The sequence below is a fragment of the Panthera tigris genome, chromosome E2, assembly GCF_018350195.1.
Source record: "Panthera tigris isolate Pti1 chromosome E2, P.tigris_Pti1_mat1.1, whole genome shotgun sequence".
NCBI lineage: Eukaryota > Metazoa > Chordata > Mammalia > Carnivora > Felidae > Panthera > Panthera tigris.
The window spans coordinates 61,531,407-61,600,000 of record NC_056674.1 but is presented as its reverse complement, the minus strand read 5'-3'; the positions used below and the strand labels follow the sequence as shown (position 1 = coordinate 61,600,000).

The 68,594-nt window shown below is 45.7% G+C and overlaps 1 long non-coding RNA gene across 1 annotated transcript; it reads left to right on the top strand.

Annotated features, from left to right (window-relative positions):
* The first annotated feature begins 20,129 nt into the window (after positions 1-20,129).
* Positions 20,130-46,454, top strand: LOC122234160. Its single transcript, XR_006211932.1, has 3 exons — positions 20,130-20,682; positions 23,212-23,301; positions 46,106-46,454. It is a non-coding gene; the product is annotated as an uncharacterized LOC122234160 (long non-coding RNA).
* Positions 46,455-68,594: the final 22,140 nt, after the last annotated feature.

Sequence of the window (68,594 nt, the reverse complement as noted above, 5' to 3'; positions counted from 1 at the left end):
GTGCACAGGGCACGACTTCAGGCACGCGGAGCCTCTGTGCTCCTCAGGCACAGGGCGAGACATCGGACACTGGGCTCGCCATCAGGCACACGGCACCCTCAGGCAAGGGGTGCACCGCCAGGCATGGCGCAAGCCTTCAGGGAGTCCCTGTGCCCTTGAGTCAAGGGGAGTGCCTTCAGGCATGGGGCTTGCCTTCAGGCACTGGGAGCTTCTTCAGGCATGGGGTGTGTCTTCAGGCACGGGGAGCTCCTGTGCAATTCGGGCAAGGGGAGCACATGTGCCTTTCACCAGGGGATGCCCCGTCATGCACAGGGAACTCAAGGAGACACAGAGAATGTCCTCAGGCAGGGGTGCAGCTTCAGAGAGTGCCCATGCCATTCAGGCAATGGGAGTACCTACAGGCACCGGGAGTGCATTCAGGCACGGGGAGGGCCTTCAGGCACGGTGAGTGGCTTCAAGAGCTGGAGGGTATGGGCCGAGGGCACTGGGGTACCGGTGGCTGCAGTGCCATGGTCACTGGGGCACTGGAGGCTGCAGTGCTGAAGGCAGTGTGTTCACTGTACGGTGCAGTGCCGCGGGCACTGGGTTCACTGCAGGCTGCATTGTCGCTTGCACTGGGTTCACTGGAGGGTTTAGTGTCCCGGGCACTGGGTTCCTTGCATATTGCTGTGCCACAGTCACTGGGTTCACTTCAGGCTGCAGTGCCGCGGGCACTGGGTACACTGGAGGGTGCAGTGCCACTGGCAGTGTGTTCACTGGATCTCCAGTGCTGCGGGCCCTGGTTTCACCGGAGGATGCAGTGCCGCCAGCATTGGGTTCACTGGAGGATGCATTGTCGAGAGCACTGTTTTCACTGGTTGCTCCAGTGCCACGGGCACTACGTTCACTGGAGGAGGCTATGTCGCAGTCACTGGAAGCTGCCGGGTCGTGGTCACTTGGTTCACTGGAGGCTCCAGTGCCGCGGGCACTGGGTTCACTGGATGATGCAGTGCCGCAGGCACTGTGTTCACTGGAGGATGCACCGTCGCGGGCCCTGGGTTCACTGGAGGCTCCACTGCTGCGGGCACTAGGTTCACTGGATGTTGCAGTGTCGCGGGCCTTGTTTTCACTGGAGTGCCGACATCAGGCACTGAGATTGACGACTGCAGTCACTCGGAGTAACCGCAGACACTGAGTGTGACTTTGACTTCAGTCACTGTGAGTGACTATGACATCAGTCACTGGGAGTAACTTGACTTCAGTCAGTGGGAGTGACGTCAGGATTGACTTCAGTCACTGGGAGTTACTTCGAGAGTGACTTCCGTAAGTGGGAGTGACTTCAGTCATTGGGGGTGAGTGACTTCAGTCACTGGGCATGACCTCAGGCACTGGGCATGCCTGTGCCCTTCAGGCAGGGGGCTAGCCTTCAGGCACAGGGTGAGAATTCAGGCATGGGGCGTGCCTTCTGGCAAGGGGCGTGCCTTCAGGCACTGGGCGGGGCTTCATGCATGGAGTTTGCCTTCAGGCACGGGGCTTGAGTAGAGGCACCTGGAGCTGTTTCAGGCAAGAGGCATGCCTTCAGGAACAGGGAGCTGCTTCAGGAGCAGGGAGGATTTTCAGGCACGGGGCGCACCTTCAACCATGGGGCTTGTCTTCAGGCACTGGGAGCACGTTCAGGTACAGTGAGCGGCTTCGTGCACAGGGTGCGACTTCAGGCATGGGGAGCCTCTGTGCTCTTCGGGCACAGGGTGCGCCAATAGGCACTGGGCTCGCCGTCAGGCACAGGGTGAACTCAGGCAAGGGGTGCTCTGTTACCCATGGGGTGCGCCCTTAGAGAGTGCCTTTGCCTTTCAGGCAAAGGGAGTGCCTTCAGAACTGGGCGTGCATTCAAGCATGGTGAGTGGCTTCAGGAAGTGGAGGCTCTGTGCTGCGAGCACTGGGGCCTGGAGCCTCCGTGCTGCAAGCACTGGGTTAAGAGGTTCGGTTCTGCAAGCAATGCGGCCTGGAGTCTTAGTGCTGCGACCACCAGTGCCTGGAGGCTCGTTGCTGCGAGCTCCGGAGCCTGGGGGCTCTGTGCTGCGAGCACCTGGGCCTGGAGTTTCGGTGCTGTGAGCACTGGGGCCTGGAGGCTTGGAGCTGCGAGCACTGGGGCCTGGAGGCCTGGTGCTGCGAGCACAGAGCCTGGAGGGGCTGCTTGGGATTCTGTGCCTCCCTCTCTGTCCTTCCACAGGAGGCTCTGTGTTGAGAGCCCAGAGCCTGGAGGCTGCATGGGATTCTGTGTCTCCCTCTGTCTCTGTCCTTCCCCGGGAGTTTCTGTGCTGAGACCGCAGTGCCTGCAGGCTGCTCGGAATTCTGTGTCTCACTCTCTCTGTCCTTTCCCTGCAATACCTTCTGGCACTGGGAGTGCCAACTTCAGGCACTGGCAGTGAAGACTTCAGGTACTGGGAGTGACTTCTGCAGTCACTGGGAGTAACTGCAGACACTGAGTGTGACTTTGACTTCAGTCACTGGGACTGACTATGACATCAGTCAGTCGGAGTGTCTTTGACTTCATTCCCTGGGAGTGACGTCAGGGGTGACTTCAGTCCCTGGGAGTGACTTCGGGAGTGACTTCCGTCACTGGGAGGGACTTCGAGAGGGACTTCCGTCACTGGGTGTGACTCTTGAGGGACTTCTGTCACTGGGAGTCTGGGAGTGACTTCGGGAGAGGCCTCCATCACTGGGAGTGACTTTGGGAGGAACTTCCTTCACTGTGAGTGACTTTGACTTCAGTCACTGGGAGTGACGTTGGGAGAGACTTCATTCACTGGGCATGACTTCAGTCATTTTGGGTGACTGACTTCAGTCACTGGGCATGCCGTCAGGCACTGGGCATGCCTGTGCCATTCAGGCATGGCACAAGACTTCAGGCATGGGGCATGCCTTCAGGCAAGGGGTGTGCCTTCAGGCCCTGGGCGGGGCTTCATGCTTGTGGCAAGTCTTCAGACATGGGGATTTCCTTCAGGCACGGGCCTTGCCTTCAGGCAAGGGGCTTGAGTACAGGCATGTGGAGCTGTTTCAGGCAAGAGGCATGCCTTCAGGACCAGGGAGCGGCTTCAGGCACAGGGAGCATTTTCAGGCACGGTGCATACCTTCAACCATGGGGCTTGTCTTCAGACACTGGGAGCACCTTCAGGTACAGTGAGTGGCTTCATGCACAGGGCCCAACATCAGGCATGGGGAGCCTCTGTGCACATCAGGCACAGCATGAGCTATCAGGCACTGGGCTCGCCATCAGGCACAGGGCGCGCTCAGGCAAGGGGTGCGCCATCAGGCATGGGAAAGCCTTCACGGAGTTCCTGTGCCCTCGAGTCAAGGGGAGCGCCTTCAGGCATGGGGCTTGCCTTCAGGCAATGGGAGCTTCTTCAGGCATAGGGCGCGGCTTCAGGCACAGCGAGCTCCTGTGCCATTCGGGCCAGGGGAGCAAATGTGCCTTCAACAGGGGTGCCCCATCATGCACAAGGCACTCAAGGAGACACAGAGAATGCCCTCCGGCAGGGGTGCACCCTCAGAGAGTGCCTATGCCATTCAGGCCAAGGGAGTGCCTTCAGGCACGGGGAGCGCCTTCAGATATGGTGAGTGGCGTCAGGAACTGGAGGGTCTGTGCCGCAAGCACAGAGCCTAGAGGCTCTGTGCCATGAGCACTGGGGTACTGGAGGCTGCAGTGCCGCGGTCATGGGGCACTGGAGGCTGGAGTGCCACTGCCACTGGATTCACTGGAGGATCCAGTGCTGCGGGCACTGGGTTCACTGGAGGCTGCAAACTGCTGGCACTGGGTTCACTGGGGCTGTAGTGCCTCGCGCATTGTGTTCACTGGATGCTGCAGTGCAATGGGCACTGTGTTCGCTGGATGAAGCAGTGCCACGGGCACTGGGTTCACTGGAGGGTGCAGCGCGGCGGGCACTTGCTTCACTGGTGGCTGAAGTGCCTCAGGCACGAGGTTCACTGGAGGCTGCAGTGTTGTGGACTCTGTGTTCACTGGAGGATGCACAGCCGCAGGCACTGGGTGCATTACAGGATGCAGTGCCCCGTGCACTGGGTTCACTGCAGGATGCATTGCCATGGGCACTTTGTTCACTGGAGGCTGCAGTGCTTGGCCACTGGGTTCACTGGAGGGTGAAGTGCTGCAGGCACTGCGTTCACTGGAGGGTGCAGTGCAGCGAGTATTGCCTTCACTGGAAGCTGCAGGCCGCGGGCAGTGGGTTCACTGGAGGCTGCAGTGCAGTGGGTACTGGGTTCACTGTAGGGTGCAGTGCCACGGGCACTGGGTTCACTGCAGGCTGCAGAGCACCGGTAAATGAGATGACTGGAAGCTGCAGTGCTGTGGGCACTGGGGTCACTGGAGGATGCAGTGCATCGGGCACTGGCTTTACTGGAGCCTGCAGTGCCACGGACACTGGGTACACTTGAGGCTGCAGTGCCACGGGCAGTGGGTTCACTGAAGGCAGCAGTGCTTTGGACAATGTGTTCACAGGATTCAGCAGTGCTTCGGGTGGTAAGTTCACTGGAGGCTGCAGTGATACTGGCAGTGGGTTCACTGGAGGCTGCAGTGCCTCGGGCAGGCATTCACTGGTGGCTGCATTGCCCCAGCCACTGGGTTTACTGGATGATGCAGTGCCACGGGCACTGGGTTCACAGGAGGCTGCAGTGCCTTGTGCCCTGGGTTCACTGGAGGCTTCAGTGCCGTGGGCACTGTATTCATGGGAGGATTCATTGCCTTGGGCACGGGGTTCACTGGAGGCTCCAGTGCCATGGGCACTTGGTTCACTGCAGACTGCAGTGCCGCGTGAACTGGTTTCACTGGTGCCTGCAGTGCCACAGGCACTGGGTTCACTGGAGGCTGCATTGTAGCGGTCACTGGGTTCACCGGAGGCTCCAGTGCCGCGGGACCTGGCTTCACTGCAAGCTGCAGTGCCGCGGACACTGGCTTTACTAGAGTGTGCAGTGCCGTGGACACTGGCTTCACTTGAGGCGGCAGTTGCGCAGACACTTGGTTCACTGGAGGGTGCAGTGCCGCAGGCACTGGCTTCACTGGAGGGTAGAGACACACAGGCCCTGGGTTCACTGCGGGCTGCAGTGCCTTGGGCACTGGGTTCACTGCAAGGCACAGTGCCTCGGGCACTGGGTTCACTGAATGCTGCAGTACCACGGGCACTTTTTTCACTGGATGGTTCAGTGCTGCGGGCACTGCTTTAACTGGAGGGTGCAGTGTACCGAACACTGATTTCACTGGAGGGTGAAGTTCTGCGGGCTCGTGGTTCACTGGAGGCTGCACTGCCACAGACACTGAGTTCACTGCAGGCTGTAGTGCCGTGGGCACTCTGTTCCCTGGAGGGTGCAGTGCCACGGGCTCTGGGTTCAAGTGAAGCTGCAGTGCTGCGCGCACTCCGTTCACTGGAGGCTGCAGTGCCGCGGGCACTGGCCTCACTGGAGGCTGCAGTGTCGCGGGCACTGGCTTCACTGGAGGGTGCTGTGCCACGTGCACTGGTTTCAGAAGAGGGTTCAGTGCCATGGGCGATGGGTTCACTGGAGGCTGCAGTGCTGCGGGCTCTGGGTTCACTGGAGGGTGCTGTGCCATGTGCAATGGTTTCACAAGAGGGTTCATTGCCATGGGCGATGGGTTCACTGGAGGTTGCAATGCCGTGGACACTGGGTTCCCTGGAATGTGCAGTGCAGGGTGCGCTGACTTCACTGGACAGAGCAGTGCCGTGGCCACTGGTTTCACTGCAGGCTGCAGTGCCCTGGGCACTGGGTTCAATGCAGGATGCAGTGTGGCAGGAAATGGGTTCACTGGGTGGTGCAGTGCTGCGGTCACTGCATTAACTGAAGGGTGCAGTGCACTCAGGGCTGGCTTCACTGGAGGCTGAAGTGCCGTGGGCACCGGGTTCACTGCAGGCTGCAGTGCTGCGGGCACGGGGTTCACTGCAGGATGTAATGACGTGTGCACGGTGTTCACTGGAGGCTGCATTGCTGCGGGCAGTGGGTTCACTGGAGCCTGCAGTGCTGTGGGCACTGGGTTCACTGGAGGCTGCATACAAGCGGGAACCGGGTTCACTGCATGGTGCAGTGCCACGGGCACTAAGTTCACTGGAAAGTGCAGTGCGGCAGGTATGCCTTCTCTGGAATCTTCAGTGTCGCGTGCATTGGGTTCACTGGAGGCTGCATTGCCGCAGGCACTGGGTTCACTGAAGGATGCATTGCCGCGTACTTGTTCACTGGAGGGTGCCGTGCCTCGGTCAGTGGGTTCCCTGGAGGATGCAATCCAGCGGGCACGTGATTCACTTGAGGCTCCAGTGTCGCGGGCCTTGGGTTCATTTGAGGCTGCAGTGCCGTGGGCACTGGGTTCCCTGCAGGCTGCAGTGTCTCGGGCACTGGGTTCAGTGTAGTGTGCTGTGCCACAGACACTGTGTTTCCTGGAGGGGGCAGTGTCGCAGACAGTGGGTCACTCGACGCTGCAGTGCCGCAGGCAGTGGGTTCACAGCAGGCTCCAGTGCCACGGACACTCGGTTCACTGGATGGTGCAGTGCCACGGGAACTGGGTTCACTGTAGTGTGCAGTGCCGCGGGCTCTGGGTTCACTGCAGGATGTATTGCCACGGTCAGTTTGTTCACTGGAGCCTGCAGTGCTGTGGGCACTGGGTTCACTGCACGCTGCAGTGCCAGGGGAACTGGTTTCACTGGAGGCTGCAGTGCTAGGGCACTTGGTTCACTGGAGGGTGAAGTGTCGCAGGCACTGCGTTCACTGCAGGGTGCAGTGCAGCGGGCGCTGCCTTCACTGGAAGTTGCAGTGCCTCGGGCAGGGGGTTCACTGGAGGCTGCAGTGCAGTGGGAACTGGGTTCCCTGGTGGGTGCAGTGCCACGGGCACTGGGTTCACTGCAGGCTGTCGTGCACCGGTCACTGAGATAACTGGAAGCTACAGTGCTGCGGGCATTGGGTTCACTGCGGGCTGCAGTGCACGGGTCACTGACAGTGCCGCGGGCAGTGTGTTTACTGGAGGCTGCAGTGCTTCAGGCCCTGGGTTCACCGCAGGCTGCAGAGAAGCGGAAACTGGGTTCACTTCATGGTGCAGTGCTGTGGGCACTGGGTTCACTTGAGGGTGCAGTGCAGCAGGCACTGGCTTCACTGGAGGGTGCAGTGCTGGGGACACTGGCTTCACTGGAAGGTAGAGTCGGCAGACCTTGGGTTCACTGCAGGCTGCAGTCCCGCGGGCACAGGGTTCACTTGAGTGTGTAGTGCCGCGAGCTGGGTTCACTTCAGGATGCATTGCTGCGGTCACTGTGTTCACTGGAGGATGCAGTGCATCTGGCAGTGGGTTCACTGGAGGCTGCAGTGCCTCAAGCACTGGGTTCACTGGAGGCTGCTATACCGCAGGAACTAGGTGCACTGTAGGATGCCATTCCGCGGGCACTGTGTTCATTGGAGGCTCCAGGGTTGCGGGCACTGTGTTCACTGGAGGATGCAGTACTGCGGGCACTAGGTTCACTGGAGGATGCAGTGCCACAACGGGGTTCACAGGAGGCTGCAGTGCCATGGATTCTGCGTTCACTGGAGGATGCAGTGCCGCGGGCACTGGGTGCATTACAGGCTGCTGTGGCCCGTGCACTGGGTTCACTGCAGGATGCATTGCTGTGGGCACTTTGTTCACTGGAGGCTGCAGTGCTGTGGGCACTGGGTTCACTGGAGGGTCCAGTGCAGCAGGCGTTGTCTTCACTGGAAGCTGCAGGACCGCGGGCAGTGGGTTCACTGGATGATTCAGTGCCATGGGCACTGGGTTCACTAGATGCTCCAGTGCCTCTGGCAATGGGTTCACTGGAGAATCCAGTGCTGTGGCCCTGCTTTCACTGGAGGATGCAGCACCACGGCACTGGGTTCACTGGAGGCTGCAATTCTGTTGGCAGAGGGTTCACTGGAGGCTCCAGTGCCTCGTGTGCTGGGTTCACTGGATGATGCAGTTCTGTAGGCACTGTGTTCACTGGAAGATGCAACTCCGTGGGCATTGGTTTCACTGGAGGCTGCAGTGCCTCGGGCTGAGGGTTCACTGTTAGCAGCAGTGGTGGCGCAGTGGGTGTCCTGCAAGAAGTGCTTCGGGGAGTGGATTCACTGTAAGCTTCAGTGCGTTGGACAATGGGTTCATTTGAGGCGGCAGGGCCTCAGGCACTGGGCACACTGGAGGATCCATTGCCGCGGGCATTGGGTTCACTGGAGGATGCAGTGTCGAGGGCACTGGGTTCACTGGAGGCTGCAGTGCCACCGGCAGTGTGTTCACTGGATCTCCAGTGCTGCGGGTCCTGGTTTCACTGGAGGATGCAGTGCCGCTGGCATTGGGTTCACTGGAGGATGCATTGTCAAGGGCACTGTTTTCACTGGAGGCACCAGTGCCACGAGCACTACGTTCACTGGAGGAGGCTATGTCGCAGTCACTGGGTTCACTGGAAGCTGCCGTGTCGCGGTCACTTGGTTCACTGGAGGCTCCAGTGCCACGGGCACTGGGTTCACTGGATGATGCAGTGCCGCAGGCACTGTGTTCACTGGAGGATGCACTGTCGCGGGCCCTGGGTTCACTGGAGGCTCCACTGCCGCGGGCACTAGGTTCACTGGATGATGCAGTGTCGCGGGCCTTGTTTTCACTGGAGTGCCGACATCATGCACTGAGATTGACGACTGCAGTCACTCGGAGTAACCGCAGACACTGAGTGTGTCTTTGACTTCAGTCACTGGGAGTGACTATGACATCAGTCACTGCGAGTAACTTGACTTCAGTCAGTGAGAGTGACGTCAGGATTGACTTCAATCACTGGGAGATACTTCGAGAGTGACTTTGGTCAGTGGGAGTGACTTCAGTCATTGGGGGTGAGTGACTTCAGTCACTGGGCATGACCTCAGGCACTGGGCATGCCTGTGCCCTTCAGGCAGGGGGTTAGCCTTCAGGCATAGGGTGAGAATTCAGGCATGGGGCGTGCCTTCAGGCAAGGGGCGTGCCTTCAGGCACTGGGTGGGGCTTCATGCATGGGGCAAGGCTTCAGGCATGGGGCTTGCTTTCAGGTGCGTGGCTTGCCTTCAGGCATGGAGCTTGTCTTCAGGCACGGGGAGTGCCTTCAGTTATGGGGAGCCACTTCCGGCATGGGGTGTGCCTTCAGGTACTGGGAGCATCTGTGCCCTTCAGGACACTTTCCATGGAAAGTAATGCTGCACAACTTCTGGCCCCACATGTGTGTGGTCATATCAGATTTAGGAATTTTGTCCTCATCGAGAGAGAGAGAGAGTCTTAGCTAGTGTTTGGGTTTGGGCCAGGGACTTAGATAGGGCTGAATGGACAGAAGACCCATGATCACCCTGGAAGGCTGAAGTGAGGGCCCATGCACTAATGTGTGTAAGGTTTAGGATTATGGTAAGAGTTGGTGTGAACTTTAGGTTGAGGGGTATGGTGCGGGTCAATGTTACTGTTAGGTTTAGGTCCCAGGAGGTTCTAGGCAGTGAACTCCTAGCAGTGCAGTGGTCTCCACATAGGGCTGAATGGAGACTGCATGAAAGCCTCTAGTTCAGGCTTCGTCTTTCCATGCCAGAGCCAGCCTCCCGTGTGTGCCACTCTTCAGTTGGGCCTTAGCACCCTCCTTGTGCAACTCCATGCCGGCAGTGGAATTGACATGATGATGTTCCAATTCCATACCGAATAATACTTCAGGGGTCTGGGCCCTATGGGCATGTTGTTCTCAGAATTCGGAACTCGATCCTCATTGGGAGAGAGCCATCTCTAGGGTTAGGGTATGTTCCAGCGACATAAGCACGGCTGAAGCGACACCAGTCCCTTGAGCTACATGGAGGTCTGAATAGGGCGCATGCACAGGTGCAGGTCAGATGTAGGGTTACGGTTAGAGTTGGTGAGGTTGGTGTCTATAGTTATGTTCATTGTTATAGTTCTGTTCATAGTCATGTTCATGGTGAGGTTGGTGTGTATAGTTATGTTCATTATTGGGTTTGGGGTTAAGTCCTAGGTGGCTCCAAGCGATAAACCAACAGCAATGCAGTGAGCTTCCTGGAGGGCTCAGTGGAGGGCATATTGCAGGTTGTCTGTCATGCTTAGTCTTTGTTTGCCAGGGCAAGCCTCCATCGTGGGCCATTCTTTGATTGAGCCTCAGCAACCACTTCTGCAGCAACATCTGGGCTTTGGATATTACATGGTGATATTCCACATTTCACACCGAGTAATAGTCCTCCTCCTCTGGACTCCATGTGTGTGGTATCCTCAGACAAAAGAATTGAGTCACCATCAGGAGAGAGCCTTAGTTTGAGTTAGAGTTTGCTTCAGGGCCATAAGCAGTGCTGAAGCAACACTACTCACGTTATCTACATGGGGTGTTGGATGAGGGACCATGCACACGTGAGGGTCTGGTGTAGGATTAGTGTTAGAGTTGGAGTGAGGTTTAGGTTGAGGAGTACTGCGAGGGTCACAGTTAGGGTTAGGGTCCAGGAGGCCCTAGGTGCTGAAACCCAAGCAGATTATCTGTCGATGTTCCATGTTCCATGCGAGTAACGCTGCAGTGCTTCTGGGCCCCATATGCGTGGTGACTGAGACTTAGGAATTTGTTCCTCAATGAGAGAGAGCCATTACTAGGGTTAGGTATCGGCCCAGGGATGTAGATAGGTCCAAATCCACATGCGTCCGTGATCGTTCTGGAGGACTCCATAGGGCCCATGCTTGGGTGCGGGTCATGTGTAGGGTTAGCGTTAGAGTTGATGTGAAGTTTAGGTTGAGGTGTATGGTGAGGGTCAAGTTTAGTGTTAGTGTTAGGTCCCAGGAGGTTCCAGGCAGTGAACGCCTAGCAGTGCAGTGGTCTCCACAGAGGGCTGAGTGGAAGCTGCATGGAAGTCTACAGTTCAGACTAAGTCTTTGCGTCCCAGGGCAGCATCCTATGTGTGACACTCTTAAGTTGGGCCTCAGCAACCTCCTTGTGCAGCTCCATCCCAGCAGTGCAAATGAGATGATGATGTTCCAATTCTACACTGAAGAATACTGCAGGGGTTTGGACCCTATGTGCATGGTGTTCTCAGAGTTAGGAACTGGATCCCCTTTGGGGGAGAGCCATAGCTAGGGTCAGGATTCGGTCCAGGGACATAAGCAGGGCCGAAGCAACACCAGTCCCATTATCTAGATGGAGGGCTGAATGAGCACACATGCAGGGGTGCAGGTCAGGTGTAGTGTTACCTTTAGAGTTGGGGTGAGGTTGAGGATGATGTGTATGGTTCTGGACAATATGATGGTTAGGTTTTGTCCTGGGTCCTCCAGAAGCTGAAGCACCAGCAGTGCTGGTCTTCCTGTAGGGCTCAGTGGTGAGCACATGGGAGGGTGTAGGTCATGCTTAGTCTTTGAGAGCCAGGGTGAGCCTCCTTTGTGGGCCACACTTTGGTTGAGCCTCAGGAACCACTTCTGAAGCAACATCTGGGCTTTGGATATTACATGGTGATATTCCACATTCCATGCCGAGGAATCCGCCTCTTCTTCTGGAAGGGAGGTATCCTCAGACTTAAGAATCGGGTCACCATCTGGAGAGAGCTTTAGATAGAGTTGGGTTTCAGACCAGGGCCATGAGGAGGGCCAAAGCTACCCCATTCCACTTACCTCCATGGGGTGATGAATGGTTGCCAGTGTGCAGGTGAAGGTCAGTTGTAGGGTTAGCGTTAGTGTAAGAATGAGTTTGAGGTTCAGGGTATGGTGAGGGTCACGGTTAGTGTTAGGGTTAGGGCCCAAGAAATTCCAGGCGGTGAACCTCTAGCATCACAGTGGTCTCCACGGAAGGCTGAGTGGTGGCTGCACGGGAGCCTTCAGTTCAGACTTATTCTTTGTGTTTCAAGGCCAGCCTCCCGTGTGTGCCACTATTCATTGGGTCTCAGTAGCCTCCTGGGGCAGCTCCATCCCAACAGTGGAAATGAAATGATCATGTTCCAATTCCATACCGAATAATACTGCAGGGGTTTGACCTATATGCATGGTGTTTCAGAATTAGGACCTGGATATCCATTGGGAGAGAACCACGGATAGGGTGAGGTTCTGTCCAGGGACATAAGCAGGGCTGAAGAGACACCGGTCCCATTATCTCCATGAGAGCCTGTATGAGGGCCAATGCACAGGTGAGGGTCAGGTGTAGGGTTAGGATTAGCGTTGGGGTGACGTATAGGTTGAGTAGTATGGGGAGGGTCATGGTTTGGGTTTGGGCTAGGTTCCAGGAGGCCCAAGGTGCTGAATCCAAGGCAGTGCAGTTGTTTCCCTGGGGGACCCAGAGGAGTGTGCATGGGAGGGTGCCTGTCATGCTTATTCTTTGGGTGCCAAGGCCAGCTTCTTGTGTGGGCCACTCTTCGGTTGGTCCTCAGCAACCCCCTTGTGCAGGTCCCTCTGGGCTTTGGAAATGGTATGGTGATGTTCCCCGTTCCATGCCAAGTAAGCCTGCACCACATCTGGGCCCCATGTACGTGGTTTTCTCCGAGTTAGGAATTGGGTCCCCATTGGGAATGAGCCATAGCTAGGGCAAGCGTTTGATCCAGGGACAGGACGTAAGCAAGACTGAAGAAACAACAATCCCTTTACCTCCATGGAGGGCTGAGTGAGGGCTCATGCACGGATGCAGGTCACGTGTAGGGTTAGCGTTAGACTTAGGGTGAGGTTCCGATTGAGGAGTATGGAGTGGGTCATGATTAGGGTGAGAGATAGCTCCAAGGAGTCCCCAGGTGATGAACTCCATGCAGTGCAGTGGTCTCCTGGGAGGGCTCAGTGGAGGGCACATGGGAGGGTTCTGGTCAGGTTTAGTCTTTGGTTACTGGTGCCAGCCTTGCATGTGTGCCACTTTTGGGCCTCAGCAAGCACTTTGGCACCTCCCTCTGGTATTTGGACATGACATGGTGGTGGTCCATGCTCCATGTGGAGTAATCCTGCACTGCTTCTGGGCCACAGGTGCATGATATTCTCTGCATTAGGAATTGGATCCCCATCGGGATAGAGAAATAGGTAGGATTACAGTTAGATCCAGGGACATAAGCAAGGCTGAAGCAACAACAGTCCATTTATCTCCATTGAGTATGAATGAGGGCCATGCGCAGTAGCAGGTCAGGTGTAGGGTTAGTGTTAGAATTGGGGTGAGGTTTAGGTTGAGGAATATGGCTAGGGTCATGGTGAGGGTTAGGGGTAGGTTTCAGGTGGCGCTTAAGTGCAGAAACCTAATAGTGCAGTGGTCTCCTAGAGGGTTGAGTGGAGGGCGCAAAGGATGGTGCCATTCCTTCTTAGTCTTAGGGTGTGAAGGCCCTCCTTGGGTGTAGGACACTCCTTAGTTGGGCCTCAGCAGCGCCCTTGTGCAGCTCCCTCTGAGCTTTGGAAATGGCATGGTGATGTTCCAGGTTCCAAGCCGAGTGATTTACACCATGAGTGTGCTGTTGTCAGTCATTGGAATTGGGTTGCCAGGAGGAGGGAGACTTAGCTAGGGTTAGGGTTCAGTGCAGGGACATCATCAGGGCAGAGTGACTCCAGTCTCATGAATTTCATGAGGGCTGAAGTGAGAAACCTTGTGAGGGTATGGGTCTGGTATAGAGTTAGTGTGAAAGATAGGTTTAGGTTTAGGTTGAGTGCTAGGGTCAGGATTCTGGTTAGGGTTGGGGATAGGTCCCACGAGGCTCCAGATGCTGAACCCACAGCAGTTCAGTGGTCTCCCTGAAGTGCTGACTGGAGTACACAATGGATGCTGCGCGTCAGGATTAGTCTTTCGGTTGCCAGGCCAGACAACTGTTTCTGGCACTCTTCGGGTAAGCCTCAGGAATGCTCTTGGGCACAACGGAAGCTGCCGGTCAGGATTAGTCTTTGGGTTCCAAGGCTAGACAAGTGTATTGGACACTCTTTGGGGAAGACCTCAGGAATCCTCTTATGCAGCAGCAGCCGGGCTTTGGAAATGACATGGTGATATTCCACGTTCCAAGCTGAGTGATCCTGCACTGCTTCTTGACCCCATGTGCATTCTGTTGTCAGACAATGTAATTGGGTACCCCTAGGGAGTGAGTTTTAGCTAGGGTTAGGGTTCAGTGCAGGGATGTGGCCAGGGACAAAGGACTCCAGTCTCGTGATCTCCTTGGAGGGCTGAAGTGAGGGCACATGCGCTGGTGTGGGTCTGGTGTAGAGGTATTGTGAGATATATGGTCAGGTGAGATTGAGGGTTATGCTCAGGGTTATGGTTATGGTTAGGGTAGGTCAAAGAATGATCCAGGCGCTGTACCCAGAGCAGTGCAGTTGTCTCCCCAAAGGGCTGAGTCAGTGCACAATGGAGGCTGCTTGTCAGAATTAGTGTTTGGGTTCCAAGGATGAACAACTCTATAAGGTCTGGTGTAGATAGGTGAGTCTAGTGTGATAGAAACTGTTAGATTTATGTTGAGGGTTATTGTTAGGTTTACGGTTAGGTTTAGAGTTAGGTCCCAGTAGTCTCCAGGCGCTGAACCCACAGCAGTGCAGTCGTCTCCCGGAAGGGTTGAGCGGAATGCACAACGGAGGCTGCCAGTCAGGAATAGTTTTCAGTTTCCAAGGCCAGACAACTGTATCGGGCACTCTTCAGGTAGGCCTGTTGAATCCTCGAGTGCAGTGGCAGCCGGGCTTTTGAAATGACATGATGATGTTCCACATTCCACTCCAAGTATTCCTGTACCACTTCTCGATTCCATGTGCGTGCTGATGTCAGACTGTGAATTGGGTCCCCATGGGGAAGGAGCCTTAGCCAGGGTTAGGGTTCAGTGCAGGGAAGCCACCAGGGCCGAAGCAACTCCAGTCTAGTGGTATCCCTCAAGGGCTGACCTGAGATCCCATGCGAGGCTGTGGCTCAAGTGTAGGGTTAGGGTTAGAAATAGGGTTACGATTAGGTTGAGGGTTATGGTTAGGGGTACGGTTAGGGTTTTCTTTGTTCCCAAGGCTCCATGCACTGAACCCACAGCAGTGCAGTTGCCCCCACGAATGACTGAGTGGTGTGCACAACCGAGGCTGCGGGTCAGGATTAATCTTTGGGTTCTAAGGACAGACAACTGTATCTGGTCTGGTGTAGATACATGTGTCTAGTGTGAGTAATAGGGTTAGGTTTAGGTTGAGGGTTAGCATACGGTTCTGGTTAGCATTAGGGTTAGGTTCCAGGAGGTTCCAGGCACTGAAAGCACAGCAGAGCAGTTATCTCCCCGAAGGGCAGAAGGGAGTACACAAAGGAGGGTGCTGGTCAGAATTAGTCTTTTGCTTCCAAGGCCAGACAACTGTATGGGCCACCCATCAGTTAGGCCTCAGGAATCCTCTTGTGCAGCTGCAGCCACGCTTTGGAAATACATGGTGATTTCCACATTCTATGCTGAGTGTTCATGAACCATTTCTGGTCTTGGTGTGTGTGCTGTTATCAGTCTTTCGATATGGATCCCCATGGGGAGAGAGGCCTTAGGTTTATAGTTTTAGACTTAGCGGGTAGAGTTAGAGGGTTAGGACGAGGGTTTTAGGGTTAGAATTAGAGGCTTAGTGTTAGAGGGTTAGGGTAAGGTTAGGGTGAGTTCGGGTTATGTTTACATTTGCGGTTAGTTAGAGGTAGGGCTAGGGTTAGGGGAAGGATGGGGGCAGTATTTAGCATTAGGGTTATGGTTAGTGTTAGGTGTTAGGTTTAGGTGGTGGGATTTTGTTTAGTGATAGGGTTAGGAGTTGGGCAAGGAGTAGGTCATGCTTGCACCCCCACTTTGAGCGGGAAGGTGTTCATGTGTGGATACCGCCCTCCATGTTTGAGGGATTGTGTTCTTGCTATCGCCCCAGTCTCTCTGCACTGCAGGTTGTTCTTGCCTCGCCCATTCCAGCTTTGCTCTGGAGTTTTTCACACCATCACCCCACACTCTCTCGGTATGGTAGGATTTCACATACCACCCAATCCTTTTTGGTGCATGGGGTGTGCTCACACATGCGACCCTCCACCCCCTCTGCATGCGATGGTGTCACCCATGAGCCTCACCCCTCCTTAGATTGGGATTACTGATGCCAGTATTAAATCTGATACTGATGCCAGTATTAAATCATGAATATCTTTTTCCAATTTCACAACTGAAAAAGTAGGCGTTTCTTAAGGTAAGGTTTATGTTTAGGATTAATATTAGGTGTGAGTTAAGGTTTAGCACATGGTTCAATCCCCCTAGGTGTGGGATGCCTTCATGAATGTGTCCCATCTGCTTCTCTTTATCCGCGATGTAGCAGTGATAGTCCTTTTAATTCAGATGTTTTCCTTGGCACCTGGATGTCTCTGGGTTAAGCTTCCCACTCCGTCTTGGTTCATGGTCTCTGGGTTTCTGGTTTTGAGCCCTGGGTAGCTTCTGTGCTGATGGCTCTGAATCTGGGGCCTGCTTCAGATACTATCTGTCTCTCTCTCTCTCTCTCTGCCCATGCCCCACTTGTGTTCTTTGTGTCTTTCAAAAATTAATGTACCTAAAATCATTTTCAATCCGATGTTTCCTGGATGGCTCTTTTCACTTTCATTGCTGAAGAAGAAGGCGTCTGTCTCATTCATTGTTCTTTTGTTATCTTTGGCATAGCTGACAACATATACGACATTTCCCCAGCCATCATCGGGGATGCTCAGCATTTCTTCTACCAGCCAGACACCTCTCATCCACTGTAACACTGCGTTCCTCTAGAGCATCCCACATGCTCTCGGAAACTAGACTGTAACTGTGGATGGTAGCAGTGTCCCATAGTCTTCTGATGGTATTTCAGGAGGTTCTTCATTCGCATCTTTGGTTACCTGAGTGTCTTCTGACATCTTCTCTCATGTTTCCACTAGGCCACTGCTATGATGCTCAACAGGGAACCCGAAGCACACAGGGATTCAGGAGCAGACCAACTACCGCTTCGCTCCCACAAATGGTCGCCTTGGAACTCTTTATGGAAGAGGAGAAAACACCCACCACCACCGTTTCATAACTCTGCACCGAATGTGGAGACAACAATCACCCACCCCCAAAAGGAAACTCTAGCAGGGTACATGTATCAAACCTAAGGTGTTGGTTATGTATTTTGGATCAATAAGTGAGGTTGTACTTTTGACTGGTAAGTGTACAACTAAATCCCTCAGAGGGGATATTCTCTGAGGTCACCCCAACCTAAATTGTTGGCCCATGGGGAGATGTGTTGTCCCTATTGACTGTATTGTCTTGTCCTGTTCTTGCCTCTTGACGGGAAGGTCCATTTCACCGATTGAAAGAGACACCAAGGGAGTAGTGTTGCCACTATTAAATCTGATGTTTCATGAATGAGTCTTTTCATTTTGATGGCTGAAGAAGCAGCATCTCTTATGATGAGGGTTAGGGTTTGGATTACCCTGAGGATTAGGGTAAGGGTTAGGTCATGCTTGCACCCCCCGTTTTGGCAAGGGAGGAAGGTCACACCTGACCCCTGCCACCCTCCTTGTGGAATGGTGTTCAGGCATGCAACCTGCCTCCCCTCCACAAGGGAGTAGTGATGCCACTACTTAATGTGTTGTTTTATGAATGGCTCTTTTCACTTTCACAGCTGAAGAAGCAGGCATTTCTTAACATAAGGGTTATGGTTAGGATTGCTGTTCATGGTTCGGGTATGGGATAGGCCATGCCAGCACCCTCCCTTGGAGTGGGAGGGCGTTCACACATGAGCCACGACCCCCTCATCTCAGGAGTGTGTTCACCAATAGGAACCAGTCCCCTTCAGCGGGGGGATGTTGATGTATGCGCCTGCACCCATCTCGTGTGCGAGGGTGTTCATGCATGGACACCACAACGCTTGGTGAGGGAGGGCATTTGTCCATGCACCATGCCCTCCTTGGCTCAGGAGGTGTTCACGCATGAGCACAGTGCCCCCGTGGCTTGGGAAGGTGTTCAGGTATGTGCATGAACCTGCTCCCCAGCGTGGGAGGGCGTTCACGCATGTGCCCTCCCCCCTCAGGCGCTGGAGGGGGTCACCTGTGTCCAGCACCACTAGTCAGCAAGGGAGTAGTGATGCCACTATTAAATCTGACGTTTCATGGACAGCTGTTTTCTCTTTCACAGCTGAAGAAGCATGCATCTCTTAAGGTCAGGGGTAGGGTTATCATTACAGTTAGGGGTTAAGAATAGGGCTAGGTCATGCTTGCTCTCCCCCCTCAGCACCGGAAGACTTCACGCATCACCCTACTATCCTGAGCAAGGGAGAGTGTTCACCCTTTCACCCCAACCCCTGAGAGTGGTAAAATATTGAAGCACGTGCTCCACTCCACTTCCGCTGGGGAGGGCTTTCACACATGCGTAGATCCCCCCTTCGGGAAAGATTGTTCACATATGTGCATGACCACCTGTCGGGTCGGGAGGGTGTTCACTCATGGGCACACCCCACCTCTGCATGGGAGAGGTTCATGCATGTGTCTTGCTCACCTCAGCAGGGAGGGCTTTTACGCATGTGCACAGCCTCACCTTGGTGTGGGAGGAGGTCACCCATGCAGAGCGTCACCCTTCAATGAGGGAATAGTGATGCCATTATTAAATGTGACGTTTCATGAATGGTTATTTTCAATTTCACAGCTGAAGTAGCAGACAACTCTTAAGGTAAGGGTCTGGGTTAGCATTACCATTAACGGTTATGGTAAGGGTTAGGTCATGCTTCCACACCCACCCCCTCCTCTCTAGAGTGTATTCACACAATAGCACCGCCCCTCAGTGTGGGAGAATATTCATGCATGTGTCCTGCCCCCTTCAGCGTGGGAGGGTGTTCACACATGTGCCCCATCCTCTTCAGCTTGGAAGTGCATTCACGCATTCTCACATTTGCACCACCCGTCCCAAGGTGAGGGAGGGTGTTGACACATGTGCCCTGTCTCCTTCGGCATGGGAGGTGGTACACACATGCTCCTCATCCCCTCGGTGATGGATGGTGTCACCCATGAACAGTGCCACCCCTTGGCAAGGGAGTACTGTTGTCACTATTAAATGTGACCTTTCATCAATGATTCTTTTCACTTTCACAGCTGAAGCAGCATGCATCACTTAAGGTAAGGGTTAGGGTTAGCTATACATTTAGGCTTTAGGGTAAGGGTTAGGTCATGCTTGCTTCCCCTCTCTGCACGAGAGGTGTTTCACTAATACTCCCTGCCCCCCTGGCACAGATGGGCACAGCCCTCCATCCGTGTAGAAGGGTGTTCTCACGCACAACCCTCCTTGGCGATGGAACGTGTTTGTGCATGCACCCTGCCCCATTAGTGCGTGAGTTTGTTCTCGTGTGTGTAAGGCCCCCCCTCCTGGTGGAAGGGCGTTCACCCATGTGCACCATCCCCCCACTTTGGCATGGGAAGGTGTTGACCTATGTGACATGACACGTCAGCATGGGGGAATATTCACACATCTGCCCCGCCCCCCTCTGTCCGGGAGGGTGTTCATGCATGCGCACAGCCACCAGTGAGGGACGGTATTCATGCATGCGCACAACAACCCCTCCATGAAGGAGGGCATTCACATATGCGCCATGCATCCCTCAACAAGGGAATGGTTCAAGCATGTGCCCCATACCTATTTTGGCATGGGAGGGTGTTGACCTATGTACCTTACCCCCTCAGCGCTGGAGGGTGTTCATAGATGTGCACAGCCCCCGTTGTGGCGGAAGTGTGTTCATACTTCTGAACAACCCCGGCTGGGGGAGGGATGCCATTCTCACGTTGGCCCCACCCCATACCACTGGGTGCTGTTCACACATGTGCACAGCTCTCCCTACTGGCGTAAGAGTGTTCACACATGCACAAAACTCCTGCTCCAAGAGGTAGGGTGTTTCCACATGAGCACAATCCCCATCACTGAGGGAGGGCATGCATGCATGCTCCTTACCCACTACCGCAGGAGGCTGTACAGGCATGCGCACTGCCCCCCCTACTGGTGTATGTTCACGCATGCACACAGCTCCCCTCAATGAGGGAAGGCATTTGCACATGCGCCCCCTTCCCCTGGGCAAGGAAGGGTGTTCAGGCATGCACAGAACCACCACCTCAGCCAGGGAGGTCGTTGGTGCATGCGCCCTGCCCCACTTAGCACAGGAGGTGGTTCAGGCTTCCGCCTGGCCCCCTGTCAGCATGTGAGTAGGTCACCCATGCACAGCGCCACCCCTCAGGGAGGAAGTACTGATGTCACTATTGAATGTGATGTTTCATGAATGGTTCTTTTCACTTTCAGAGCTGAAGAAACACAGCTGAAGAAATGCGGCCAGGGAGGGCATTGACATATTCTCCCCGCTCCCCTTGCCAGGATGGTGTTCACGCATGTGCAAAGCCCCCCCCCCTTGCCAAAGGGGGTTCAGGCATGCCCACAACCCCCGCTCTGTGAGGCAGACCATTTATACTGGCACACAACCTTCCCTCAGCAAGGGACAGTGTTCATGCTTGGCCCCACTCACCTCGGTGGGAAGGGTGTTCACACATGCACATAACCCCCCTCAGCATTGGAGGGTGTTCAAACATGTGCCCCACCCCACTTGACGCCAGAAGTGGTTCAGGATTCTGCCTTGCCCCTGGTTGGTGTGTGAGATGGTCACCCATGCACAGTGCCACCTTTTAGGGAGAGAGTAGTGGTGTCACTATTAAATGTGATATTTCATGAATGGTTCTTTCACTTTCACAGCTGAAGAAACACACATCTCTTAAGGTAATTAATTGTTAGGTTTGACACTGACATAAGGGGTAGGGTAAGGCTTAGGTAGTACTTCCTCCACCCTGGGTATGAAAGGTTTTCAAGCATTAGCTTCCCCCCCCCCTTTGGACAGGAGGGGGTTAACACATGCGCTCTCCCGCATCAAGGTAGGGGGTCACCATTGCGCCACTGTCTCTGCAATGGAGGGGTGTCACTCATGTTCTTTCCCACACCTTGGCATGGGAGGGGATCATGCATGTGCCCCTTCTGCACCCCTTCATCGGTGATGTAGCCTTGATGTTCCTTTTAGGCCAGACGTATTTTGCACTGCCTCGGCCGTTCAGTGGATTAAGTGTCCCACTTCAGGTCATAGTCTCACGGTTTGTGGTTTCGAACCCTCGCTTCATCTCTGTGCTGATGACTCTGAACATGGAGCCTGCTTCAAATCCTGTGTCTCACTCTCTGTCTGCCCCTTCCCCACGTGTGTTCTGTCTGTCTATCTGTCTCTCTCTCTCTCTCAAAAAAAACAGTGAAGCTGAAAACATTTTAAAGCAGCTCCATCAGTCTACTTGTCTTCTTGCCCTATTCCCGCCTCTTCACGGGAAGGTCCATTTCACTGATTGGTTTTACGGTTTTACGAAGAGAGTAAAACCCTCGTGTGGCCATTCAAATGAGTCACTATTTAGGAAACAAGTGATTATGCTACTTTTCCACGGTCAGGATACCATGGCCATTTCATGAATGTCCCTAGGCAGGCGGGGCCTCTAAAACTAGAAATGCTAGAGGTGATTTTACTGGTAAGCAGGTGGGGTTTGTGTTCACTGAGTTCCTTTTACTTCGTTTCATCTTTCCTTGATTGCCTATCCATGTTGGGTCAACAATTAGTTTGATATTGACTTTACATTTAGGTTATTTTTATCTCATGGTTAACTATCCATGGCTATCCGCTCTGATACAGCTTACACAAGTACAAATATTTCGTGTTGCACATACTAGCATTATTGTTTCCTGTGCACCTGCAGCTGTTTCTCCCGGCCCACGGAGAGCAATCACTTCCCATCCAGCACCACCTGCTTTGTCTTCCTATGCCTAGCAGTGCACGTGCCGGTGCCTGCAGAACTTCCCTTGTTTCTCTGTCAGCTGAGTCTGAATGGGCTTCCTCTCCCACTCGTCCCTACTTCTCATCTCTTTAATGGATGACACACATCGCTGAAGGTCACAGTGAAGTCTCAAACTTCAGTATGTGGATTACGTGGCACCATTTTACAGTCTCAATTGATTACCCCCTTTCTTTAAAAATTACTTCCTTCCTCCTCCCACCGTCTGGGCCGCTGCTCACCAGTGTCTGTGTTGGTAGGTCCTCGTCTTCTTCCTGCCCCCCATCTGCTTTCCACCCGCCCTTACTTTGGGGTGATCTCAGCCAGCCTCAGGCTTCTATATGCCAGCATCTGGGGCCTCTAAGTCTTTATGCGCTGCCCACAGCTGTTCATGTCTCCAGACACCTGACTCCAGCTGTGCACCACACAGGTGCTACCCTCCCCAGACTCTGCTACCTCCCTATAGGCCTCTCCTATTCCCCTCCCGTTGTTTACTGGGCTGCTGCCACACTGGCCCCTCCCTGTTCCCTGAGCTTGTCAAGCACATACTCCTGCTTCAGGTCTTTGCAATCAGTTTGCCTCTCTCTGTTGGAGATATACTTCCACGTGCCAACAAGACATACTCCCTCAATTCCGTCATAACCTTGCTCTGACATCACCTGCTCAGTGGATTCTCTGCTAGCTCTCTATGTAAAACTGAAAACTGTTCCTTCTCTGACCTGAACACCCCATATCCCTTCCCTGCATTCTTTTTCTTCCTGGCCCTTGGCACCATCTGTTTTCTTTCTTGCTTGCTGGATGTCGCCTACTGCAGTCCCTGCCAGATTGTCGGCTCCATGGGCTCCAAAGACCAAACTAGCTTTGTTTAGGGCTGGTTCCTTAGGGCCCTCGAACAGTGCCCGACTCCTTCAAAGGCTCACAAACCATTTGCTGAGCAAGTAAATATTAGGATTTCGTATTGTTTTGCTGTGTCTGCCATCACAATGTACCACAGACTGGGTGGCTTAAGCAACAGAAATTGATTTATTTATTTTCTCACACTTCAGATCAAGGTGTGGCCAGGGTGGGTGTCCTCTCTCCATGACTGGTGGATGGCCTCCTTCCCACTGTCTTCACGTGGTCTTCCTTCTGTGTGTGTAGTTGCCCACTCTCTTCCTATAGGACACCGGTTATCAGACTAGAGTCCCTCCCCGCAAATGAGCTCATTCGACCTCCACTTTACCTTTCAAGATCTGGTATCCAAGTACAGTCCCATGGGTAGTTAGGACTTCAATGTATGGATTTTGGGGGCAAATCCATTCCATAACAGGTTTATGTCTGTTGTACCTAGTCACTACCTACATGGGTTTTTTTTTCTTTATGCCCTTGTGCCCGTTATTTGCTCACACAGTGCTAATCCCAGTTTGCCCTTAGCCCAAGTTATAACTCTGTTTATTTATTTGTATAGGCTTGCATCTTCCCTCTACCTCTATGCTCCAAGTTCCTGGCTGGCACTGGAATTACATCTTTAGCACGGACATCATAACCTCCAGGTGAGGTAAGTATGATTTTCATTTTGAAAATCAACAATCTGAAGCTCAAAAGAGAGTAGGTCATGTTTCTGAGATCACAATACTAGTAAGTGCTGTCCTTTGGATAACTTTGTTCTCATGGGCTCCAAAGCCCACTTTCTTTCATCTACCATATGTCCCCAAGATGAATGGGGAAAAGCCATATTTCAGCATGGTATAATATAAGCAATGGTACGTGTAAAGCTGGTGTAACAATTCAGGAAATGGGATTAAGTTTAGTATCTGAGTAATTATACCCACAGGTTGAATTTCAATATCACATCCTTTTATTTTTTACTGCTGGAATTTCTGTTATCCTTAATGATTATATAAACGTATTCTTCCCTTTGCAAAATTTAGCCAGTAAGAATACTGAGAGAGTTTGTTTCCTTTTTAACAGGTCTGAATTATAGGATGAATTCATAATGTCAAGATAATAGCTGTTATTTTTTCCTACAATATAGAGGAAAAGGTCATTGCCTTTGTTGTAAGAGTTTACCATGTGTTCTTGGTAACATGACTGAGCTGTATTGGTGAAAACCCGTCGTAGATTTTGAAAGTCAGTTATTTATAGTTAAGAGAGTATCGTTCTTTCTTTGGGTGCAGCTGATTTTTGAAATAGAACTTAGGATTTGTCTGCATAGATTGTCTATTTCAGAATGAGCTTTGTTTTAAAAAGTATGTTATATTTGCATTCATGTAAGTTGTACCATCATTAAATTGACAGGAAAGCAGCTGTTAATAGTTGTCATTTGGACATGTAGATGGAAATCCTAAGGGTCATGGTGTGACTCCTTACACGTGTTGAGCTCTGGTTTCATTTGGCATTTCCAAACCATTGCCATGACCTTATGAATGTTGATCAAGTGGCCATATAATGGTTGTTTTAAATTGGCATCAGTGGTGAGAGATGATTCTTAAGTTGTGTATGAGGAAGCTGTTGGTTTTCTGCTTCTATGTCTGTGTAGCTCCTAAAAATAGAAGACTAGCGCATCTTATCAAAATTACTTTTGTTCAAAGTCAATGCAACTTGTGAATGAGCTAAAGGCTTAGATAATAGTACTTTTGGAGTCTGATATTTGCAAATTTAAAATAGGTCTTCGGGCATCTGTGTGGCTCAGTTGGTTAATCATCTGACTTTGGCACAGGTCATGATCTCACTGCTCATGACTTTGAACTCCATGTTGGGCTTTGTGCTGGCAGCTGGGAGCCTGGAGCCTGATTGCGATTCTGTGTTCCCTCTCTCTGCCCCTCCCTGGCTCATGCTCTTTCTCTCTCTCTCAAATATAAACTTAAACATAGAAAATAGGTCTAGAATAAATCTGTAGACCATAACATATTTATAGTGACTGCTGATTGAAACAAAGAAATATCCTGAAATTCCAAAAATACATTACTGTTGTTTCCCTAGGCTCCCATTAAATGCCAGGTTGACCATTAAGCTGAATACAAGCAGTAATCTTTTAGTAACTTGGAAGAGATAAGCATACTATCATAGCTAGTAAGGTTTGGTATATGTCGTTTTGGTAGACCTATTTTCTTTAATGATCAAAAAATTAATTTGAGGTCTCTTTTATTTGGGTATTCAGGATTAAGAGAAGTTACCCGAGGAAAATGAATTAAGACCATTTTAGAACTGACCTGGACTTAAAAAGCCAGAGACTGGAGTCATGATAAAGATAGTTTGAACATGCCATTTCATCAAATAAAAAAAAAATACAGCTCCTGAATGACAATCATCATGTTGGAGGAGAGTTTCTGGCGTTCCCTCCACAAATGGTGCATGATTTTCAGTCAAGGATACAGCCTCACTGACTGTACTTTTACTGACATGATGGTTCAGATACCAACAATGTTGTCTGTTGGGATTGTCTTTTACAAAACTGATATCCTTTCAGTTTTCAGCTTAATTAATATACTAAGGAGAAAAAAAATGTTTCCCTCTTTCTGAAAAATAATCCCATTTGTATTTAGAGTTATCATTAAACATAGTATTTCTAAAAATGGTTAATAAATTGGAAGTCAATATAAATTTGCTTGTGAAGTTATCAAATGGAAAACTGTTGCCAAAGCAGTTATTTTATGTTTTATAGGAAAACTAATCTTTTATGTCCTTACTGCATTTATGTTATATCCTATTCACTTTTGTTTAATGCTATTTGTGTGTGTGTGTGTGTGTGTGTGTGTGTGTGTGTGTGTGTGTGTTTGCAACTAAGTGAAATGTGCAATATGTGGTCATTTAAATAGATTCACTAATTTAGGCAAAGTCAGCCATAAACAAATGCAATACATTATGTCCAAAGTAGTCAAGCAGATTTTGCATCATGAGTAAAAGTTGCTTTATCTTAAATGAATTTGCTTTTCTCTTTTATTTTTAACAAGCCAAGTCAAAGGTGAATATATTCTTTCTGCTCACCTTGAGGCAGGGCAAGAGCAGATTTGTGTCAGAGCGCACTGTCCATATTTATGAGAAACTAGGGAAATTAAGAAAGCCACTTAGGTACAAACCTTAGTGGGGACTCATGACTGACACCTTTTCAACAATATTCTGTTGGGATGTCTTTTATTTACTGGGATAATTTTTTTTTAATTTTTAGTTAATTTATTTTTTAATTTACATCCAAGTTAGCATAATGTGGAACAATGATCTCAGTAGTAGATTACTTAAAGTCCCTTACCCATTTAGCACATCAGCCCTCCAATAGTCCCTCCAGTAACCCTGTTTATTCTCCACACTTAAGAGGTTTTTTTTTTATATTTTTGTCCCCCTCCATGTTTTTATATTATTTTGCTTCCCGTCCTTTATATTCATCTGTTTTGTATCTTAAAGTCCTCATACGAGTGAGGTCCTATAATATTTGTCTTTCTCTGACTAAATTCGCTTAGCATAATACCCTCTAGTTCCATCCATGCAGGTTAAATGGCAACATTTTATTCTTTTGGATTGCTAAGCAATACTCTATTGTGTGTGTGTGTGTGTGTGTGTGTGTGTGTATACACCACATCTTCTTTATCCATTCATCCATCGATGGACATTTGGGTTTTTTCTATACTTTAGCTGTTGTTGATGGTGCTTCTATAACTTTGAGGTTCACTTTTCCCTTCAAAATAGCACATCTGTATCATTTGGATAAATACCTAGTAGTGCAACTGCTGGGTTGTAGAGTAGTCCTCTTTTTCATTTTGTGAGGAACCTACCTACTGGTTTCCAGAGTGACTGTGCCAGTTTGCATTCCCGCCAGCAGTGCAAGAGTTACTCTTTCTCTGCTTCCTCGCCAACATCTGTTGTTGCCTGAGTTGTTAGTGTTAGCCATTCTCACAGGGGTGAGGTGTTATCTCATTGTGTTTTTGATTTGTACTTCCATGATGATGAGTGATGTTGAGCATTTTTTCATGTTTCATTTGGCCATCTGGATGTCATCCTTGGAAGATGTTTGCTCATGTCTTTGCTCATTTCTTCACTGGATTACTTGTTTTTTGGGTATTGAGTTCGATATGTTCTTTATAGATTTTGTATACTAATCCTTTATCTCATATGTCGTTTGCAAATATCTTCTCCCATTCTGTTGGTTGCCTTTTAGTTTTGCTGATTGTTTCCTTCACTGTGCAGAAGCTTTTTATTTTGATGAGGTCTTAATCGTTCATTTTTGCTTTTGTTTCCCTTGCCTCTGGAGACTTGTTGACTAAGAAGTTGTGGAAGCAAACATCAAAGAGGTTTCTGCCAGCTTTCTCCTCGAGGGTTTTGATGGCTTCCTATGTTACATTTAGGTCTTTCATCCATTTTGAGTGTCTTTCATCCATTTTGAGTGTGAGAAAGTGGTCCAGACTCATTCTTCTGTATGTCGCTGTCCAGTTTTCCCAGCACTCTTGCTGAGGAGACTGTATTTATTCCATTGGATATTCTATCCTTTTTGTCAAAGATTAGTTGGCCATACGTTTCTGGGTCCATTTCTGTGTTCGTATTCTCTTCCACTCATCTGAGTGTCTGTTCTTGTGGCAAGAGCATACTGTCTTGGTGATTACTGCTTTGTAATACAGCTTGAAGTCCAGGATTGTGATGCTTCCTACTTAGGTTTTCTTTTTCAAGATAGCTTTGGCTATTCCGGGTCTTTTCTGGTTCCATACAAATTGTAGGATACTTTGTTGTAGCTCTGTGAAGAATGATGGTGTTATTTTGATAAGTATTGTGTTGACTATGTAGATTGTTCTGGGTACTATTGACATTTTAACAATATTTGTTCTTCCTATCCAGGAGCATGCAATATTTGTCTTTTCTGTGTGCTTGCCATCTGCAATTTCTTTCATAAGCTTTCTATAGTTTTCAGTGTATAGATTTTTCACCTATTTGGTTAGATTTATTCCTAGGTATTTTATGGGTTTTGGTGCAATTTTAAATGGGATCGATTCCCTGATCCCTCTTTCTCTTGCTTCATTGTTGGTGCATAGGAATGCAACTGATTTCTGTGCATTGATTTTGTATCCTGCCACTTTGCTGAATTCCTGTATTATTTCTAGCAGTTTTTTGTTGACTATTGTGGGTTTTCCACATAGAGTTTCATGCCATCTATGAAGAATGAAAGGTTGAGCTCCTCCTGGACGATTTGGATGCCTTTTATTTCTTTGTGTTGTTTGATTGCTGAGGCTAAGAATTCCCATATTATGTTGAATACCAGTGGCGAGAGTGGACATCCTTGTCTTGTTCCTGACCTTAGGAGGAAAGCTCTCAGTGTTGCCCCTTTGGGGACAATATTAGCATCGGGCCTTTCATATATGCCTTTTATGATCTCGAGGTATGATCCTTCTATCCCTACGTTCTTGAGGGATGTTATCAAGAAAGGATGCTGTATTTTGTCAAATGCTTTCTCTGCATCTATTGAGAGGATCATGTGGTTCTTGTCCTTTCTTTTATCGATGTGATAAGTCACATTGATTGTTTTGTGGATATTTAACCCAATTTGTATTCCAGGTATTAATCCCACTTGGTCGTGGTGAGTAACGTTTAAATGTATTGTTAGATCTGGTTGGTTCATATCTTGTGGAAGATTTTTGTATCCATGTTCATCATGAAAATTTGTGTATACTTCTCCTTTTTAGTGGGTCTTTTTCTGGTTTTGGAATCAAGGTAAAGCTGGGTTCAGAGAAAATGTTTGGAAGTTTTACTTCCATTTCTTTTTTTGGGACAGCTTCAAGAGCATAGGTGTTAACTCTTCCTTAAATGTTTAGTAGAATTCCCCTGGAAAGCCATCTGGCCCTAGGCTCTTTTTCTTGGGAAATTTTTGATTACTAATTCAATGTCTTTACTGGTTATGGGTCTGTTCAAATTTTCTATTTCTTCCTGTTTCAGTTTTGTTAGTTTATATATTTCTAGGAATTTGTCTCTTTCTTCCAGATTGTCCATTTTATTGGCATATATTTGCTGATAATATTCTCTTATTATTTGTATTTCTGCTGCGTTGGTTGTGACCTCTCCTCTTTCATTCGTAATTTTATTTATTTGGGTCCTTTCCTTTTTCTTTTTGATCCAACTGGCTAGTGGTTTATCAATGTTATTAATTATTTCAAAGAACAAGCTTCTGGTTTCAATGATCTGTTCTACTGTTTTGTGTGTGGGTGGAGGGGGTTATTTGTTGTTTTTTTTTCTGTGTGTGTTTTTGTTTTTGTTTTCAGTTTCGATAGCATTGATTTTTGCTGTAATCTTTATCATTTCTTGTCTTCTGCTGGTTTTGGTTTTATTTGTTGTTCTTTTTCCAGCTCTTTAAGGTATAAAGTTGGGCTGTGTATCTGAGACCCTCTTACCTCTTTTGGAAGGCCTGGATTGCTATAAACTTCCTCTTATTACTACTTTTGCTGAATCCCAGAGGTTTAGGGGTGTGGTGTTATCCGTTTCATTGGCTTCCATGTACTTTTTAATTTTCTCTTTAACTTCTTGGTTCACCCATTCATTCCTTTTTTTCATTTTTTTTTATGTTTTAAAATTTACATCCAAATTAGTTAGCATATAGTGCAACAATGATTTCATGAGTATATTCCTTAATTCCCCTTACCCATTTAGCCAAACCCCCTCCCACATCCTGTCCAGTAACACTCTGTCTGTCCTACATAGTTATGAGTCCATTCTGTTTTGTCCCCCTGACTGTTTTTATTTTTGTTTCCCTTCCCTTATGTTCATGTTTTGTCTCTTAAAGTCCTCATGTGAGTGAAGTCATGATTTTTGTCTTTCTCTAATTTCACTTAACATAATACCCTACAGTTCTAAACACGTAGTTGCAAATGGCAAGATTTCAGTCTTTTATATACATACATATATATATATATCATATATATAAGTGATATATATATCACTATGTATATGTGTGTGTGTGTGTATGTATGTGTGTGTGTATATATATGTATGTGTATATTCACTCAAATATAGTGTTTTTATATACACTCAAATCCATTGTTTGTTTGTTGATTTTCTGTTTAAATGATCTTTCTGTTGTCATAATGGGGTGTTGAAGTCCCATAGTATTATGGTTTTATTATCAATGAGCTTCCTTATATTTGTGATTAATTGATTTATATCTTTGTGTGCTTTCACATTGGGAGCATAAATGTTTACAATTGTTAGGTCTTCTTGGTGGATAGACCCCCTCAATTATGATACAACACACTTATTCATCTCTTGTTACAGTCTTTATTTTGAAATCTAGATTGTCTGATATGAGCAAGGCTACTCCGTCTTTCTTTGGCGATCATTAGCATGATAGATGGTTCTGCAGCCCCTTCCTTTCAATCTGAAGGCGCCTTTAGGTCTAATATGGGTCTCTTGTAAACAGCATATAGATGGATCTTGTTTTTTCCCCACCCTGTTACCTTGTGTATTTTGATTGGAGCATCTATGCCATTGACGTTTAGAGTGAGTACTCACAGATATGAGATTATGGCCGTTATGTGTCTTGTAGCGTTGGATTTTGTGGTGGTGTTTTTTTGTGCTATCCAGTCTTTGGTACTTTTGGTGTTTTTTTATTCTTTTTTTTTTTTATCTTTTCTCCCCTCAGGGAGCCCCCCTGAAAATTCCTTGAGGAATTGCTTAGTGGTCACAAACTCCTTTAAGTTTTATTGTCTGGGAAACTTTTAATCTGTCCTTCTATTTTGAACGACAGACTTGCTGGATAAGGAATTCTTGGCTGCATAGTTTTCTGATTCAGCACATTGAGTATATCTTGCCACTCCTTTCTGGACTGCCAAGCCTCTGTGGGTAGGTCTGCTGCAAACCTGATCTTTGTTGTCTTCCCTTGTTGGTTAAGGACTTCTTTCCCTTGCTGCATTCATGATTCTTTCCTTGCCTGAGTATTTTGTGAATTTGAATATGATATTCCTTTTACTGGTGGGTTTTTGTGGAATCTTATGAGAGTCCTCTGTGCTTCCTGGACTTTAATGTCTGTGCCTTTTCCTAGGTAAAAAAAAAAATATCCGCTATGATTTGCTGACTTAACACTTCTACCCCTTTGTCTCTCTCTTCATCTTCTGGGAGCCCTCTGATTCTGATGTTGTCCTTTTTAATGAGACAGGGTTAGGTGTAGGTTGAGGGTTATGGTTAGGGTTAAGGTTAGGGTTAGATTTAGGACCCAGGATGCTCCAGGCACTGAAACCCCAACCCCAGGATGCTCCAGGCACTGTCTCCACGAAGGGCTGAGTGGAGTACACAAGGGAAGGTACCAGTCAGGATTAGTCTTTGGGTTCCAAGACCAGACAACTCTATGGGATGTTCTTCAGGTAGGCCTCAGAAATACTCTCTTGTAGACACACTCACGCTTTGGAAATCACATGGTGATGTTTCAGGTTCCATGCCAAGTGTTTCTGCACCTATTTTCGAACCCGTGTGTGTGTTGTAGTCAGACTTTGGAGTTGGGTCCCATGGGGAGAGAGCCATAGCTACGGTTAGGGTTCGGACCAGGGACATCGACAGGGCTGAGGCGACACCAGTATCATGAATTCCATGGAGGACTGAGGTGATGGCACATGCACAGCTGTGGGCCTGCTGTAGAGTTAGTGTGATAGATAGGGTTAGGAGCAGGTTGAGGGCTAGGGTTAGGATTACAGTTAGGGTTAGGGTATGTCCCGGGAGACTCCAGGCACTGACACCCACATCAGAGCAACTGTCTCCCCAAAGGGCCGAGTGGAGTACACAAGGGAGGACGCTGGTCAGGATTAGTCTTTGAGTTCCAAGGCCAGACAAATGTATGGGCCACCCTTCAGGGAGACCTCAGGAATCCTCTTGGGCAGCTGCAGCCAGGCATTTGAAAGGACATGGTGATGTTCCAGGTTTTTTACTGAGTGAGTCTGTACCGCTTCATGCACCCAGACACGTGGTGTTTTCAGACTTTGGTATTGGGTCCCCATGGGGAGAGACCTTAGCTAAATTTAGGGTTCGATTGAGTGACGTCACCAGTGCTGAAGCGAATCCAGTCTTGTGATCTCCATGTAGGTTTGAAGTGAGGGCCCATGTGAAGGTGCAGGTCATGAGTAGGCTTTGATTTGAGATAGGGTTAGGGATCTGTTGAGAGTTCTGGCTAATGTTAGGGTTAGCGTTAGTTCCCAGGGGGATGCAAGCGCTGACCCCACAGCAGTGCAGTTGTCTCCCTGAAGGGCTGAGTGAGGGCACAGTGGATCGTGCTCATCAGGATTAATTTTTGGGCTCAAATGCCAGACAACTGTATGGGCCACTGGTCGGGTAGGCCTCAGGAATTCTCAGGGGCAGCTACAGTGGGGCTTGGAAACAACATAGTGATGTTCCAGGTTCTATGCCAGGTGATCCTGCACCGCTTCAGGACCCCAGGCGCGTGGGATTGTCAGATTTTGGTATTGGGTACCCATGGGGAGAGAGCCTTAGCTAGGGTTAGGGTTCGATCCAGGGACATCGCCAGTGTTGATGAGACCAGTCTCATGACCTTCCTCGAGGCCTGAAGTGAGGGCCCATGTGACGGTGTGCTTCAAGTGTAGGGTTAGAGTTCGAGATAGGGTTTGGGTTCACCTGAGGGTTCTGGTTAGGGTTTCTGTTAGGTTTAGGTCTCAGGAGCCTCCAGACACTGACCCCAAGGCAGTGCAGATGTTTCCCCGAAGGGCTGAGTGGAAGACACAAGGGAGGGTGCCGGTCATGATTAGCCTTTGGATTCTAGGCCACACAAATATCTGGGCCACCTTTCGGGTAGGCCTTGGTAAACCTCTCTTGCAGCTGCAGTCACCCTTAGAAAATGACATACTCATGTTCCACGTTCCATGCCGAGTATTTCTGCACCGATTCTTGAACTCTTGAGCAGGCTGTTGTCAGACTTTGGAATTGGGTCCCCATGGTGAGAGAGTCTTAGCTAGGGTTAGGATTCGGTCCAGGGAAATAGACTTGGCTCAAGCGACTCCAGTTTTGTGATCTCCCTCAAGGGCTGAAATGAGGGCACATGGGAGGGTGCGGGTCAAGTGTATGGTTAGTGTTAGAGAATGGGTTAAGTGTAGGGTGAGTGTTACGGTTAGGGTTATGTTTAGGGTTAGTGTTAGGTCCCAGGAGGCTCCAGGCACTGACCCCACAGCAGAGCCTTTATCTCCCCAATGGGCTGGGTGGGGGACACAAGGGAGGGTGTTGGTCAGGATTAGTCTTTGGGTTTCAAGGCCAGATGAATGTATGGGCCATCCTTCGGGTAGGCCTCAGGAATCCTCTTTGCAGATGCAGTCACACTTTGGAAACGACATGGTGATGTTACACGCTCCATACTGAGTATTTCTGCACCGATTCTCGAACCCATCTGCGTGGTATTGTCAGACTTTGGAATTGGAGCTCCATGGGAAGAGAGGCTTAGCTAGGTTTAGGATTCGGTCCAGGGAAGTTGCCAGGGCTGAAGCCACACCAGTGTTGTTAATTCCATGGAAGGTGAAGTGAGGGAAAATGTGTGGCTGTGAGTCTGCGGTAGAGTTAGTGTGCTAGATAGGGTTAGGTGTAGGTTGAGGGTTATGGTTTGGGTCATGGATAGGGTTTGGGTTAGGTCCCAGGAGACTCCAGGCACTGAACCCACAGTAGATCAGTTGTCTCCCTGAAGGGCTGAGTGCACTACACAAAGGAGGGTGCCGGTCAGCATTAGGCTTTGGTTTTCAAGGCCAGAAAAATGTATTGGCCACCCTACAGGTAGACCTCAGGAATCCTCTCATGCAGCTGCAGTCGCGCTTTGCAAATGACATGGTGAATTTCCATGTTCCATGCCGAGTATTTCTGCACTGATTGTCGATCTCATGTGCGTGCTGTTGTCAGACTTGAAATTTATTCCACATGGGGAGAGAGCCTTAGCTAGGGTTAGGGTTCGGTCCTGGGAAGTCACCAGGGCTGAAGCGACTCCAGTTTCATGATCTTCCTAGAGGGCTGATTGAGGGCCCATGCGAAGTTTCAGGTGAAGTGCAGGGTTAGGGTTAGAGATAGGGTTAAGTCTAGGTTGAGGGATATGGTTTGGGGTACAGTTTCGGTTAGGGTTAGGTCCCAGGAGTCTCCAAACACTGATTCCACAACAGTGCTGTTGTCTCCCCGAGGGGCCGAGTGGTGTCCCCAGGGAGGGTGTCAGTCAGGGTAAGTCTTTGGGTTCCAATTCCAGACAAATCTATGGGAGACACTTCGGATAGGCCTCAGGAATCCTCTCGTGCAGCTGCAGTCGCGCTCTGGAAATGACGTGGTGATGGTCTACATTCTGTGTAGAGTATTTCTACACTGATCTTGAAACCATGTGTGTGCTGTTGTCAGTCTTTGGAATTGGTTCCCCACGGGGTTAGCGCCTTAACCAGGGTTAGGGTGAGGTCCAGGGAAGTCGGCAGGGACAAAGCAACTCCAGGTTCATGATCTCCCTCGTGGGCTGAATTGAGGGCCCAGCGATGATGTGGGTCAAGTGTAGGGTTAGAGTTCAAGATAGGATTAGGTTTCGGTTGAGGGTTCTGGTTAGGATTATGTTTAGGGTTAGGGTTAGAATTAGGTCCCAGGAGGCTCCAGGCGCTGAACGCACAGCAGTGCAATTGTCTCCCCACTGGCCTGAGTGTACAAGGGAGGGTGCTAGTCAGGATTAGTCTTTTGGTTCCAAGGCCTGACAACTCTATGGGTCACTGGTGTAGTAGGCCTCAGGAATCCTATTAGGCAGCTGCAGCCTGGCCTTCGAAAGCATTGGGGACCTTCCAGGTTCTATCCCGAGTGATCCTGCACCGCTTCTGGAGCCCAGGCATGTGGTGTTGTCAGACTTTGGTATTGGGTCCACGTGGGGAGAGAGCCTTAGGTAGGGTTAAGGTTCTGTCCCTGGACGTCGCCAGGTCTGAAGCGACTCCAGTCTCGTGATATCCCTCCAGGGATGAAGTGAGAGCCCATGTGATGGTGATGGTCAAGTGGAGGGTCAGTGTTTGAGATAGGATTAGGTTTCGGTTGAGGGTTCTGGTTAGGCTTAGGTTTAGGGTAGTGTTAGGACCCAGGAAGCTCCAGGCACTGAACCCACAGCAGTGCAGTTGTCTTCCCGAAGGAATAAGGTGAGGGCACATGGTAGGGTGCTGGTCAGGATTAGTCTTGGGCTTCTAAGACCACACAACTCTTTGGGCCACTTGTCAGTGAGGCCTCTGGAATCCTCTTGGGATGCCGCAGCCGGGTCTTTGAAAGGACATGGTGTTGTTCCAGGTTCTATGCCGAGTGATCCTGCACCGCTTCTGGACCCCAGGTGCGTGGTGTTTTCAGACTTGGTTTTGGGTCCCCATGGGGAGAGAGCCTTAGCTAGGGTTAGCTAGGGTTAGGGTTCGGTCCAGGGACATCGCCAGGGCTGAAGTGACTCCAGTTTCGTGATCTCCCTCGAGGGCTGAAGTGAGGGCCCATGCGATGGTGCGGGTCAAGTGTAGGGTTAGGGTTACAGATAGGGTTAGGTGTAGGGTGAGGGTTATGTTTAAGGTTATGTTTAAGGTTAGGGTTAGGTCCCAGGAGTCTCTAGACACCCCACAGCAGAACAATTGTCTCCCTGAAGTTCTGAGTGGAGCACACAAGGGAAGGTGCCAGTCAGGATTAGTTTTTGGGTTCCAAGGCCAGACAAATATATGGGCCACCCTTCAGTTAGGCCTAAGAAGTCCTCTAGTGCAGTTGCCATAGCTCTTTGGAAATGACGTTGTGATGTTACACATTCCATGGCGAGTATTTCTGCACCGATTCTTGAACCCGTGTGCATGCTGTTGTCAGACTTTGGAATTGGGTCCCCATGGGAAGAAAGCCTTACCTAGGGTTAGGGTTCAGTGCAGGGAAATTGCCAGGGTCAAAGTGACACCAGTGTTGTGAATCCATGGAGGGTGACGTGAGGGCACATTCTTGGCTCTGGGTCTGTTTTAGAGTTAGTGTGATAGATAGGGTCAGATGTAGGGTGAGGGTTAGGGTTAGGGTTAGGGTTAGGGTCAGGGTTATGTCCCAGGAGGCTCCAGGTACCGACCCCACAGCAGAGGAGTTGTCTCCCCGAAGGTTTCAGTGGAGTACACAACGGAGGGTGCCAGTCAGGATTAGTCTTTGGGTTCCATGGCCAGTGAAATGTATGGGCCACCCTTCTGGTGGGGCTCAGGAATCCCCTCGTCCAGCTGTCTCCCCGAAGTTGTCTCCCCAAAGGGCTGAGTGGAGTACACAAGGGAGGTTTCCAGTAAGGATTTGTCTTTGGGTACAAAGTCCAGACAAGTGTATGGAATGCTCTTCATTTAGCACTCATAAATCCTCTGTTGTAGCTGCAGTCGTGCTTTGGATATGACATGGTGATGTTCCATGTTATGTTGAGTATTTCTGCACCAATTCTGGAACCCATGTATATGCTGTTGTCAGACTTTGGAATTGGGTCTCCATGGGGAGAGAGCCTTAGCTAGGGTTAGGGTTCGGTACAGGGATGTCGCCAGGGCCGAAGCGATACCATTCTCGTGAATTCCATGGAGGGCTGAAATGTGGGCACATGGGCGGGTGTGGGTCTGATTTAGAGTTAGTTTGAGAGTTCGTGTTAGGTTTAGGTGTAGCGTTAGGGTTATGTTTCTGTTTATGGTTGAGATTAGTTCCCAGGAGGTTCTAGACCCTGAACCTACAGCAGTGCAGTTGTCTCCCTGAAGGGCTGACTGGAGTGCAGAAGGAAGGGTACCAGTCAGCATTAGTCTTTGCGTTCCACGGCCCCACACCTATATCCGCACTCTTCGGTAGGCCTCAGGAATCCTCCTGTGCATCTGAAGCCCTGCTTTGGAAATGACATGGTGATGTTCCACGCTTCACACACAATTATCCTGCACCGCTTCTCAACCTATTGTGCCTGCTCTTGTCAGACTGTGGAAATTCGGTCTCCATATGCAGAAAGCCTTAGCTACAGTTAGGGTTTTGGCCAGGGAAATCTCCAGGGCTGAAGTGACACCAGTCCTGTGATCTCCCTGAATCGATGATATGAGGGCACATGCATGGTGCGAGTCAGGTGTAGGGTGAGTGTTAAAGATGAAGTGAGGTTTAGGTTCATGTGTATACCGTGGGTCACTGTTAAGATTAGGGCTTGGTCACAGGAGGCTCCTGGCACTATACCCCCAGTAGGGCCATTGTCACCCCACAAGGTTGAGTAGAGGGGTCTAAGGAGGGTCCCAGTCAGGCTGAGTTTTGGGTGTCAGTGCCACTCCTCGGTTAGACCTCAAGAAGTCCCCTGTGGAGCTACTTCTGGTCTTTGGAAATGACATAGTGATGTTCCAGGTTCCATGCCACATAATCCTCCTCCACTTCTGGGCCCCATGTCCATCATGTCCTCAGACTTAGGAATTGGGTCCCCATTAGGAGAAAGCTTTTGCCAAGGTTAAGGTTCGTTCCATGGATGTTGCCAGGGCCGAAGCGACACCAGTGCTGTGATCACCCTGACGGCTGAATGAGGGTCCATGCGTGGGTGCGGGTTATGTGTAGGGTTAGGTTTAGAGTTGGGGTGAGGTTTAGTTTGAGCAGTATGTGAGTGTCACAGTTAAGGTTAGGGTTAGGTCCCAGGAAGCTCCAAGCGCTGAACCTCCCTGGTCTCCCCAGAGGATTGTGTGTGGGCCTCATAAGAACGGGCTGTTCAGGCTTAGTCTTTGTGTTCCAGGATCAGCCTCGTGTGTGTGCCATCTTCAGTTGGGCCTCATCAGCCCCCTTGTGCTGCTCCATGCGGGTATTGGAAATGTCATGATGATGTTCGATGTTCCATGTCGAGTAATTCTGTACCGCTTTGGGCCATTTGTTTGTGGTGTTCTCAGAGATAGGAATTGGGTCCCCATCTAGAAAGATCCTTAACTAGGGTTAATGTTCTGATCAGGGACTTCACCAGTGTGGATGTGACACCATTCCTGTGTGTCGTGTGCATTGGGTTAGGGTTTGGGATTGGGTTTGGTGTTAGGGGTTAGGGTTACGGTTAGGGTTGGTGTTAGGGGTTAGTGTTAGGGGTTAGAGTTAGGTTTATGCATTAGGGTTATGTTTAGGGTTATGGTTAGTGTTTAGTGTTATGGTTAAGGGTTAGGGTTTGGAGTTAGAGTTCGGTTTAGGCATTAGGTTTGGGCTTGGGTTAGGCTTAGGTTTAGGGTTATGGTTTGGGTTTGAGAGTTAGGGTAATGGTTAGATGGTGGGGTTAGGGTAAGTTGATAGCATTAGTGTTAGGGTTTGCATTAGGTTTAGGGATAAGGTGAGGTCTAGGTCTAGGACTTGGGTTCGGGTTATGGGTGTGGAGATTCAATTAGCGGTTAGGGTTAGGGTTAGTGTTAGAGTTTTATGGTTAGGGTTAGGGTTAGTTTTAGGTTTTATAATTTTAGGGTTAGCAGGTAATGTTAGAGCATTAGGGTTAGGGTTTTAGGGTTAGAGTTATAGGGTTAGGGTTAGAGGTTTAGGCTCAAGGTTAGGGTTAGTTTAGGGTTTGTTTACTCTCTCGGTTCGGTAGGGTTAGGTTAGGGTTTAGGCGTAGGGATAGGGACAGGGTTTAGTATTAGGGTTATGGTTAGGGGTAGCTGTTATGTTTAGGTGTTGGGATTTGGGTTAGTGTTAGGGTTAGGTCTAGGACAAGAAGTAAATTATGTTTACACTCCCACTTGGAGCGGGGAGATGTTTATGCGTTGACACCGCCCTGCATCTGGGAGGGAGTGTGTTCATTTTTTTTTTTTGCCCCTGTCTCTCTGCACTGGAGGTTGTTTTTGCCTTGCCCCTTTCTTGCTTGGCTCTGGACTGTTTCACACCATCACCCTGCCTATCTCGGTATGATAGGATTTCACTTACTGCCTCATCCGTTTTTATGCATCGGGTGCATAGTTTTAATCTCTATATCATTATCTCTTTTTTTATTTTAATTATTTTTCATTCTGTCCTTTGTGAGTTTTGTTTGTTGTCCTTTGTCTGGTTTTTACTTTATAAAGTTACGGCGTTTCCTTCAGTGTGTGTTTTTTTGTTTCTTTTTTTTCCTGAGGCAGACTTGTATTGTTATAAATTTCCCTGTCAGAACCAGTTTTCCTGCTTTACAAAATTTTGGATTGTTGTGTTTTCATTTTCATTTGTTTCCATGTTTTTTTGGATTTTCTCTTTGATTTGTTGGTTGAGCCATTGATTGTTTAGTAGCATGCTATTTAACTTCCATGATTTTGTGCCTTTTCCAGATTTTTTTTCTTGTTGTAGACTTCTAGTTTCATAGCTTTGTGGTCTGAAAAGACACATGGTATGGTGTCGATCGGTTTGATTTTGTTTTGGCTGGTTTTATGACCTAATATTTTATCGAGTGTGGGGAATGTTCTATGTGCACGTGAAAAGAATGTGTATTGTGCTGTTTTAGGATGGAATGTCTAAAGTATATCGGTTAAGTCCATCTGGTCTACTCTATCATTCAAAGTCTCTACTTCCTTGTTGATTTTCTGTTGGAAATATCTCTCCATTGATGTCATTGGGGTGTTAAAGTGCCCTACTATTATTGGATGACTATCAATTTTTTAGTTTTGGACTGCTTTGTGTATTTGGATGCTCTCAGGTTGAGCACATATATGTTTAAAATTGTTCTATCTTTTTGTTGGATTGTATCTTTTATTATTATAGTGTCCTTCTTTGTCTCTTGTTACAGTTTTATTTTTAAATCTATTTTGTCTGCTAAAGGTATTGCTACTGCAGATTTCTTTTGAAACCTTAGTTCTATAATTAGTCTCTTGTAGGTAGAAGATAGATGGGTCCTATATATTTACTCATTCTATCACCCAGTGCCTTTTATTATGAAGAGAGAGAGCACAGGCATGGGAGGGTGGGGTGGGGCGAATGAGGGAAGAGAGAGACAGAGAGAGAGGGAGAGAGAGAGTGAGAATGAGAATGAATCCTCACCAAGTTCCATGCTCAGTGCAGAGCCCAGTTGGGGCTCAATCCCATGATCCTGCGATCATAGCCTGAACCGAAATCAAGAGTCAAAATCTCAAGCGACTGAACCATCCAGTTGCCCCTATCTGTCACCCAGTGCCTTTGATTTGAGCATTTATTCTGTTTCTATTCAAAGTAATTGATAGACATGTACTTATCCTATTACTACTTGATATTGGTTATTTCTGATTTTTTTCTGATCCTTTGTTCTCTTTCGCTTTTTTTGATTTGCTGGTTTTCTTCACAATTTCACTGTTGAAATTGTTTGTCTTTATACTCTGCATATGTATTAGTAGTGTTTGATTTGTGGGTATTATTAGGTTTGTACCTAACCACTTCTGCATATAGAAGTCTATATTAAGTTGATAGTTGTTTAAGTTTGAACCAGTTGTTTACTCCTCTCTTCCCCGTGTTGTAGCTATGTAGTGTTCCTATTTCGAAACCTTTCATATTGTGAATACCTTGACTGATGTTTTACAGATATACTCATTTTTATTGCTTTTGCGTTTCACACTTTAATATCGTCACTTTAGGTGTTTCTTTTCCACTTAAAGAGTCCACTTTAACATTTCTTGCAGGGGTGGTTTGTTGATTGTGAACTTGCTTAGTATTTATTTGGGAACCTCTTGATCTCTCCTTCCATCTGAATGATAGTTTGCTGGATAGACTCTCTTTGGTTGCAGATGTTTTCCATTCGGCACCTTTACCAAACCGTGCTGCTCACTTACGGTTTCAAAGTTTCTTCTGAAATACATCCAGTGATAACTTTATGGGGCTTCCCTTGAAGGTAACTGTCAACTTTTGTTTTCTTGCTGTGAAAATGTTTCTTTATCATGACATTTTGGGTTTTAATTACTATACGACTTGGTGTGGATCTGCTTCTGTTGAATATAATGGGGGTTCTTTGTGCCTCCTGCTCTGGATCTGTTTCCTTCCCCGCATTAGGGAAGTTTTCATTTATTGTGTCTTCAAATAAATTTTCGGATTCTATTTCTCAGAGTTCTGAGAATGAGAAATAGGACAGAAAAGACCTATTGAAGGTTCTCTGATGAGCCACTGGATTTGCATGCGTGGAGGATAGATTTGAGACTCAAATGAACAACCTACCTTTAACTTCTAAGAACTAGAAGAAAAAAACAATCTATGCCCAATGTTCTCAAAAGGGAGAAATTAATCCATATGAGAGTGGAAACCAATGAAACAGACCATGAAATCAATAGAAAATATGAAGAAGACAAACAGTGGGTTTTCAGAAGAGTGAAACAAAATTGTCAGGACTATACATAGACTATGCTAAGACATAAAGAGGACCAAATTCAAAAGAATTATACATAAAAGAGAAGATACTATGCCTTTTACCAAAGAAACATAAAGCAGACAAAGTGGCGACTATGGCCGAATTAGATGACATAAAACTACCTACCTAGAAGAAATGGATAGGTTCTTAGAAACACACAACCTACCAAGATTGTATCAGGAAGATATAGAAGGTTTGCACAGACCCATTAAAGGAAGACTGTATCAATACAAGAAGATAACCAATGTAAGTAAATTGAATCAGTAATCGAAGTTCTGCCAAGGAAGAAAACCCCAGGACCAGGTGGATTCATTGGTGAATTTAACCAAACGTTTGTAGAAGAACTAACAGCAGTCCTCTCACTGATTCAAAAGGAATGAACACCACCAAACTCATTTCATGAGACTAGAATTGCCCTGGTAAGAAGCCAGAAAGGATACTACCTGAACATAAATCTATAGGCCAGGATCCCCGTGATGAATATAGATGAATAATTCCCAGTAACATACAGGCAAACCAAATTCAGAATCACATGAAAAGAATCATTGACCGTGATGAAGGGTTTTTTCCCTGTAAAGGCAGTATGTTTCAGAAATGCAAATCAATAAATGTGACCCCTCACATAATTGAATGAAATAAAGATCAACCAGAAACCAGACTCTTAACTATAAATAGCAAATGGAGGGTTACTATAAGTGAGGTGGGCAAGTGCATGGGTTAAATGGGTGATGGGCTATGGAGGGCGCTAGCAGTGAGCATCACTGGGTGTTGTATGTAAGTTATGGATGACTACATTCTATACCTGAAATTAACATACACTGTATGTTAACCAACTGGAATTTAAATAAAAACTTGAAAAAATAAATACTAAAGAAATGCATACATAAATTTAAACTAAACTAAATACATTTTATTTTTTTTTCAATATATGAAGTTTATTGTCAAATTGGTTTCCATACAACATTCAGTGCTCATCCCAAAATGTGCCCTCCTCAATACCCATCACCCACCCTCCCCTACCTCCCACCCCCCATCAACCCTCAGTTTGTTCTCAGTTTTTAAGAGTCGCTTATGCTTTGGCTCTCTTCCACTCTAACCTCCTTTTTTTTTTTCCTTCTCCTCCCCCATGGGTTTCTGTTAAGTTTCTCAGGATCTACATAAGTGTGAAACCATATGGTATCTGTCTTTCTCTATATGGCTTATTTCACTTAGCATCACACTCTCCAGTTCCATCCATGTTGCTACAAAGGGCCATATTTCATTCTTTCTCATTGCCACGTAGTACTCCATTGTGTATATAAACCACAATTTCTTTATCCATTCATCAGTTGATGGACATTTAGGTTCTTTCCATAATTTGGCTATTGTTGAGAGTGCTGCTATAAACATTGGGGTACAAGTGTCCCTATCATCAGTACTCCTGTATCCCTTGGGTAAATTCCTAGCAGTGCTATTGCTGGGTCATAGGGTAGGTCTATTTTTAATTTTTTGAGGAACCTCCACACTGTTTTCCAGAGTGGCTGCACCAATTTGCATTCCCACCAGCAGTGCAAGAGGGTTCCCGTTTCTCCACATCCTCTCCAGCATCTATAGTCTCCTGATTTGTTCATTTTGGCCACTCTGACTGGCGTGAGGTGACATCTGAGTGCGGTTTTGATTTGTATTTCCCTGATAAGGAGCGACGTTGAGCATCTTTTCATGTGCCTGTTGGCCATCCGGATGTCTTCTTTAGAGAAGTGTCTATTCATGTTTTCTGCCCATTTCTTCACTGGACTACTTGTTTTTCAGGTGTGGAGTTTGGTGAGCTCTTTATAGATTTTGGATACTAGCCCTTTGTCCGATATGTCATTTGCAAATATCTTTTCCCATTCCGTTGGTTGCCTTTTAGTTTTGTTGGTTGTTTCCTTTACTGTGCAGAAGCTTTTTATGTTCATAAGGTCCCAGTAGTTCATTTTCGCTTTTAATTCCCTTGCCCTAGGGGATGTGTCAAGTAAGAAATTGCTACGGCTCAGGTCAGAGAGGTCTTTTCCTGCTTTCTCCTCTAGGGTTTGGATGGTTTCCTGTCTCACATTCAGATCCTTTATCCATTTTGAGTTTATTTTTGTGAATGGTGTGAGAAAGTGGTCTAGTTTCAATCTTCTGCATGTTGCTGTCCAGTTCTCCCAGCACCATTTGTTAAAGAAGACTGTCTTTTTTCCATTGTATAATCTTTCGTGCTTTGTCAAAGATTAGTTGGCCATACGTTTACAATAGCATCAAAAACAATAAAATTTATTGGAATAAATTTAGCCAAGGAGGTGAAAGATCTCTACAGAAAACTATAAAACTTGTGTGCAGAAATGGAAGAAATTCAATTTGCATGGAAGAAACAGAACACACAAGTCAGTGAAAAGCCACCCCATGTCCATCTGTAGGAGGAATTAATACAGATACAATGTCCATACTACTCAAAGCCCTCTAGAGATTCAGTGCTATCTCTATCAAGACTCCGATGCAATTTTTATGCAATTAGAAACACATTTCCTCAAATGTATTTGGAACCACAAAAAGACCCTAAGTAGCCAATGCAAGAAAGGACAAAATAGGAGGCATCACACTTCTTGATTTCAAGCTACATTCTAACACAAAGAAGTCAGTTATGTCACTGGCATAAGCACACACATAAGACAATGGAACAGAAATTCAGAGCCCAATCTAAACCCAAGCATGCACAGTCAACTAGTATTTGACAAGGGAGTCAAAGATACACAGTGGAGAAGAATAGTCTCTTGAATAACTGGTGCTGGGAAAATTGGATATTCACATGTATAAGAATAAAGGTTAGCACTGTATGTTACACCACTCCCTAAAGAGTGAAAGGAAGAAACATAGAGAGATGTGGTTAGAGAGAAACAGTGACAAAGAGGAAGTACAAAGAGGAAGGTAGACACCTACTCGAGGTATGTGGATGGCGTTAGAGGCGTCAGGGGAGAGGGGATGTATGAGGTGGCTCTGAGTGCTGGGGCAGAAAGGGCTTGTATCATGGGCACCAGAGTTCCATGACCCCAAGACTCCAACATCCCTGCAGAAGCCATTGGAATTGAACAGATGGGTATCCCTCATTTCTTCTGGAACTGTGAGGCTCAGCCTCATGTTCTGTCATGGAGAGGGATGTCTTGAGGGAGATTGTGCTGCTCTTTGGCAGGTATACTCCAAGTCTGCCCTGTGGGGAGGTGTCCTGGGGCCATCTCTCTCACTGCCCCAGGCCCTGTTGGACTTCCCCTCTCCCCCACCAGCTGGCCTTCCTCAAGTTCTGAACCCAGGCATCAGGCATCATGTTGTCCCCAGGTCCTGAAGTCTGTACCTGGCAGAGGTGGACTGCTGATATTGATAAAAAAATTGACAATAAGGTCCATATCCTCCCTCTGGGACCAGCGGTGTGCATCCCAATTGTGGGTTGCTATCCTCTCGTCCAAAACTAATCTGAGGATTCCAGAAGGTAGGTGAACACTTTAAAACACTCTAGTCTTCTCTTACATCAAATTCAAAGACATTTTCTTGTCCCAGCTTTCTTTTAATGCTGACGAGATGGCAATTAGTAATTGAAGGCATAATGGTCCTATAGGTATATGACTGGTGGACATTATTTCATCCATCCGTGTCCCTAAAGCACGTTTCATTGGAAATATTAGCCAAGGATACATACTGTAATTTCACAACTGATTCAGAGCTCCCTGTAAGTTTCTTTCTGACCTTGTCACATATGTGTCATCAAAGATATTATTAGTGACTTTTCAGATAAGCTCTCCACATCAAGATGGTCATGTTAGAGAATCTGGTATAAATGGAATTACACAAATTCCAAATTAGGAATTATTTTTCATTTTTAATGTTTCTTTTTTTGAGAGAGAGCTCGAGCTGGGGAGGGGGGAGAGAGTGGGAGATACCGAATCTGAGGCAGGCTCGAGGCTCTGAGCTCTCAGGACAGAGCCTGACACGGGGCTCAAACTCATGGACTGCAAGATCACGACTTGCGTCAAAGTCGGACGCTTAACCGACTAAGCCACCCAAGCACCCCAGGAATGATAGTTTATTGGCAAAGAAGGAGAAATTAAAAATAGTGTAAAGGATGTCTATTTTTAATTGAAATATTGTTCACACATTTGTTGTATGAGTTTTAGGCATACATTGTAGTCATTCCATATGTCTATAAATTATATTGTACTTAAGCACAAGTGTAGCTATCCTGTGAAAGCATGCAACAGTATTACAGGATTGACTCCATTGCATTGGCTGACCCTTGTATCCCTAGGACTCATTCATTCCATAGCTAACGCCGGTATCTCTCTCAAAGGTGTTCATTCTTTATCTAACCTAAGTATTTTGGTGGTAAACACAATTACCGCTTGCTCAGCAAGTGTAAATTGGCGGTCTATTTTTCTGTGAACATTGCTTAAAACATTACAAATGATGTCATTATGTTAATAAATTCAGTTTCATTCTTCACTCCCAAGAAAGGAGAAGGAAAAGATTTCTTTGTGTCCCAGGCCCTGTCATTAAAACCTTTCCCAATGTGGAGAACAGGTTTAGTTGCCTTCAGTGTCTCAGCTGAGCGACCAGGGCCTTCCACATTGCAAGAATGCCCATGATGGCCAACAGAGAGAGCTCGAGCACCACAGACCGGGAGAGGCGGGTTCCTTTGCCCAGGCAGTGATGGCCAGCAGAGGGCGCACCATCGGCTTTTCTGACCCAGGGCACCTCAGAGCAGGAAGGGCTTTGATTGCTCCCAGAGTACTCAGGGCCTCTGCCTCTGCCTCAGTACAGAGAGCAGAGCTGCATTTCCAGCAGGGTGTGCTGCCCGCCCCAGGGGAGATCTTGGGAGCTTTGTAGCAAGTTGGCATCTCCTGAGTAGCCAGAGAGAATTTGTCTTATTGTACTGAGTGCTGAGGAGTGGGCGCTGGGTGGCTTCCCTAGGCAAGCTGGTTGCTGAGCTGCACAGGCCCTTGCATTTTCTGGGCTGTTCCCGTGTTTTATTCCTTCCCTTCCCGGACAGTATTTGAACAAGACATGTTTTACTAAAGGTCTCGTGGATTGCGGAGTCCCACGACATCACCTCATCGATGCAGTCGGTGGTTTGTTCCAGATTCAGGCTTGTTTCCGGGAAGAAACCCTGACAGAAATTCAGAAGAACGGGAGCTGCATTCCGTTAGGACATGAATACATGAAATGTTCGTCTTGGGAACTCCTAGAAGAATGAGCTGGGACCCACTTTCCGAGGCCTGCTGGAACCAGTGACCGAAGTAAGGGCACAAACTGTCCCCCACATCATACATGCTTTTTAAAAAGTTTCATGGTTATTTTTCCAACCTAATTAAGTGATTGCAAACTGCAGAAAACCTGGTAGGTACCTGTCATTAACGTACGTTATCTTGAATTTAAATTGCAGTGAGTAAAGATACAGTGTAGTATTAGTTTCAGGTGTAAAATATAGAGCAACCCTTCCCCACGTCATCCAGTGCTCATCCCAGGTGCACTTCTTAATCCCCAGCAGCTGTTTCACCCATTCCCCACCTTGCTCTGGAAGCCCTCAGTTTGTTTCCTAGTTAAAAGTCTGTTTATCACTGTCTCCTCCCCGCGCCCCCCCACCCCCGCTTTGTTTTGTTTTATATCCATGTGTTAGTGAAATCATCTGGTATTTGTCTTTGTCTGAAAGGCTTATTTCACCCAGGATAACATTCTCTCACTCCATCCAGCTCATGGCAAATGACAAGATTTCATGTTTTTACGGCCTAATAATATTACATTCCATATACCACATCTCAATTTATTCATCAGTTGATGGATGCTTGGATAGTTTCTGTAATTTGGCTTTTGTAAAAAATGCTGCTGTAAACATCACAGTGCATGTATCCCTTTGAAGATTTTGTATTCTTTGTGGAAATACCTTGTAGTGAAATTGCTGGATTGTAAGGTACTTCCATTTCCAGTTTTGTTTTTTTTTGTTTTTTTTTTTTTTTTTTTTGAGAAATCTCCATAATGTTTTCCAGACTGGCCGCACCAGTTTGCATTCTTACCCACAGTGCAAGAGGGTTATTCTTTCCCCCACATCCTTGGCAACACCTGCTGTTTCATCCTTCATTGATTTTCGTCATTGTGACAGATGTGATGTGTTATCTCATTGTACTTTTGAATTGTATTTCCCTGAAGATCAGTATTGTTGAGTATTTTTTCATTTGTCTCTTGGCCAGGTATATGTCTTCCTTCAGGAAATGTCCATTTTTGTCTTCTGCCCATTTTAAATCAGATTTTTCATTTTTTGGGTGCTGTATAACTGTATATATTCTGGGCACTAACCCTTTATCTGCTGTCATTTGCAAATATCATTCTGTAGGTGTTTTAGTTTTGTTGATTATTTCCTTGGTGACGGAAGGTTTTAATTTTTATGAAGTCTCATTATTTTTGCTTGTGTTTCCCTTACCTCTAGAGATGTATCTACAGACATTTGTACAGCCAATGTCAAATAAGATACTACCCGTGTTATCCTCTGGGATTTTTATGGTTTCAGGTTTCACATATAGGTCTTTATCCATGTTGGATTTATTTTTGTGTATGTTGTAAGAAAGTGGTCCATTGTTGTTTTTGTTTTGTTTTGCAGGATGCTGTCCAGTTTTTCCAAAACCATATGTTGAGGAGCCTTTTTTTAAGTTTATTTACTTATTTTTGAGAGAGAGAGAGAGCATGCAGAAGAGGGGCAAAGAGAAATGGAGACAGAGAATCCCACGTATGCTCTGCACTGCCCTGAGATCATAACCTGAGCTGAATTCACAATCACACGCTTTGTTGGCTGAGCCACCCCTGTGTCCCAAGACTATCTTTTTTTTCCATTGGATGTTCTTTCCTGCTTTGTTGAGAATTAATTGACCATATAGGTGTGAGTTCATTTCTGCATTTCTATTCTATTGATCTATGCCTCCGTGTTTTGTTGTTGTTGTTGTTGTTGTTGTTGTTGTTGTTGTTGTTTTGCCAGTACCATACTGTTCTGATCAGTACAGCTTTGTAATATAACCTAAAGTCTGGAATTGTGATGTCTCCAGCTTTGCTTTCTTCTTCAAGTTTATTTTGGCTGTTTGGGGACTTTTGTCATTCCATACAAATTTTGAGATTATTTGTTCTAGTTCTCTGACAAATGTTTTTGTTAGTGTGATAGGGATTTCATTACATGTGTAGATTGTTTTGAGGGGTGTAGACATTTTAACAGTATTTTGTGCTTCCCATCCATGAACATGAAATGTATTCCATTTCTTTGTGTCCTTTTCCATTTCTTTCATCAGTGTTTCATAGACTTTAGAGTACAGGTCTTTCACCTCTTTGGTTAGGTTTATTCCTGGTTTCTTGTGGTATTTGTGAGCCTGTCAATGGGATTGATCCCTTACTTTCTCTCTGTGTTATTTCATGATTTGTGTTAGAAATGCAATACATCTATGTAGCTTCATTTCTGTATATTGTGACTTGTGGAATTCATATATCAATTCTAGCAATTTTTAAGGGAATCTTTCATGTTTTTTATAGAGCACATCATGTCAGTTCCAAATAGCGAAAGTGCTACTTCTTCCTTGCTGATTTGGATGCCTCTGATTTCTTTTTGTTGTCTGAGTGCTGTGGTTAGGGTTTCCCATACTATGTGGAATAACAGTGGTGAGAGGGGTCATCCCTGTTTTGTCCCTGACCTTGGAGGAAAAAGTTTCAATTTTTCCCCATTGAGGATGAGATGAGCTGTGGGTTTTTCCTAGATGACCTTTATTATGTGCAGGTAGATTGACTCTCAATGTACTTTGCTGAGGGGTTTTATCATGAATGGATGTGACATTTTGTCAAATGGTTTTCCTTCATCTGTTGAAAGCATTGTATTGTTCTTATCCTTTCTTCTATTACTGTGGCGCATCATGTTGATTGATCTGTGAATGTGGAACCACCCTTGCAGCCCAGGAATATATCCCACTTGATTATAGTAAATGATTCTATTATGTATTGTTGACTTTAATCTGAAGGTATTTTAATAAGAATTTCTGCATACATGGTCATCAGGCTATTGGGCTGCAGTTTTATTTAAAAAAATTTTTTAACATTTTAAAAATGTTTATTTCTTTCCTTTGAGTACATAAAAGCGAGGGAGGGGCTCAGAGATAGGGAGAGAGAGAATCCTGGCCATGCCCCACACTGTCATGGCAGGGTCCAACATGGGACTCGAACCCACACACCGCAAGATAATGTCCTAATCCGAAATTAAGAGTTGGACAGTAAACAGCCCGAGCCACACAGGCGCCCCGCCAGTTTTCGATTTTAGTGGAGGTTTTATCTGGTTTTGGTATCAGGGTAATGATGGCCTCATAAGATGAATTTATAAGTTTTCCTTCTTTTTTATTTTTCATAATAATTCGAGGAGAATACACATTACCTCTTTCTTAAATGGATGGTAGAATTCATCAGTTAAACCATCTGGCCCAGAACTCTTGTGTTGGGGGGAGATTTTTTTTATTACTGATTTGATCTCTTTCTGTTTTCAGATTTTATGTATCTTCCTGTTTCAGTTTTGGTAGTTTGTGTGTTTATAGGAATTTGTCCATTTTTCTCAGAGTGTCCAATTTGTTGCATATAGTTGTTCATAATATTAACTTCTAACTGTATTTTTGTGGTGTGGACTGTTATTTCTCCTTTCTTATTTGTGATTTTATTTATTGGAGTCCTTTCTCTCTTCTTACTGAAAAGTCTGCCTAGAAGTTTTCATGTTGATTACTGTTTTAAAGAACCAGCCCGTGGTTTCATTGATTTTGTCTAGTGTCTTTTTGGTTTGAATATACCTTATTTCTGCCTGAATCTCTATTACTTCCTTCCATCTGCTGTTCTTCTTCTGATATGTGACCTAGAATATGATCAACTCTGGAGAATGTCCCATGTGCGCTTGAAAAGAATGTGTACTCTGCCATTTTAGTATGGAGTGTTCTAAATATATCTGTTAAACCCATCTGGTCCAGTGTGTCATTCAAAGCCATTGTTTCCTTGTTGATTTTCTGTTTACAGCTTCTGTCCATTGATGTGAGCGATGTGTTAAAGTCCTCTACTATCGTTATATTATACAAAATGAGTTCCTTTATGGTTGTTGTTAAATATTTATATACTTGGTGATCGCATGTTGGGTGCATCAAAATTTACAATCATTGGATCTTCTTGTTTCATTGTCCCCTTTAGTATGAGATAGCGTCCGTCTTCATCTCTTGTTATAGCTTTATTTATTTATTTATTTATTTACTTATTCATTTATTTATTTATTTATTTTAATTTAAGTCATAGTTGACATACAGTGCATTCTCGGATTTGGGAGTAGAATTTGGTGATTCATCCTTTACATACAATACCCAGTGCTCATCACAACAAGTGCTCTCCTTAATACTCATCCCACATCTAGCCCAGCGCTGACCCATTTCCATCCATCAACCTTCGGTTTTTTTCTCTAACATTAAGAGACTCATGTGGTTTGTTACCACTCTTCTCGTTTCCTGCCCCCTTCCCGTGTTTTCATCTCTTTTGTTTCTTCAATTCCTCATGAGTGAAATCATATATTTGTCTTTCTCTGATTGACATATCTCACTTAGCATAATACATTCTAGCTCCATCCACATCATTGCAAATGGCAAGATTTCATTCTTCTTGAAGTTGAGTTATATTTCTTTGTATATACATATGTTTGTATATATGAACGTACACAAATGTACATATGTATATATGTGTATACATACATACACACACACCACAACTTCTTTATACCTTCATCAGTTGATGGATACTTGGGCTTTCTCTATAGTTTGGCTACTGTTGATAATGCTGCTATAAATACTGGGTTCATGAAATGTCACTATTAGGTATTTACCCAAAGTGTACCAAAATAGAGTCTCGGTTTTAAAGGTTATTTTGCCTGATATAAGTATTGCTACTGGCTTTCTTTTGACATTGTTGGCATAATAAATGTTTCTTCATTCCCTCACTTTAAATCTGAAGGTGACTTAAGTCCAAATAAAGCTTTGTAGGCAGCATCTAGATAGGTGTTGTTTTTGTTTGTTTGTTTGTTTTGTCCATTCTGACGCCCTATCCAATGTCTTATGATTGGAGCATTTAGTCCATGTACATTTAGAGTGATTATTAATAGGTATATATTTAGTGCCATTCTACTAGTTGTTTTGCCATTGTTTCTTGATGTTTTCTCTGATCCTTTCTTGTCTGTAACACTTTTAGTCCTAGATTTCCACTCTAAGAGCACGATTTAAATATTCTTTTCTTTTGACTGGTAGTACATTTCTTTACTTCTTTTTAATATTTCTTTTTTTTTTTAATTTAAGCCCAAGTTAGTTACTTTATAGTGGAATACGGTTTCAGCAGTAGAATTTAGTGATCCATCAAGTACAAAATATACCCAATACTCATCCCAAGTGCGCCCGTAATGCCCATCACCCATTTAGCCCATACCCCTATTCAGTAACCCTCCTGGAACCCTGAGTTTCTTCTCTGTATTTAAGAGTCTCTTATCATTTGACTCCCTCTCTGTTTGTATCTTATTTTTGCTTTCCTTTCACTATGTTCATCAGTTATATTAAATTCCACAGATGAGAGAAATCATATGATGTGTGTCTTTCTCTGACATATTTTGCTTAGCATAATCAAGTCCGGTTCCATCCATGTTGTTTCAAATAGCAAGATTTCATTCTTTTTGACCGCTGAGTAATATCCCATTGTATGAATATACCACATCTTCTTTATCCATTCACCTGTCAATGGTCATTTGGGCTCTTTGCATAATTTAGCTATTGTTGATAATATTGCTATAAACATTGCAGTGCATGTGCCACTTCAAGTCAGCGTTAGTGTATCCTTTGGATAAATACGTAGTAGTGCAATTGCTGGGGCCTAGTGTAGTTCTATTTTTAGTTTTTGTGACGAATCTCCATACTATTTCCAGAGTGGCTACACCACTTTGCATTCCCACCAGCATTTCAAAAGCGTTCCCTTTCTCTGCATCCTTGCCAACATCTGTCGTTTCCAGAGATGTTAATTTTAGCCATTCTGATAGGTGTGAGGGGATATCTCATTGTGGTTTCGATTTGTATTTCAGTGATGACAAGTGAGATTGAACATCTTTTCGTGTGTGACCAATCTGGATGTCATCTTTGTTAAAGTGTCTCTTCACGTCTTTTGCCCATTTCTTCACTGGATTATTTGGTTTTTGGGTGTTGAGTGATAATTTTTATAGATTTTGGATACTAACCCTTTATCTGATATGTCACCTGCAAATATCTTCTCCCATTCCATTAAGTTTCCTTTTAGTTTTCCTGATTGTGTCCTCTGCTATGCAGAAGCTTTTTATCTTGAGGTCCCAATAGTTCATTTTGGTTTTTATTGCCCTTGCTTTGGAGACATGACAAGCAAGAAGTTGCTGTGGCCAGGATCAAGGAGGTAGATTGCCTGTTTTCTCCTCTAGGATTTGATGGTCCCTTTCTTACATTAATATCTTTCATCCATCTTGAGGTGTGTGTGTGTGTGTGTGTGTGTGTGTGTGTGTGTGTGTGTGTGTGTGTGTGGTTTAAGAACATAGTCCAGGTTCATTCTTCTCACTGTCCAGTTTTCCCAGCACCATTTGCTGAAGAGACTTTTGTTTTTCCATTGGATATTCTTTCCAGCCTTGTCAAAGATTACTTGGCCATATGTTTGAGGGTCCATTTATGGGTTCCCTATTCCATTCCATTGATGTCTGTGTCCGTTTTTGTGCCTGTACCATACTGTCTTGATGATTGCGGCTTTCTAATACACCATAAGGTCCAGAATTGTAATGTCTCCAGCTTTGTTTTCTTTTTCAACATGAATTTGGCTATTTGGGGTCTTTTCTGGCTCCCTACCAATTTTAGGGTTGTTTTTTCTAGCTCTGTGAAGAATGCTGGTGTTATTTTGATAGGTATTGCATTTAATGTGTCGATTACTTTGGGTAGTATTGACATTTTAACAATATTTGTTCTTCTCATCCATGAGCATGGAATGTTTTTCCATTTCTTTGTGTGTTTTCAATTTCTTTTATAGACGTTGTATGGTTTGTTCCTTTATTATTTTAATGTTTGTTTATTTTTGAGAGAGAGAGAGAGAATAAGAGAGCACATGAGCAGAGGAGGGGCAGAAAGAGAGAGAGAGGGAGACACAGACTCTGAAGCAGGATCCAGGCTCTGAGCTGTCAGCACAGAGCCCATCACAGGACTCGAACCCACAAATGCAGGATCATGACCTGAGCCGAAGTCAGCGCTTAACTGACTGAGCCACCCAGGCGCCCCTCTATTGTTTTAAGTGTACTGATCTTTTACCTCTTTGGTTAGGTTTATCCCTGGGTATTTTATTGTTCAGTGCAGTTGTACATTAATCCTTGATTTCTCTCTGCTGACTCATTATTGGTGTGTAGAAATGCAATCAACTTCTGTATATGATTTTATATCCTGAAACTTTCCTGAATTCCTGTATCAGTCCTAACAGTTTTTCCGTGGAGTTTTTGGATTTCCATGGAAAGTATCATGTCTGCGAAGAGGGAAAGTTTGACCCCTCCTTGCCAATTTGGACACCTTGTATTTCTTTTTGTTGTCTGTTTGCTGAGGTTAGGACTTCCAACAGTTTGTGGAATAAGAGTGGTGAGAGTGGACATCCCAGTCGTGTTCCTGACCTTAGGGGGAAAGCTCTCAGTTTTTCCTCATTGAAGATGATATTAGCTGTGGGACTTTCGTATCTGGACATACTGATATTCAGGCAAGATCTTTCTATCACTCCTTTCATGGGTGCTTTTTTTCATCAAGAAAGATGCTGCATTTGTCAAGTGCTTTTTCTGCATCTAATGAGAGGATCATATGGTTGTTATCCTTTCTTTTATCAATGTGATGTATCGCATCAGTTGATTTGCAGATATTGAATTGGTTGTGCATCCCAGGAATAAGTCCAATTCATTGTGGTGAATAATTATTTGTATGTATTGTTGGATCCGGTTTGCTAATTTTTGTTGAGAATTTTTGCATACAGGTTCATCGGGGAAATTGGTCTGTAGTTTTCCTTTTTAGTGGTGTATTTGTCCAGTTTGGACTCAGGGCCAAGCTGGCCTCATAGAATGAGTTTGGAAGTGGTCCTTCCATTTCTATGGCCATGACCTTATCTTGTTCTTTCATTTGGGATGCCTTCCTCTTGTCTTGGCATTTTGGCTGAGTATTTGCCTTCTCTGTGTTACAAAAGCTCATTATGTTACCTGCCTGTGAGATGAATGGCTTTATGAAGAGGAGATCATCTAGTGTCCAGGGCCTGACACATCAGGGAGTGTCTGTGGTGTGTGTGTGTGTTCTGGCTGCACTCTCCTTCAGGCCAGTTGTATGGGCAATGTATGGTCCTTGGCCAGAATGTGCTGGGTTTTATCTAGGTCTGCTCCAATCTGCTTGTTAAAGGAGACTTGAAACGACTGCCACTCGAAGTGAAGCCCTGCAGAACTGTCTGGTCAAGAGAGGTGGTGTGGTCATGGGCTTCCGCTGGTTCTGGGGAAGGGGACACCTCCATTGGGACTGAGGCAAGCCTGATTGACCTAGAAGGCCAGTCTCACCAGAGCACAGGAATGTGGGGTTGGTGTAAGCATCTTAGGCAGCCAGTGTGGGGATTACCTTGTTTCCAGCAGATGGCTCTGTGTTTATGCTGTGGGAAAGAGGAGGAAAATGGCGCCACCTACCTCCTCTGTCGTAGCTCCTTTGTCCCCTCATTGTGAACACTGCCTCTCAGGGATGCTTTCCATGATGAGTGTATAATCTCCCCACTGTGTGCACAAGGTGATGTACAGATCACTGTTTCCATGCTATCTGCCTGCAAGTTGTTTGCTGTCTTCTCTCAAGGAGTAGGCCAGTGCCCTCAGGGCTGTATCCCAGCCAAGCCTGCTAAGTTTTGAAAGTCCACATTCTCGGGGTGCCTGGATGGCTTGGTTAAGTGTCTGACTCTTGATCGTGGCTCAGGTCATGACCTCGTGGTCGTGGGATTCTCTCTCTCCCTCTATTCCTGCCCCTCCCTTGCATGTGCTCTCTTTCTGTCTCTCTCAAAATAAATAAACTTAAATTTAGTGGCATGGAATACCTTATTTAGGCAAGATTTCCTCCCTGAGGGGAATCGCAGGGGTCTGTCAGTTAAATTTCCAGCACTGACTAGGGAATTCTTTACTGCCTGGTTAAAGGTTACATTCCTACAGGAATGAAATTAGGTTCAGTGACATTGGGCCTTAACGTAAGTAACTCCATGATGGTGCTGTGAGTTTTCTTAACATTCCAAACCCATATTTCTACACATCAATTTTTTAAATTAAAAATATAGCCCTAAATAATATTTTAGCCATCTACTGCTGGCCTGATGATCATATCCTATAAAACTGTGACCATCACCTAATCATAGATCAAGATAAACTCTGTGGCTCTAAGATTTTTGTGACTCTAAGTTACATTGATGTATGTTACTAAGATCTTTGTGAGTCTAGGTTACTGCTGGTCTTCTGAAATCTTTGACCCAGGGACCCCAGCGAGGTTGCTGAGCCATCACTTAGGCACAGAAGCACCCTTTCCAAGTCCCCTCTTCCTAAAGCCTTGTCTTTCCCTCTGGTTCTTCTGGGTCATACCGTTTTGCAGGTCACATGCTGTGATGGACATCCCCTCATAAAAACCTGTTAAAGTGGACCACAGAAAGCTGCTTGCCTGTGACTGCCACTTCATGGTCACATCTTTTCCTTTTGAAACCCCTTGAACACCCTATCATTCTTCCAGTCTTTGAATATCTCTTTGATTTGGAAATATTTCATTCTCTTGTATTCCTGCTAAAATATGTGTGAAAATATTAAAGCAAGGATTCTTTACAATAAGTGAGCCAGTCACAATGATCCATCTGTCCGTGTGTATATATGTTGTTTTTTTTTTTGACAATGTCCAGGCATGATGTGAAGTACGTCCTGTAAAATCTGAGTATCATTCCTTATCCAGGATAACCAGCATTATGGAGAGCCATTCAATGACATGCTCATTCAAGATCAGAGAAACACTTAATTTACATACCACATAATACAGTGATATATACATATGTTACTATCTTAAAATATGTAAAGTAGATGTTTCTATGAAGTGCATGTCATGCATTCAGTTTTCTGCACCATGAATGCTATTATTTAAATTAAACAATAGTAAGAACAACAAGAATAGGTACATGTCCATCCCTAGTAACTAATACTAGAACTAGTCACATAATATTATGTGTTGAAAACATAAAACCATGATTACTAATAATCTTTTCAATCGTGATGGGTTTCTAGTAACCAGAAAAATTGGGAAGATATTATTGAGTCTCCACATACATCAGAGTGTTTTCTGACTATTGATGTCCTGTGAGTTGATACATGATCACAATAAATATACCGAAGAGATATGGTAGTATTAACTAAGGTTTATATTTGTATTCAAATTGCTTCGGTTTTAACCTCTTCTGTCCCAGACTCATCCCAGCTGTCACATTACAGTCATCCTGTCTCCTTAGGCTCCACTTGGCCATGACGATTTTTAGATTTTCCATGTTTTTCATAATCTGCAAAGTTTTGAGGGTACATTTGTTGGTTGGGGTATGTCTAACGTTTGTTCAGATGCTTAGGTCAGAGTTACTGTGTTTTGGAGCAGAAGATCCAGAGGCATAGTTCCATCCATAATTATCACTTCACATAAAGGTTGTTTATTTGAAGATTGGGGTCTTTTGTGGTTCTGTACAAATTTTAGGACTGTTCTACCTCTATGAAAAATGTTGTTGCTATGTTGATGGCGATTGCATTAATTGTGTCAGTTGCTTTGGGAAGTATAGACATTTTCATGAAATTTGTACTTCTGATCCATGAGTATGGAATATCCTTCCATTTCTTTGTGTCATCTTGTATTTCTTTCATCACTGTTTTATAGTTTTCAGAGTATAGGTTGCTCACCACTTTGGTTAGATTTACTCATAGATATCTTATTATTTGGTGTACAACTGTAAATGGGACGTTTTCTTAATTTCTCTTTCTACTGCTTCATTATTGTTGTCTAGAAATGCAACAGATTACTGTACAATGATTTTGTATCCGGTGACATTGCTGAATTCATTTATAAGTTCTAGCAGTTATTGGATGGACTCTTTAGGGTTTTCTTTTTTTTTTTTTTAATTTTTTTTCAACGTTTTTTATTTATTTTTGGGACAGAGAGAGACAGAGCATGAACGGGGGAGGGGCAGAGAGAGAGGGAGACACAGAATCGGAAACAGGCTCCAGGCTCCGAGCCATCAGCCCAGAGCCTGACGCGGGGCTCGAACTCACGGACCGCGAGATCGTGACCTGGCTGAAGTCGGATGCTTAACCGACTGCGCCACCCAGGCGCCCCAAGGGTTTTCTATATATAGTGCATGTAATCTGCAAAGTGTGAAGGTTTCACTTCTTCCAGATTTTGATTTGTTTTTATTTTATATTTTATTTTATTTTATTTTATTTTATTTTATTTTATTTTTATTTTACTTTATGCTGTTTTGTTTTGTTTCATTTTGTTTTGTTTCATTTTGTTTCATTTCATTTCGTTTCGTTTGTCTACTGGCTGTGGCTAGGACTTCCAGTAATTTGTTTATTAAAAGTGGTAAGAGAAACTTCCTTGTCTTCTTCCTGACCTTACAGGAAAAGCTCTCAGATTTTCCCCATTAAGGTTGATTATAACTGCAGGATTTTATTTTTTTTTAATATATGAAATTTATTGTCAAATTGGTTTCCATACAACACCCAGTGCTCATCCCAAAAGGTGCCCTCCTCAATACCCATCACCCACTCTCCCCCCCCCACCCCCCATCAACCCTCAGTTTGTTCTCAGTTTTTAACAGTCTCTTATGTTTTGGCTCTCTCCCACTCTAACCTCTTTTTTTTTTTTTTTTCCTTCCCTTCCCCCATGGGTTTCTGTTAAGTTTCTTAGGATCCACATAAGAGTGAAACCATATGGTATCTGTCTTTCTCTGTATGACTTATTTCACTTAACATCACACTCTCCAGTTCCATCCATGTTGCTACAAAGGGCCATATTTCATTCTTTCTCATTGCCACGTAGTATTCCATTGTGTATATAAACCACAATTTCTTTATCCATTCATCAGTTGATGGACATTTAGGCTCTTTCCATAATTTGGCTATTGTTGAGAGTGCTGCTATAAACATTGGGGTACAAGTGCCCCTATGCATCAGTACCCCTGTACCCTTGGGTAAATTCCTAGCAGTGCTATTGCTGGGTCATAGGGTAGGTCTATTTTTAATTTTCTGAGGAACCTCCACACTGCTTTCCAGAGCGGCTTCACCAATTTGCATTCCCACCAACAGTGCAAGAGGGTTCCCGTTTCTCCACATCCTCTCCAGCATCTATAGTCTCCTGATTTGTTCATTTTGGCCACTCTGACTGGCGTGAGGTGACATCTGAGTGTGGTTTTGATTTGTATTTCCCTGATAAGGAGCGACGTTGAACATCTTTTCATGTGCCTGTTGGCCATCCAGATGTCTTCTTTAGAGAAGTGTCTATTCATGTTTTCTGCCCATTTCTTCACTGGGTTATTTGTTTTTCGGGTGTGGAGTTTGGTGAGCTCTTTATAGATTTTGGATACTAGCCCTTTGTCCGATATGTCATTTGCAAATATCTTTTCCCATTCTGTTGGTTGCCTTTTAGTTTTGTTGGTTGTTTCCTTTGCTGTGCAGAAGCTTTTTATCTTCATAAGGTCCCAGTAATTCACTTTTGCTTTTAATTCCCTTGCCTTTGGGGATGTGTCGAGTAAGAGATTGCTACGGTTGAGGTCAGAGAGGTCTTTTCCTGCTTTCTCCTCTAAGGTTTTGATGGTTTCCTATCTCACATTCAGGTCCTTTATCCGTTTTGAGTTTATTTTTGTGAATGGTGTGAGAAAGTGGTCTAGTTTCAACCTTCTGCATGTTGCTGTCCAGTTCTCCCAGCACCATTTGTTAAAGAGACTGTCTTTTTTCCATTGGTTGTTCTTTCCTGCTTTGTCAAAGATGAGTTGGCCATACGTTTGTGGGTCTAGTTCTGGGGTTTCTATTCTATTCCATTGGTCTATGTGTCTGTTTTTGTGCCAATACCATGCTGTCTTGATGATGACAGCTTTGTAGTAGAGGCTAAAGTCTGGGATTGTGATGCCTCCTGCTTTGGTCTTCTTCTTCAAAATTACTTTGGCTATTCGGGGCCTTTTGTGGTTCCATATGAATTTTAGGATTGTTTGTTCTAGTTTCGAGAAGAATGCTGGTGCAATTTTGATTGGGATTGCATTGAATGTGTAGATAGCTTTGGGTAGTGTTGACATTTTGACAATATTTATTCTTCCAATACATGAGCAGGGAATGTCTTTCCATTTCTTTATATCTTCTTCAATTACCTTCATAAGCTTTCTATAGTTTTCAGCATACAGATCTTTTACATCTTTGGTTAGGTTTATTCCTAGGTATTTTATGCTTCTTGGTGCAATTGTGAATGGGATCAGTTTCTTTATTTGTCTTTCTGTTGCTTCATTGTTAGTGTATAAGAATGCAACTGATTTCTGTACATTGATTTTGTATCCTGCAACTTTGCTGAATTCATGTATCAGTTCTAGCAGACTTTTGGTGGAGTCTATCGGATTTTCCATGTATAATATCATGTCATCTGCAAAAAGCGAAAGCTTGACTTCATCTTTGCCAATTTGGATGCCTTTGATTTCCTTTTGTTGTCTGATTGCTGATGCTAGAACTTCCAGCACTATGTTAAACAACAGCGGTGAGAGTGGGCATCCCTGTCGTGTTCCTGATCTCAGGGAAAAAGCTCTCAGTTTTTCCCCGTTGAGGATGATGTTAGCTGTGGGCTTTTCATAAATGGCTTTTATGATCTTTAAGTATGTTCCTTCTATCCCGACTTTCTCAAGGGTTTTTATTAAGAAAGGGTGCTGGATTTTGTCAAAGGCCTTTTCTGCATCGATTGACAGGATCATATGGTTCTTCTCTTTTTTTTTTGTTAATGTGATGTATCACATTGATTGATTTGTGAATGTTGAACCAGCCCTGCATCCCAGGAATGAATCCCACTTGATCATGGTGAATAATTCTTTTTATATGCCGTTGAATTCTATTTGCTAGTATCTTATTGAGAATTTTTGCATCCATATTCATCAGGGATATTGGCCTGTAGTTCTCTTTTTTTACTGGGTCTCTGTCTGGTTTAGGAATCATAGTAATACTGGCTTCATAGAATGAGTCTGTAAGTTTTCCTTCCCTTTCTATTTCTTGGAATAGCTTGAGAAGGATAGGTATTATCTCTGCTTTAAACGTCTGGTAGAACTCCTCTGGGAAGCCATCTGGTCCTGGACTCTTATTTGTTGGGAGATTGTTGATAACCGATTCAATTTCTTCGCTGGTTATGGGTCTGTTCAAGCTTTCTATTTCCTCCTGATTGAGTTTTGGAAGAGTGTGGGTGTTTAGGAATTTGTCCATTTCTTCCAGGTTGTCCAATTTGTTGGCATATAATTTTTCATAGTATTCCCTGATAATTGCTTGTATCTCTGAGGGATTGGTTGTAATAATTCCATTTTCATTCATGATTTTATCTATTTGGGTCCTCTCCCTTTTCTTTTTGAGAAGTCTGGCTAGAGGTTTGTCAATTTTGTTTATTTTTTCAAAAAACCAACTCTTGGTTTCGTTGATCTGCTCTACAGTTTTTTTAGATTCTATATTGTTTATTTCTGCTCTGATCTTTATTATTTCTCTTCTTCTGCTGGGTTTAGGCTGCCTTTGCTGTTCTGCTTCTATTTCCTTTAGGTGTGCTGTTAGATTTTGTATTTGGGATTTTTCTTGTTTCTTGAGATAGGCCTGGATTGCAATGTATTTTCCTCTCAGGACTGCCTTCGCTGCGTCCCAAAGCGTTTGGATTGTTGTATTTTCATTTTCGTTTGTTTCCATATATTTTTTAATTTCTTCTCTAATTGCCTGGTTGACCCACTCATTCGTTAGTAGGGTGTTCTTTAACCTCCATGCTTTTGGAGGTTTTCCAGACTTTTTCCTGTGGTTGATTTCAAGCTTCATAGCATTGTGGTCTGAAAGTATGCATGGTATAATTTCAATTCTTGTAAACTTATGAAGGGCTGTTTTGTGACCCAGTATATGATCTATCTTGGAGAATGTTCCATGTGCACTCGAGAAGAAAGTATATTCTGTTGCTTTGGGATGCAGAGTTCTAAATATATCTGTCAAGTCCATCTGATCCAATGTATCATTCAGGGCCCTTGTTTCTTTATTGACCGTGTGTCTAGATGATCTATCCATTTCTGTAAGTGGGGTGTTAAAGTCCCCTGCAATGACCACATTCTTATCAATAAGGTTGCTTATGTTTATGAGTAATTGTTTTATATATTTGGGGGCTCCGGTATTCGGCGCATAGACATTTATAATTGTTAGCTCTTCCTGATGGATAGACCCTGTAATTATTATATAATGCCCTTCTTCATATCTTGTTACAGCCTTTAATTTAAAGTCTAGTTTGTCTGATATAAGTATGGCTACTCCAGCTTTCTTTTGGCTTCCAGTAGCATGATAAATAGTTCTCCATCCCCTCACTCTCAATCTAAAGGTGTCCTCAGATCTAAAATGAGTCTCTTGTAGACAGCAAATAGATGGGTCTTGTTTTTTTATCCATTCTGATACCCTATGTCTTTTGGTTGGCGCATTTAATCCATTTACATTCAGTGTTATTATAGAAAGATACGGGTTTAGAGTCATTGTGATGTCTGTATGTTTTATGCTTGTAGTGATGTCTCTGGTACTTTGTCTCACAGGATCCCCCTTAGGATCTCTTGTAGGGCTGGTTTCGTGGTGACAAATTCCTTCAGTTTTTGTTTGTTTGGGAAGACCTTTATCTCTCCTTCTATTCTAAATGACAGACTTGCTGGATAAAGGATTCTCGGCTGCATATTTTTCCTGTTTAGCACACTGAAAATATCGTGCCATTCCTTTCTGGCCTGCCAAGTTTCAAAAGAGAGATCAGTCACGAGTCTTATAGGTCTCCCTTTATATGTGAGGGCACGTTTATCCCTTGCTGCTTTCAGAATTTTCTCTTTATCCTTGTACTTTGCCAGTTTCACTATGATATGTCGTGCAGAAGATCGATTCAAGTTACATCTGATGGGAGTTCTCTGTGCCTCTTGGATTTCAATGCCTTTTTCCTTCCCCAGTTCAGGGAAGTTCTCAGCTATAATTTCTTCAAGTGCCCCTTCAGCACTTTTCCCTCTCTCTTCCTCCTCTGGGATACCAATTATGCGTATATTATTTCTTTTTAGTGTATCACTTAGTTCTCTACTTTTCCCCTCATACTCCTGGATTTTTTTTATCTCTCTTTCTCTCAGCTTCCTCTTTTTCCATAACTTTATCTTCTAGTTCACCTATTCTCTCCTCTGCCTCTTCAATCCGAGCTGTCGTCGTTTCCATTTTGTTTTACATTTCGTTTAAAGCACTTTTCAGCTCCTCGTGACTGTTCCTTAGTCCCTTGATCTCTGTAGCAAGAGATTCTCTGCTGTCCTCTATACTGTTTTCAAGCCCAGCGATTAATTTTATGACTATTTCTAAATTCACTTTCTGTTATATTATTTAAATCCTTTTTGATCAGTTCATTAGCTGTTGTTATTTCCTGGAGATTCTTCTGAGGGGAATTCTTCCTTTTGGTCATTTTGGATAGTCCCTGGAGTGGTGAGGACCTGCAGGGCACTTCCCCTGTGCTGTGGTGTATAACTGGAGTTGGTGGGCGGGGCCGCAGTCCGACCTGATGTCTGCCCCCAGCCCACCGCTGGGGCCACAGTCAGACTGGTGTGTGCCTTCTCTTCCCCTCTCCTAGGGGCGGGATTCACTGTGGGGTGGTGTGGCCAACTGGGCTACTTGCACACTGCCAGGCTTGTGGTGCTGGGGATCTGGCATATTAGCTGGGGTGGGTAGGCAAGGTGCATGGGGGCAGGAGGGGCAGGCTTAGCTCGCTTCTCCTTAGGTGATCCACTTCAGGAGGGGCCCTGTGGCAGCGGGCGGGAGTCAGATCTGCTGCTGGAGGTTTGGCTCCGCAGAAGTACTGAGTTGGGTGTTTGCACGGAGCGAGCAAGTTCCCTGGCAGGAACTGGTTCCCTTTGGGATTTTGGCTGGGGGATGGGCGGGGGAGATGGCGCTGGCGAGCGCCTTTGTTCCCCACCAAACTGAGCTCTGTCGTCCGGGGGCTCAGCAGCTCTCCCTCCCTTTGTCCTCCAGCCTTCCCACTTTCTGAGCAGAGCTGTTAACTTTTGACCTCCCAGACGCTTAGTCGCGTTTGCTGTTGGAACACACTCCATCCGGCCCCTCTGCTTTTGCAAGCCAGACTCGGGCGCTCTGCTTGGCCGGCGAGCCGCCCCTCCGCCCTGGCTCCCTCCCGCCAGTCTCAGTCTGTGGAGCGCGCACCGCCTCGCCGCCCTTCCTACCCTCTTCCGTGGGCCTTTCGTCTGCGCTTGGCTCCGGAGACTCCGTTCTGCTAATCCTCTGGTGGTTTTCTGGGTTATTTAGGCAGGTGTAGGTGGAATCTAAGTGATCAGCAGGACGCGCGGTGAGCCCAGCGTCCTCCTACGCCGCCATCTTCCAGGTCCAATCCCACAACTGCAGAATTTTAAAAGATAACCGTTATTACCTTGATGTATGTTCCCTGTAAACCTACTTTAGGAGGTTATAATCATGAATGGATGTTGTACTATGTCAAATGCTTTTTCTTCATGTATTGAAATGACCATATGGTTCTTTTCTTTTAATGTTTATTAATTTTGAGAGAGACAGAGTGTGAGCAGGGAAGGGCAGAGAGTGGGAGACAGAGAATTCGATGGAGTCTCTTGGCTCTGAGATTTCAGCACAGAGTCCGATGTAGGACTTGAACTCATGAATCATGGGGTCATGACCTGAGCTGATGTCGGACTGTTAAAGGATTGAGCCACCCAGGTGCCCCGATCATATGGTTCTTATCCTTTCTCCTGTTGATATATTGTATCACATTGATTGATTTTCAAATATTGAAATATCCTTGCAGCTTGGGAATAAATCCCACTTAATTGTGGGATATGTTTACAGTTGTTATATCTTCTTTTTGGATTGTACCCTTTACTGTTATATAGTGTCCTCCTCTGTCTCTTTTGTGTACTTTTTTTTTAAGTGTATTTTTTCTGATACAAGTATTGCTAATCCAGCTTTTGATTTTTCATCCATTCTTACACCCTACGTCTCTAGATTGGAGCATTAATTGCATTTACCTTCAAAGAAATGATTGATATGTATGTATGTATTGCCATTTTATTACCTGTTTTCTTGTGGTTTCTAATGATTTTCTCTGATCCTTTCTTGTCTGTCTTTCATGTTTTGCTTATTATCTTTAGTGATGTATTTTAATTTCTATATCTTTATTCTTACCATATTTGTGACTGGTTTTTGATATATGGTTACTGCTGGGTGTTTATATAACCTCTTCTGCATTTAGCAGTTTGTATTAAGTTGATGGTCATTTACCTTGGAACCCATTATTTTCTCCTCCCTAGGTTTTAGGTAGATGTTATTATATTTCAAATCCATATCTCTGAGTTCCTTAACTGATTTTTTACAGAAATATTCATGTTTTACTTGATTTGTGTCTTTAACCTCTATGCTGTCACTTTTGGTCTCTCCTTTCCACTCAAAGAGTCCCTCTTCATATTTCTTGCAGGACTGGTTTAGTGATACAAACACATTTAGTTTTTGTTTGGGAAAGTCTGTGTCTCCTTCCATTCTGAATGATAGCCTTGCTGGATAGAATATTCTTGGCTGCTGATTTTTCCATTCAGTACTTTGAATATGTGATGTCAGTCGGTTATGGCTTGCCATGTTTTATTCAGAAATCTGGCAGCTAGACTTATGGGTCTTCCCTTCTTAGTGAGGTCTCTTTGTCTTGCTGCTTTTAAGAGTTTTTCTTTATTGTCACTGTAATTTGCAAGTTTTCTTACATTATGTCTGGGTGTTGGCCTGATTTTGTTGATTTTGATGTGAATTCTCTAGTCTCCCAGATATGGATGTTTGTTTCCCTCCCCCTATTAGGGACGTTTTCACCTATTGTTTCCACAAATAAATTTTCTACCCCTTTTCTCTTTCTTTTGGGACTCCTACAATATGAATATTATTATGTTTGCTGTAGTCACTGAGTTCACTTAGTCTCGTCTCACGTTGCAGAATTCTGTTCTCTCTCTTTGGTTCAGTGTGATTAATTTCCATTACTCAGTCTTCGAGGTCACTGGTTTGTTCTACTGCTTCTTCCATCCCTCTGTTCATTCCAGCAAGCATGTTTCTCCTTTATTGTGTCCTCAGTGTCCACTATATTATTTCTTATATCTAGTCAGGGGTCTCACTCTTCTATTCATTTTGCAACTCTAATGAGTATCCTTATGATCATTGCTTTCAATTCTGTATCAGGTATGTTACTTATATCTCTTTGGCTTAGATCTCTGACTCTGGCTTTGGCTAGGTCTTTCATTGTGGACAAACATCTCTCTGTTTCCATTTTTTCTGTCTCTCTGGCCCTATTTCTCTGTGTTAAGAAAGTCAGCTGTGCCTTATGCTCTTGAAACTGATAACGTTATAAAGAAGAGGTTCTGGAGTCCTCAGTAGTGCACGTCTCCATTTATAGGACCTGGACGGTCAGGAGGATATCGTATGGGTATTGCTCATGGCCTGCTGCTGTGTCTGGGTTACTTTTCCTTTTAGTGCAGGTGTCTGCACTGATTGCGTGCTGTGCTTGCTCTCAGTGGTGTTAGTGGGACCCAGGCAGGCCAGCTGTGGGGTGCTATGCCTGCTGGGTAACTTGGGAGCAGGGCAGGAGTGTTAGCAAAATTGCACAGGGCGACTAGTCCTATGCCAGGTTTCCTGATGTCCTTTGGTGGCTGGGGGCTGTGGACCAGCGGTGGAAGCTAGGGGCTTGAGGTTATGCACAGAGCATGTCTGTGCCTGGGGGCATGTGGCTGGGTGAGAGAGATGAGACTGCCTGGATATGTACAGCTGGGTGAGGTGCAGATGTGCACAGCGTGCTGTGGCAGCTATGCATGCAGCTTGTCAGACAGGGTGCCCTTGTGGTTTGAAAAATGTTTGCCCTGAGACCAGCAGACTTGGTGTGGTGAGTCCCCTAGTGAACCCTTGGGACTGGTGCACTGCTAACGGGTTAGGTAGCAAGAGTCTGTGCAGCCTCAGCCTCTGGTGGGTGCTTCTATGCTTCTTCTGGGAGGCTTGGGGAAGAATGGTGCCTGTGAGCTCCCTCATTGTTGGAGAAGTCCTCCAACACACTCAGGAATCAGCATGAATAAATCTGTCTCCTGTGGCCTCGGCATTGTGTAAATGCCATGTTTACGTTGCCTCTGTACACAGGCAGGGACCTGGCTATCACTCATCCTCCTGGATCACCCAGTGCTGGGTCAGCTGACCTCCAAAGCGCCAGGATCTGAACACCAGGGAATTCAGCCTCTCTAGGTTTTAATGCCCAATGTTATGGAGATTAGTCTTCCCTGTGTCAGTTCCCTGGCGTGAGGGCTCACTTTTTCTGCCCCTTCTGCAGGCAGCCAGCCTCCACCTTTCTGACCTTCCTAACCTTTCTGACCTTCCTAACCTTTCTGATGCAGCTTCTCTCTACTTAGGTGTGGAGTTTGTTCTTCCAGTCTTTGGATCGCTCTCTGGTTCATGGACTTGGATGTGGAAATTATGTAGTTGAAAACATGGGGCAGGGTGAGCCCAGGGTCCGCTTACTCTGCTCTTATTAATTTTTTAAATGTCTTATTATTTTGGATTTTTGAGACATGGGAAGACAGACTCATATCACACATGCACTTCAGGATTGGAAAGGAACTTTCCCACATTTGCTTCTATTATTTTATGTTTGAAATTCTCTTTAATGAGGTATAATTACATATAACAAATAGCCTCAAGTTAAAGGGTATAATTTGATGAGACTTGAGGGTACAGGTCCATTGGTACAGCACCATGAAATCATATGGTTTCACCCTAAACCTTCCATCACGATCCCTTTGTGTGTAATGCTAATGTTGCTTTTGAAGTAAGGACTACTTTTTTCCCCACGTTTTCAGATATTGCCCAGGTGTCTGAAAGCCTGCATTGGGGTATCTTCTTTTCCGATAGTCTATATTCCCATAAGTGTTGCAGTTGGTCTACCTTTGGACTTTTGCTTCTATTGTATCTCTCTGTATGTTCACATACTTTTGTTGCACTACTTTAATGAGGTCTTCATCATCGCTTTAATTTTCACTAAATTGTATGAGGTGCAGTTCTACTTAAGGCAGAAAGCACAGGCTTCCTGTGATAGGTATTCAAGAGCAAGGCACATATCCTGAGCACTTGAGCTGAGAATGTCACCCTGTCTTTTTGCCAGCCCTCTTCCCTTCCCTGCGAGACAAGAATCTCCTTTTGTTCACACAGAAATGTGGGTGAAGTCAGTAGAAAACGTTGCCTTCTCTCCTCTTCCCTTTATCGCTCAAAATCCTTGTCACTACCTTCTGTCTTTCCCTTTCTCTGACTCAATCCCCCAGGCCCACTGTTCCACTCCAGCCATGATCAGGGTGTCCTCCAGCTGCTGGCTGGAGTTGGAAGCCATATCTGGCAGGGCTCACAACCTAGGCAGGGAGAGTGATCACAGCGTGAGTTCACACAGAGCTGTTGCATGGGTTCAAGGACAGTTCACGCAAGTATCATCCCTGAAATATCATTGTGGCCAAAGTGCACCTAGTTCATTATCTAAATAAAGATTGTTGTTTCCCTTGGTTTTCTGAAGGTTCTTGATCTGTGTGAAAGAATGCCCTGGAGATTTGTAGTTTAACTTGGTTCTTATGGGATGTTTGTGTGCCTCTGTGAGACCAAATGTGATGAAAGGTTGTAGATTAGCTGTGTAGCTTCCTTGTCTTTCAGCCTGAGTCAGACTCTTAGCGGTGAATTCTGGGATGACCAGGAAACGCCTCTGCTGGACTCTTGTCACCGCACCCTTGAACCTACTGTCACCACCCTGCCTGAAGGTTTGCATCTCTGAAACTTCCCTCACAATTTCCTGAGGCATTGCCTGTGATCCCGCTGTCTCAGCCCTAATGCCAGCTCTCAGTGCGGCCATCTCAGAGCCTCAGCTTTGTGTCCTGAGAAGCAGGGACAATGTTGGTCTATGAGGTCAGTGCGATGAAGAGGCGGTTAAGCACATAAGGAATCTGTAAAATGTATGGGATGAGTGGGCACTCACCCTTCTCAGGATAGAAATGAATGTGTCTGCACACAGAAGATCATCAACAGATGTTCATTCAATTTCCTGAAACTAAGGGTATAATGCCTGAGGCTGGGAGATTGGCAATTCCTGTTTCAAAAGCTACAACAAAGATGCCTGTGTTTTTTCTATTAAAATTCAGTCCTACTTTACAAAGAAGGAAAAGATACATATCAGAATGTGTACATTCAGGGATCTACATCTAAGATCTGA